Below are 72,089 nucleotides of genomic sequence, written 5' to 3'. Positions count from 1 at the left end.
TCTTAGTATCCCCAAAAATACTTCAAGGAGGACACCAGGAGAAAAAAAACAGTATGTGGTTGCGTAGTGGTCTGCACTTAAACTAGTGATGTACACCAATTACTGTGGGTCAAGTACAAATACAAGTTCAAATCCTCACCGCTGACCACCAATGTGAGATCTGGGGGTCTCTAGTTGGCAGGGCTAGGTAGCACTGTCCAAATAGGGACCCTTGCTTCTAGTCAGGGTAAGGGGGATACACTCTTTAGATAACCCCTGCTCACCCCCTTGGTAGCTTGGCACGAGCAGACAGGCTTATCAAAGGCAATGAGTAAAGCATTTGTACCAACACTCACAGTAACACAGTGAAAACACCACAAATGGACTCCACACCAGTGTAGATAAATAAAGTACTTTTATATAAACTACACAAGACCAAAACGACAAAAATCCAACATACACAGTTCAAGAATATGGTTTCAAAAAGAGTTCTTAGCTTAGCGACAAAATCATTCACCTTAGCGTCAATTTTTGCCAACAGTACCTGGTGATGCGATAAAAGTTCTTAGCGGCGCTCAGGCGTCGAAAAACAAGCAACAGCGTCAGTCCTGAGACCCTGGGGAGGTGAGGCGACAACCCTGCTGCACGCAGCGGGCGTGGGCGACGAATCCGGTCTGTATGGGGAGTGAGACGATCCTTGTATGGATTCCAAGGCGTAGCTTTTCCGGTAGAAATTTATTCGCTAAGGCACGATGTGACAAAATTTGGCCCGCTAACGAGCGGGGCGACAATTTCACCAACGATGATCTGGGTTGGCTCTGCGACGATATTCGCAGCGATAAAATTTGGCACGCTAACGAGCGGTGCGAGGATTTTGGCTGGCTCTGCGACGATGTTCGCAGCGATAAAATTCTGCACGCTAACGAGTGGTGTGATGATCTTGGCTGGCTCTGCGACGATCTCACCCAGCGGCGGCAGGCTCTGCGACGATGTTCGCAGCGATAAAATTCTGCCCGCTAACGAGCGGAGCGGGGATCTGGGCTGGCTCTGCGATGATGTTTGCAGCGACGAAATTCGGCCCGCTAATGAGCGGGGCGACGATTTCTCCAGCGATGATCCGGCTCAGCGGCAGCAGGCTCTGCGACGATATTCGCCGCGATAAAATTTTGCCCGCTAACAAGCGGAGCGACAGAAATGTTCTCACTAAGCTGGCTGTGCGTGAAAAAGTGTAGATCCTTTGCTTCTTTCTTCTTGGTCAGCTTCCCAACAGCAGGCACAACTTCCAGAGGCCCCACAATTGGATCAAGCACTCTAGGAAGGGCAGAACTCACTCAGCAGAGTTCAGGGGGAATCTGGGGGTGAAGTCCTTTTGTTCCTGGGACTTCTTAACAGGAGGCCAGCTCTTCTCAGGCCCTTGGAGATCTCTTCAAGCAAGGGGACATAGCAACAGCAAAGTCCTTCCCCTCTCCTTGGCAGCAAAGCAACTGCAGCTCAGCCCACAAACACACAGCAGGACAGTCCTTCCTCTTCAGTCTTTCAGCTTTCTCCTTGGCAGAGGTTCCTTCTTGATTCCAGAATGATCTAATTTTCTGTAGTCTGGGTCTCAATACTTATACCCCAAAATCCTTTGTCCTCTGAGGGCAGAGGGGCCTTGGCCTAGTCAGAACCAGTTCTGGCTAGTCCTGGAGCACTCTGTTTACTTGGTTTCTTCTTTCCTTTGAGAGAGAGGGGCAGGGCCGTCAGCCGACCAGCAGGGGGTGGAGCCAGCATTGTGGAAGGCAGGCACAGCCCTATTCAGGCCCAGGTGCTACTCCTCCCACCCATCTACAGGGGAATTTCCCTATTCAGCCCTGGGCTGACTCATCCAGCCTTTTGGAGTCACCCCTGTTCCTGTCACTCACAAACCAGACAGTCAATTCACAAACAGGCCAAGGCACACAGAAAGGGCAGAAAAGGAAAACAGCCACTTTCTAACAAGTGCTGTTTTCACACACAGGATTTAAAAACCATCCTTCCTAAAATATGTGTTATTAAATTCTGAATTCAGGGATACCAGACTTTAGCTTTCTATCTTGCTCCTATGGGAAGATATGCAGGTAAACATTATACTCAGCATTCCCCATTATAGCCTATGGGCAAGATAGCCTTTAATAGTGAAAAACTAAAATGGCTTAATTCACTACCAGAGCATGTCACCTACACCAATATATGCTCTACCTTTCACATACACTGCACCCTGCCCAGGGGGGGGGTCCCTAGGGCCTTCCATAGGGGTGTCCAATGTGTACAGAAAGGGAAGGGTTAGGCCTGGCCAGTGTGGACACTGGTCAGGTCAGCATGGCAGTTAGCAACTGCACCCAGGCACTGCGGTGGCAGGCCTGTGACACCATTTTAGGGCTACTCCTGTGGGTGGCACAATCAGTGCTGCAGGCCCACTAGTAGCATTTGAATCACCAGCCCTGGCACACTCAGTGCACTTTACTAGGGGCTGACAGGTGAAACAAATATGCCAATAAGGGATAACCAATCAATATAACAATTTATACAGAGAGCATATGCACTTTAGCACTGATCAGCAGTGGTAAAGGGCCCAGAGTCCTATTGCCAACAACCACGGGTCAGAAAAAATAAAGGAGGAAGAAGCAAAAAGTTTGGGGATAACCCTGCAAAAAGGGCCATTTCCAACATGGTCAAATACTTTGCTGAAGCCAAACTGAATAGCATCTCAACAGTGGTGGGAAGGGTAACCTATCTACAATAACCTCTTGTCAAGGTTTTATTCCAAACTCCCAGGATCGGTGCGTTGCTCAAATGGGTCCACCTCTCAATCGCTCCACTCTCTGATGCTGTAACAGCGCAGAGGGTAAGAATGATTAAGCGAGGGAAGGAAAGGATGGGGACAGCGGGGAGGGAGACCTACAAGCAAAAAACAAAACAAGATTACCAACTATTCTGTCTTCCTCGTTTTGAAACTAGTAACCCCCAAAAACCCTATACAATGCAGTATATACCTGTAAAGGAAAATACAACTGGCTGTCTTGAAAGCAGGCTTATGCTGTGAGAATCACGTATGCCGGATCCTGTGCATGTAACATAACCAAGACAAAAACACCCACGGTAAATATGACACTGCACTGCCACGCTTACACACACACCCCTACACACACATGTATAGACTCCGTACCCACCAGTATCCGTGTAGTAAGGGCATCACAGTGGCGGTTGAGCCTCTCTCACACCAAACCCCTGCTAGGAGAGAAAGCAAGAGCACCACGGCACATACGATATATGCAGGCAATAACAACGTAAATAACTTTTATGCAATCAGGGCATTTTCCTCATGCCCAGCGTCCTTTCGGTGGATCACGTGGTCTTGTGAAATAACACTCCACGCAAACATCCCCCAGCAGTATTCAACACAGAGTACTAGTGTTTCCTTAGCACACCAGCAGGGCTCTAATGAGATTTAAAGTTCAGCTCTCATGTACTCAGAATATGTTGGAGAACTTCCGTTTCCATCCAGCACCATGACCCAGGTCAACAACGCATATCCCAATCACCTGCTACACCAGCTGGGGCACAATAATGTCTTGCACGTTCCCCCCTCCCTTGATAGTGGTGACACCGTCACCCTTACCGCCCTTTCTCAGCAGCGTCAATATTAGGCGTCCGAGTGCGTAGGCGCTGATCCTCGTCTCAACAGACTATCCGGAACACTGAATCCGCAACGCTGACGGCTGCCGTCGCCCCTCCTAAATGGCTTCCGGATAGGTGCGTCATCAGCCTGCGTGCGCGTCCACCCGGAAGCGATGCTTGGGAATTGTAGTTTTTGTGGGCGCGAAGCCCATGTCGACTTCACGCATCCTGTGCGTCCGCTCCTGTCTTGGAGAGCGTAACACCTCTCTATTGAGAGACCGGAGGTCTACACATATTCAAATGTTCCCATTGCTCTTTTTGGAAACAACTATTGGAGCTAACCATTCAGTAGCCTCACAGGTTCAATCACCCCTTGATCTATCAATTTCTGTAAATCATTGTCAACTGTATCTTGAGACAGGAACTCCTTAGACTGGTAACAAACTAACTCCTGTTTTTTTTCTCTGAAGCCGAAATGGTTTCTTTCCATGACAGTACTGACTCTCTGAGGATAATAACGAACATGATGGAGCAAGCAAATTTCATATTCATATAGGTTCCTTTGTTCTTCTGCACTCAACTCCCGCAGGGTCTCTAGAACTTTCTGACCCATGTAGGCAATGCATCAGCAAAGAGTATTTTTGTTATAAATTAAGGTTTGGGTCACAAACCCTGGCATAATGCCCAAACATTTTCTTCCACTTACTACATCTTATGGGTGGAGCTCCATGGCTGCTTAAAAAAATGGTGGAGGAGTTGTTTTACTTTTTTTATAGCAACTATGTAGCTGTTTAACTGTAAAGATGTATAAGCGGTCACTGAATTCGAACAACTCCAAACTAACACAAAAATTTCCAGTGGATCTTTTGACATCTATGTAAACATCCTAAATCTAGTCAGCAATCCTAGTCACGCTGAAAATTTTAGTTTTCATTTTTTGAAAATAGGAAGTGTGCCTATTACTGTGACAATTCGATTTCAGAAAAAAGTGACAGGCTGAAGATTACCATAATACAGTACCTTGATTTGAAGTGAAGCAGTACGCATCTAGATAGTCAAGTCAGGTGTTCTTGAATCTGTGGAACAGAACACAGGCATTGATATTATGTGCTTGTCCCTGATCAAACCAAAACTCTTTCAAAGATGGGGTGGGGTGCCTGTCACCTTAAAAACAGGCTGTACTAAACATTGGAGTCAAACTGACACATAGCTGAAATATTAATCAGTGACATTGAGCCCAACTCAAGATGGGTACCAAAAACTACGCAAAGTTCTTTCGAGGGCCGATTTGGCATGTAAATAGTGAGGCTTCCCATTGAGCCAAGATGCCCGCCAGCCAACCACAGTGTGTCTTTCTATCAGAAATTGGGTGTGAAGCATACCAATTTTCTAAAATGGCTTCCGAATAAACACATTGCAAGTTTTTAATGGGAAATTGGGTACAAAGGCTGAGCATGCTCCACTTTACTGTCTGCCCGCAAGGCTCTGGCTACCTCTGAAGGCACTGATGTATGCCACTGAACATGATCTGCCCCCAGTGCTCTCGCTACCTCTAAAGGCACTGATGGATACCGCTGAACACGAATTCCAAAGACAAAACCATCAATCCCCTATCCAGCTAACATCTTGCGTTGCCCGTTCTCCAAAACAGCGTCCACCTCAAAAGGCTCGGGTAGTTCCTGCAGTGACTCCAGTGATGTTCACTGCTACTCCAGAACATATCCAGGAGCGTTCATCTATCCATATCCCTTTACATATCTATGTTAAGGTGGTCGCAAGCTGCAACTTATCACCAGTGTAAAGTCCAGGCAATCAATAACAAGGAGACTTCTCTGTGTGCAGGTAAGCAGGTACTTTATTCCACCTCAGCCATCAGCTGCCAGTAACTGTTATCTGAGTGATCCCATTCCACTTGACATCATCAGGCATTTCACAACAGAATTTGAATGATGCCAACTGGCAGCATATAGTAAAACACTACAGGGGGTTTTCAGTTGAATATGTTGATGGAATGCATTTAGGACTGAATGGGTAAAAGAGACTGGGAAAAGGAAATTAAGACATTTTGTTTGTGAAGGATTACGTTTTAAATGGTACCAGTCATTCAGTCTTAAGCAAGGTTCAGAGTAATAGCAACGTGAAAAATGTCATTTGGAGAGGAGATGTTTAAATACAGTTGAGTATCATCCGCATATTGATTATAGAGGATGTCTGAGTTTTTTAGTGTAACTCACGGTTAGATGTACATTTTAAATAAGGTGGGGCTAATGCTCAATCTCTGAGGGTGCTCTTGTGTTCAGGCAACCAGTTTGAGAAGCATGGATCAGTTTTTTGTCTCTGCAATCTGTTTGTGAAATATGACTTTAAACATTTGAGCACTCTCCATCAATGACCACCTGGGTTTTAAGAGTATTAAGAAGCATGCAGTGATTTATGGTATCGAACACTGCAGATAGGTTGAGGAGGATCAAGATGCAGGAGTTGCACATATACAGGACGCGAAGTGCATCACCAACAACTTGGATTACAGGCACCATCTGCGAGCGGGTGTGGATGCCCGTGGAGATATATATATATATATATATTCACTGAAAAAACCATAGGTTTCACACACGTTATAGTTACGAATTAGCATTTAAAAAACCTTGCAAATTCACTTAAAAAACCATAGGTTTCACACATGTTATAGTTAGCTGGACATTTCACTCGTAAAAAACCAATGAAATTCCCCCGTTATAGTTACTGCAGGCAACTATAACTCACGCGACCGCAATCCTCTGCTGATGACGTCGATATTACATCACTGTATTTAGACACTTATTTACCCATGTCTTCTTCTATTAATCTTTAGCTATACATATATTACAAATATTTATTTTTCAGAAAGACACATATGTCATCAGTGATGTAATATCTGACGTCATCAGCAGAGGATTGCGGTCGCGTGAGTTATAGTTGCCTGCAGTAACTATAACGGGGGAATTTCATTGGTTTTTTACGAGTGAAATGTCCAGCTAACTATAACATGTGTGAAACCTATGGTTTTTTAAGTGAATTTGCAAGGTTTTTTAAATGCTAATTCGTAACTATAACGTGTGTGAAACCTATGGTTTTTTCAGTGAATTTCAAAGGTTTTTTAAATGCTAAGTTATGTTTTTATTTATTTATTTATTTTTTTCAGGTTTTACACCGTGGGCGCACCGTGCGCGCTCTGTGGGCATTCGGTGCGCTTTGCGCACCGAGCGCCCACGGTTCGCAGTGCGCGCAGGGAGCGCGCACCTCGCGATTTAAAAAAAAAAAAAATGTTTTTTTTCCCTTGGGGGTCCTTCTGTGACCCCATGACCAAGGCTAGGGGGTCAGGAACTGTCCACTCTGCCCCCTTTTCACGTTCTCCACCTTTGATTTTCACCCCCTCAGACTGCGAGAGACAAAATGGCGGCCGACACTTCCTGGTTTCGACCGATTCGAATGTTTACTGACATCTAACAACCAATCAGAATTGCGCTCGCGCACGGCAGGGTGCGCGCACAGTGCGCGCACGGTGCGCGCGTATAGATATTGATATGCTTTTAAATGCTATTTTCTCAGGAAATACTGAACAGATTTACACCAGACCTGCAAAAGGCACTTCCTTGACCTTATGGCTACCTCTCTGCCAAATTTCAAGTAATTCTGTTCAGCCGTTCGGGCTGTAGCGGTGTCTAAAGGTCCTATGGAAAAATGCATGGGGAAAACGCGTTTTGGGACCCCCCTTTTTTCTCGGCCCCCGCTTGACGAATCACCCCGAGACTTTCAGGGTAGGAGCTGAACGGAGCGCCCCATTAGTTTTGAAAATTTCGTGAGGATTCGTCAACCAGCGCCAAAGTTATTCAAAATAGAATTTTGAGATTTCCTATGGAAACTAGGTTGTAACTATAACTATCTACTGGCGACCGCCAGTAGATAATATATATATATATATATATATATCCTTAGGCAAAGCAGCTCCTACTGGAACGCTGGGACCCTCGAAGGGTGGCGTATTCTCTGGTGGAGCGTTCCGGAAAGGCAATCCAAAGTATGCAAAAGTCTCGTAAATACGCTCTTAGGAAGGAAAGGCAAACACAATAGTCCCAGTAACCAGTTCAATGCACACGACGCGTTTCGGCAGAAGCCTTGTTCACGTGTGAGGTGCTGTCAGTATCACACACTGATAAAGTTAACACGATCCAAATGAAAAATAAACATAGGACAATTTACACAGTGTAGAATGCAAACACGGCGGCCATTATTAAATGGGTAAATTACCCTTCTACACATAAGGAAACAAAACCATCCCCTGGCATACGGTTAAGATATATTCAAATAATGTACTATTTCACAGAGTACAAACCATCTATGTGTAGCCTGAGGAAGGAAAAAACAAATTAAACATCCATATATGTCAACCACATTGAATAGAGTATACACTTGTGCTGGAAGCATAATGCCCAGGTAGATATGCATGGCTGGACGTGGTAAGCACATAGTGTGCCTCAGTTAATAAACATATACCATCTGTACATTGTTCCGTAAATATAACGAAGTAGGTACATAAAATGTACCAGTTAAACCAGATTAGGCAAATGTACATGGCCGAACATGACAGAAGTGATAACATGTTAGACACAAAGTGTGTATAGTTTTCAAATACAGTCCATGACTTATTAGCTTAAGTGCGTAGCTAAGCGAGAGTAGGCACATAGTGTGTGCAAGTGTAACAGGACCAGTCCATGTCAGGAAGACAACAAGAGAAGGTCTTTCAAGCACAAAATTTACAGGAGAAGGACATACTTGTCAGACAGATGTTCCACAATATAGAACTACATGGCCAACCTGGAACATTACTGGTGACAGCATAGAATAAAGATGTGCCAAGCGTGTTATCATACCGGATGAAAAGGGTAGGTTGTCCGTGCTGGTGAATACGTGAAATTGGGCCCCTTCCTTTTCTCCTGTGAAAAAAGTAAGAAAGAATAATACAAAAGACAGTTAAAGTACGAAATGTTAAAAACAAATTACATTTGTTACCCATCCTAACAAGGAGTTGAAGAAGCAAGAAAGTTATATATATACATTAAGTAACAACATTAGACAGGTACTAAAAAGCCTGTCCCTACCCCAAAATTGCCTGTAAGAGAAAGGAGACATAAGACTAGTCATAGTCCTACATACTAGTATATACATCACAAGGGATTAGGCAATGCCCTGTACCGGATGTCACATAGATAAAGACTGTTTATGAACTCTCTTTGAGGTGAATGGATAACTCCTTATCCATGTTCAGACCCCCCGGAGTTTTTGTCTGAAAATCTATGATATATCTGGACTCCCGTTGTCGTAAAGAAAGTACCCTGTCACCACCTCTAGGATTTCTGGGGACATGTTCAAGAATGGTGAAACTTACATCAGAAACATTGGAATAATGCAATTCTTCAAAGTGGCGTGCTACGGGGTACTTGGGGTCGTGATTGGTGATGGCTCTCAAATGTTCCAAGACCCTCTTTTTAGCTGGACAGGTGGTACTCCCAATGTACCATAATTTACAGGGACATTCTATTGCGTAAATTACAAAGCTGGTACTGCATGTTAGGAATTGTGTGATCTTTTTAGTTATGCCATTATAAGACAGGGTACCTCTGAACTTACTATACTTGCACGCCTTACAGTGGCCACATGGATAAAATCCAATTAGACCATGACTCGTGGTGGTGGGAAATTGAGTTATATCATTTCTGACCACAAGATCGTGGATATTCTTGTTACGTCTGTAAGTGATGGTAGGTCTATTGGGAGTGCTGCTTCCCAGGACACTGTAAATTTTCAGAATATCCCAGTGTTTGACAAGTATGTGTTTGATTTTTTGTGAGTCGGAATTGAATGTAAGGATCATCCTAGTGTTATCCGAATCTTTATCAATAGGGGGCTCTATAGGATCAGATAGAGTATCTTTTCTCTCAATAAGTTCTGCCCGATCTTTGGCTTTATTAAGAACCCAATTGGGATAACCCCTATATTTGAATCTTTCAATGATGTTGTCCCTTTCTTCTACATACGAGTTATCATTGTTACAGTTTCTTTTGGCCCTGAGCAGTTCCCCATAGGGTATGCTCCATTTCAACGCTTCCGGGTGACTACTTAGGGCATGTAAAACACTATTGCCCGCAGTAGCCTTCCGAAAAAGGGAGGTACAGATCTGGCCCTGTTTAATTTCCAAGCAAACATCAAGGAAGTCCGTCCGTTCCGCACTGATGTTACCTGTAAGTAAGATGTTATATTTGTTGGTATTGAGTTTCTCAATGAACCTCTCAGCGTCCCCTTTAGTGCCAATCCAGATGATAAACAGGTCATCTATGTAGCGAAGCCACATGATGACCTGTTGGAAATCTTTTTTCAGTGTGGTACTACCAAAGATCTCTTGTTCCCAAAAACCCATAAACAGATTAGCAAAGCTCGGCGCAAAGCACGAGCCCATAGCAGTACCGTTGATCTGCCTGTAGAGGGCGCCATTGAATGAAATAATGTTATTGTTAAGACAAAAGTGTATCATTTCCATAATCATCTTACTGTGTTCTCGATATCTGAGCGGTCTCTGTTGTAAAAAATGCTCACATGCCTCCATCCCATGTTGATTATCTATGATGGTGTAAAGTGAGTGTACGTCAAGAACAATGAACAAAAAGTTTGTGTTCCAACTCAACTTGTCAATTTTACAAAGAAAATCTTTTGTGTCTTTAAGATAACTGGGCAGCTCAATAACAAAATCTCTCAGAAAATGATCAACGTATTTAGATATATGTTTGCTGACACTGCCAATAGAAGAAACTATGGGGCGCCCAGGTGGTTTCGTGCTGTCTTTATGTAAATTGGGAAGTAGGTAGAGTATGGGAAGTTTGGGATGATCATTTTTTAAGTAGCAAAATTCTTCCCACACCAACAGTCCCTTATCTTTCCAGGTGACAAGTTTGTCCCATAAGTTGGTAATGCTAAGATCATAAATGTCTTGAGTGATGGGTGTATAGAATTTGATGTCATTCAACTGGCCTAAGGCTTCCTGTATATAATCCTCTCTGTCTAAAATCACAATTTTGCCGCCTTTATCGGCAGGGCGGATTACAATGCTAGTGTCATCATAAAGGGCTTTAAGTGCTTGTCTTTGGCTAAATGACAAATTATTAAAGTTATCCCTAGATTGTTTCTTGTTTTTTTGTCTTAACTCCATGAGTGCCTGAGTGGTGCAGTCATGGAAGGTGTCTATGTTGTCGTGGGGTAATGTAGGTATGAAAGTTGATTTTTCCCTGAATTCTGTCCTAGCCGATGCCCCTTGTTCAAGTTCCATATTCTCAAGGATTTGGGAAGTGGTGATATCTTCGTTAGTGATCTCATTGGCATTATCTAATGTGGCTAAGGCAATGAGAGTATCCACATCCCCAATGGTGAGATTATCATCAGACCTGATAGTGTGTTGCTTGGCCGGAGTGTGATTAAGCCTTTTGAGTTTGTGCCATTTTTTTAGTTTTAATTTTCTGACAAATTTGAACAGATCGATTCTAGCATCCGTATAGCTGAAGGGAGAAGATGGACAAAAGTAAAGGCCAAGACACAGAGTTTTTTTATCCAAGTCACTAATGGGCCTACTAGACAGGTTGTTTACCATGTTCTTATCCATTAGTATTTCCTGTTGGAGCGTGTTCTTCGATTTCCCATGGCGCCCCTTCCTCTGTCTGTGCTCCCATCGTTGCTTGAGTCTCTTTTTTCTATTGCGTCGCTTCCTTGTCCTCTGCCCCGGCCCCGTCCTCTCGCTCTCGTGGGTGGATTGTCTCTCATTTTCTGTCGATCTTTTCTCATCATCATCTCATTATTTGAAAACTATACACACTTTGTGTCTAACATGTTATCACTTCTGTCATGTTCGGCCATGTACATTTGCCTAATCTGGTTTAACTGGTACATTTTATGTACCTACTTCGTTATATTTGCGGAACAATGTACAGATGGTATATGTTTATTAACTGAGGCACACTATGTGCTTACCACGTCCAGCCATGCATACCTACCTGGGCTTTATGCTTCCAGCACAAGTGTATACTCTATTCAATGTGGTTGACATATATGGATGTTTAATTTGTTTTTTCCTTCCTCAGGCTACACATAGATGGTTTGTACTCTGTGAAATAGTACATTATTTGAATATATCTTAACCGTATGCCAGGGGATGGTTTTGTTTCCTTATGTGTAGAAGGGTAATTTACCCATTTAATAATGGCCGCCGTGTTTGCATTCTACACTGTGTAAATTGTCCTATGTTTATTTTTCATTTGGATCGTGTTAACTTTATCAGTGTGTGATACTGTTAGCACCTCACACGTGAACAAGGCTTCTGCCGAAACGCGTCGTGTGCATTAAACTGGTTACTGGGACTATTGTGTTTGCCTTTCCTTCCTGAGAGCGTATTTACGAGACTTTTGCATAATATATATATATATATATATATATATATATATATATATATATATATATATATATATATATATATATATATATATATATATATATATATATATATATATATATATATATATATATATATATATATATATATATATATATATATATATATATATATATATATATATATATATATATATATCCAAAAAGTTCCATTTTACTGGGGGCTCCGACCCTGCAGGGCGGGCTCTTAAAACAGGAATGGAAATCCTGTCACGGTGAAACCTCACAGCCGAACAACAATAGAGCCCAACTCCGGTTTAAGGCAAAAGCTGACTTTAATGAACGTCTGCGCTGCAGCATACACCACACTCGTAGTCCTTACGCGTTTCAGCATGTCTCTGCCTTGATCACAGGTGAGTGTGTTAATTAGCTCCAAGTGGTCATGTGCCCTTAGTCCGTGCTGGTGACTGCAGGCCCCAGAGTGCACCTGGTGGGTATCCTCTCTCGTGCACTGGTCTTAATTCTTTTAAGCTGAAATAGCGTTGATACTCCCCAATGTCACAATAATATACGGTTCCCAAACGGTGCAGTCTTTTGATTATTAATGCATAGTGCCTCCAAATGCTGCAACGCTTTTAATCTTGTGCTGAAGCCACGAAGTTGCAAGAGGAAAGCATTCCTCCTCTCCCTTTCTCCCACTGATTCCAAATGGCAGCGAAAATCGTGTACTTGCTGGAATTGCGGAAAGCGGGTCCTCCCCCTCAATCAGATGCTTCCAAAAAGTTCCATTTTACTGGGGGCTCCGACCCTGCAGGGCGGGCTCTTAAAACAGGAATGGAAATCCTGTCACGGTGAAACCTCACAGCCGAACAACAATAGAGCCCAACTCCGGTTTAAGGCAAAAGCTGACTTTAATGAACGTCTGCGCTGCAGCATACACCACACTCGTAGTCCTTACGCGTTTCAGCATGTCTCTGCCTTGATCACAGGTGAGTGTGTTAATTAGCTCCAAGTGGTCATGTGCCCTTAGTCCGTGCTGGTGACTGCAGGCCCCAGAGTGCACCTGGTGGGTATCCTCTCTCGTGCACTGGTCTTAATTCTTTTAAGCTGAAATAGCGTTGATACTCCCCAATGTCACAATAATATACGGTTCCCAAACGGTGCAGTCTTTTGATTATTAATGCATAGTGCCTCCAAATGCTGCAACGCTTTTAATCTTGTGCTGAAGCCACGAAGTTGCAAGAGGAAAGCATTCCTCCTCTCCCTTTCTCCCACTGATTCCAAATGGCAGCGAAAATCGTGTACTTGCTGGAATTGCGGAAAGCGGGTCATCCCCCTCAATCAGATGCTTCCAAAAAGTTCCATTTTACTGGGGGCTCCGACCCTGCAGGGCGGGCTCTTAAAACAGGAATGGAAATCCTGTCACGGTGAAACCTCACAGCCGAACAACAATAGAGCCCAACTCCGGTTTAAGGCAAAAGCTGACTTTAATGAACGTCTGCGCTGCAGCATACACCACACTCGTAGTCCTTACGCGTTTCAGCATGTCTCTGCCTTGATCACAGGTGAGTGTGTTAATTAGCTCCAAGTGGTCATGTGCCCTTAGTCCGTGCTGGTGACTGCAGGCCCCAGAGTGCACCTGGTGGGTATCCTCTCTCGTGCACTGGTCTTAATTCTTTTAAGCTGAAATAGCGTTGATACTCCCCAATGTCACAATAATATACGGTTCCCAAACGGTGCAGTCTTTTGATTATTAATGCATAGTGCCTCCAAATGCTGCAACGCTTTTAATCTTGTGCTGAAGCCACGAAGTTGCAAGAGGAAAGCATTCCTCCTCTCCCTTTCTCCCACTGATTCCAAATGGCAGCGAAAATCGTGTACTTGCTGGAATTGCGGAAAGCGGGTCATCCCCCTCAATCAGATGCTTCCAAAAAGTTCCATTTTACTGGGGGCTCCGACCCTGCAGGGCGGGCTCTTAAAACAGGAATGGAAATCCTGTCACGGTGAAACCTCACAGCCGAACAACAATAGAGCCCAACTCCGGTTTAAGGCAAAAGCTGACTTTAATGAACGTCTGCGCTGCAGCATACACCACACTCGTAGTCCTTACGCGTTTCAGCATGTCTCTGCCTTGATCACAGGTGAGTGTGTTAATTAGCTCCAAGTGGTCATGTGCCCTTAGTCCGTGCTGGTGACTGCAGGCCCCAGAGTGCACCTGGTGGGTATCCTCTCTCGTGCACTGGTCTTAATTCTTTTAAGCTGAAATAGCGTTGATACTCCCCAATGTCACAATAATATACGGTTCCCAAACGGTGCAGTCTTTTGATTATTAATGCATAGTGCCTCCAAATGCTGCAACGCTTTTAATCTTGTGCTGAAGCCACGAAGTTGCAAGAGGAAAGCATTCCTCCTCTCCCTTTCTCCCACTGATTCCAAATGGCAGCGAAAATCATGTACTTGCTGGAATTGCGGAAAGCGGGTCATCCCCCTCAATCAGATGCTTCCAAAAAGTTCCATTTTACTGGGGGCTCCGACCCAGCAGGGCGGGCTCTTAAAACAGGAATGGAAATCCTGTCACGGTGAAACCTCACAGCCGAACAACAATAGAGCCCAACTCCGGTTTAAGGCAAAAGCTGACTTTAATGAACGTCTGCGCTGCAGCATACACCACACTCGTAGTCCTTACGCGTTTCAGCATGTCTCTGCCTTGATCACAGGTGAGTGTGTTAATTAGCTCCAAGTGGTCATGTGCCCTTAGTCCGTGCTGGTGACTGCAGGCCCCAGAGTGCACCTGGTGGGTATCCTCTCTCGTGCACTGGTCTTAATTCTTTTAAGCTGAAATAGCGTTGATACTCCCCAATGTCACAATAATATACGGTTCCCAAACGGTGCAGTCTTTTGATTATTAATGCATAGTGCCTCCAAATGCTGCAACGCTTTTAATCTTGTGCTGAAGCCACGAAGTTGCAAGAGGAAAGCATTCCTCCTCTCCCTTTCTCCCACTGATTCCAAATGGCAGCGAAAATCGTGTACTTGCTGGAATTGCGGAAAGCGGGTCATCCCCCTCAATCAGATGCTTCCAAAAAGTTCCATTTTACTGGGGGCTCCGACCCTGCAGGGCGGGCTCTTAAAACAGGAATGGAAATCCTGTCACGGTGAAACCTCACAGCCGAACAACAATAGAGCCCAACTCCGGTTTAAGGCAAAAGCTGACTTTAATGAACGTCTGCGCTGCAGCATACACCACACTCGTAGTCCTTACGCGTTTCAGCATGTCTCTGCCTTGATCACAGGTGAGTGTGTTAATTAGCTCCAAGTGGTCATGTGCCCTTAGTCCGTGCTGGTGACTGCAGGCCCCAGAGTGCACCTGGTGGGTATCCTCTCTCGTGCACTGGTCTTAATTCTTTTAAGCTGAAATAGCGTTGATACTCCCCAATGTCACAATAATATACGGTTCCCAAACGGTGCAGTCTTTTGATTATTAATGCATAGTGCCTCCAAATGCTGCAACGCTTTTAATCTTGTGCTGAAGCCACGAAGTTGCAAGAGGAAAGCATTCCTCCTCTCCCTTTCTCCCACTGATTCCAAATGGCAGCGAAAATCGTGTACTTGCTGGAATTGCGGAAAGCGGGTCATCCCCCTCAATCAGATGCTTCCAAAAAGTTCCATTTTACTGGGGGCTCCGACCCAGCAGGGCGGGCTCTTAAAACAGGAATGGAAATCCTGTCACGGTGAAACCTCACAGCCGAACAACAATAGAGCCCAACTCCGGTTTAAGGCAAAAGCTGACTTTAATGAACGTCTGCGCTGCAGCATACACCACACTCGTAGTCCTTACGCGTTTCAGCATGTCTCTGCCTTGATCACAGGTGAGTGTGTTAATTAGCTCCAAGTGGTCATGTGCCCTTAGTCCGTGCTGGTGACTGCAGGCCCCAGAGTGCACCTGGTGGGTATCCTCTCTCGTGCACTGGTCTTAATTCTTTTAAGCTGAAATAGCGTTGATACTCCCCAATGTCACAATAATATACGGTTCCCAAACGGTGCAGTCTTTTGATTATTAATGCATAGTGCCTCCAAATGCTGCAACGCTTTTAATCTTGTGCTGAAGCCACGAAGTTGCAAGAGGAAAGCATTCCTCCTCTCCCTTTCTCCCACTGATTCCAAATGGCAGCGAAAATCGTGTACTTGCTGGAATTGCGGAAAGCGGGTCATCCCCCTCAATCAGATGCTTCCAAAAGGTTCCATTTTACTGGGGGCTCCGACCCTGCAGGGCGGGCTCTTAAAACAGGAATGGAAATCCTGTCACGGTGAAACCTCACAGCCGAACAACAATATATATATAATCTACTGGCGGTCGCCAGTAGACAGTTATAGTTAGGACCGTGTTTCCATAGGAAATCTGAAAATTCTATTTTGAATAACTTTGGCGCCGGTTGACGAATCCTCGCCAAATTTTCAAAACTAATGGGGCGCTCCGCTCAGCTCCTACCCTGAAAGTCTCGGGGTGATTCGTCAAGCGGGGGCCGAGAAAAAAGGGGGGTCCCAAAACGCGTTTTCCCCACGCATTTTTCCATAGGACCTTTAGTCGAAGGTACAGCCCGAACGGCTGAACAGAATTACTTGAAATTTGGCAGAGAGGTAGTCCTCAGGTCAGGGAAGTGCCTTTTGCAGGTCTGGTGTCAATCTGTTCAGTAGTTCCTGAGAAAATAGCAATTAAAAGCATATACATATCTATAGCCGCGCACCGTGCGAGCACCCTAACGTGCGCGAGCGTAATTCTGATTGGTGGTTACATGTTAGTCAACGTTCGAATCGGTCGAAATCAGGAAGTGTCGGCCGCCATTTTGTTTGTTTCCAGTGCGAGACTGAAAAAGGAAGGTGGCGAACGTGAAAAGGGGGCAGGGTAGAGAGTTCCTGACCCCCAAGCCTTTGTCAGGGGGTCCCTGAAGGACCCCGAAGGCAGAAAATGTAAAATAATAAATTTTTTTTTAAATCGCGGGGGTGCGCGCATCGCGCGCGCACGGTGAAAAACTAAAAAAAAAAAAATGTAATACTTAGTTTATTGTAAAATAAATATATAAAAAAAATAATAATACGTACATAACTTAGCATTTAAAAAAACGTACAAATTCACTGAAAAAACCATAGGTTTCACACACGTTATAGTTAGGAATTAGCATTTAAAAAACCTTGCAAATTCACTTAAAAAACCATAGGTTTCACACATGTTATAGTTAGGTGGATATTTCACTCGTAAAAAACCAATGAAATTCCCCCGTTATAGTTAGTTCAGATAACTATAACTCGCGCGACCGCCACTCTATGACAAGGATGATGTCATCAGTGATGCCACTGACCATGTCATGAGTGATGTAATATGTGACGTCATGAGCAGTGGATTGCGGGCGCGCGAGTTATAGTTATCTGAACTAACTATAACGGGGGAATTTCATTGTTTTTTTACGAGTGAAATATCCACCTAACTATTACATGTGTGAAACCTATGGTTTTTTAAGTGAATACATATATATATATATATATATATATATATATATATATATTAAACCAGTCCTGTGCTGCAGACATACGAAGACAGGCGCTGACTCCGTGGGATGATGAATCAAAGAAATATTTATTTCCAAAGGATGCCCTGACGCGTTTCGACGGATACAACCGTCTTCTTCACTACATCAGGTCCCTCTATAGTGTCTACTTAAATACAAAAAGCAAGGCACCGTCATAGACATAGAAAGTGTTTTTTTCCCAGTTAAGTCTATGTTAAATGGCGACATTGACGCAACATTGATTGAAAATTATAACAAAAGAACACTGTGCTTTCAATTAAATAAGAGGCATTGACCAAAACAATTAGAACATTGTGGCATGATCACACCAAAACCTGTAAAGGCTAAAATGTTACACAAGTGTGTGTGCGTATATGCAAATAAAGTTGTCGCATACAATTATAAAAATAATTACATTGTTGCAGGTTAGCAATTAGAAAGTTCGACAAATAATATAGAATGCCATATTTGTAACATGTTCGTTAATTGAGCCCAAGTGGGCCGACATACAGAGTGTTCCAAAAAATATAAGAAGAGAAATTAACAATTAAGGGTGCCTTGAAGATAAAAAAGGATTATAACAAAAAAAGAGAACCAATGTGACGGATCGGAATACAGGAGCGAGATACATACACAGCTAGTGGACATTCATAGTGATTATACTAAAGATGTACATTTAACGCTTCGTCAGCGTTTATACCATTGGGGATCTTACTGTCCAGAAGTATGATATATCTGGATTCTAATCGTCTCAGACGTAATTGCCTGTTCCCTCCCCTTATATTTTTAGGAATGCTGTCAATGACAAAATAGGATAAGTCATCTATTTTGCCATCGTGCTGTGAGTTGATGTGCCTCGCTACCGGATATGACTGGTCATCATTTGTGATGGCCCTTAGATGTTGCAATATCCGGACATGTACGGGATGTATGGTGCTTCCTACATATGTTTTGTTGCAGGTACAGCGAAGGACATATACAGCAAAATCAGTTTTGCAAGAAAAACTGCCCCTGATTTCAAAAGGAGTTTTTCTGAAAGGAAGAGGGGCAGATCTGGTGTTCACTCCGTATTTACAGGCTTTACATTTAGAACATTTCTGAAAGCCTCTCTGTGGTTTAAGCCATGTACCTCCCTTGGTGAATGTGGGTGCATTGATGACCAGTTCCTGTTGCATACTTTTGGCTCTTCTAAAGGTCACTTGGGGAAAGTTTTGGCACGTGGGGCCTATTGTAGGGTCACCACGTACTAGAGGCCAGTGTCTGTAAAGAATTTTTCTCAGATTCATGTGGTAGGTGTTATAACCAGTGATAAGTCGCGGGGTATTCTCAGCTATCTTGTGTGTAGGTTTTTCACTGTCCCTGAAGATCAAATCTTCCCTTTGGAATTTATCACACTTGTGTTTTGCTGAGCTTAATGTTATGGTGTCGTAACCTCTGTTTTTTAGGCGTTGAAACAGACTGTCTGTGGAATTCTTAAGACTGCCTGGGGTACTGCAGTTACATTTCATCCTTAGGCATTCAGCATAAGGGATGCTGCTAATAAGATTACGTGGGTGAAAACTACTGGCATGAAGGATGGCATTGCCAGAGGTTGGTTTCCTAAATGTTCGTGATTGTATATGTTGATTTTCTATATACAATTCCAAGTCTAAAAAACAGATGGACTCCTTACTGGTGGCACTGGTAAACTTCAGGTTTAATGAATTCTCATTAATAACAGACACAAAGTCGATGGCACTCTGTTCGGTACCTTTCCATAAAATAAAAATGTCATCTATATATCTTTTGTATAGAATGACATTGTTCTGGAAGATAGTATCATGACTTTTCCTGAGTACCTGCTCCTCCCACCAGCCCATATGCAAATTAGCATAGCTGGGGGCAAAGCAGGTACCCATGGCAGTTCCCTGGACTTGTTTGTATAAAAGCCTGTCAAAAATGAATATATTGTTATCCAGACACCACTCAGCCATGTGTAAAAGCATGAGTGTATGGTGATGTAACCCTATGGGTCTGGTGCCTAAATAATGATTGAGTGCATTCAGGCCGTCTCTGTGTCTGATACTCGTGTACAAACTTTGTACATCGAGAGTCATAAGTACATAATCATCATGCCAGGCTAGGTCGTAAATTTTTGCTAGGAAATCGCCCGTATCTTGAATATAGGCAGGAAGTTCTCTAACAAAAGGTTGCAAAAAATGGTCTATAAATCTGCTGGTATTTTCAAATAGGCTGCCAATTGCAGATATAATCGGCCTGCCTGGGGGGGTCTGGGGGTCCTTGTGGATCTTGGGAAGGAGGTATAATTGGGGCGTGACAGGGTAATCATTTTTAAAAAAATCAAATTCAACTTTTGAAATGAGACCGCTACATCTCCAATCGTATAAACACTTATGGTATTTCTCTTTTACACTGATTATGCCTGTAGTACTGATACGAGTATAACATTCTTTATCATGTAATTGAGATAGTGCCTCCTTATTGTACATTTCTATGGGCCAGAGAACCACGTTTCCCCCTTTATCGGAACAGCGTACAACAATGTCAGTTCTGTCTTTGATTTTCTTCATGACTTTAGCGTATTCAATCCTGAAGTTGTGTTTCTTTTTGGTAAAATCACAGCTGCTCATTAAAGCCAAATCTTTTAAATCTTTGATTACCCTCTCGGCAAAGATATCAATGCCATCCTTAGGCATAAGTGGCGTGAATACAGACTTGGGTTTGAAGGGTGTCGGAACAGATTCGAAAATGTTTAAGTCAGAGCTGATTGCCACCTGTGTTGTGGTAATAGGGCAAGTTTCACGATCGGATGCCAATTCTGTGATGTCTCTGAGAAGGGTCATGTCAGCTACATTCAGTCCTTCAGAACGTGAAGTGATGGATGTCTCATCTGGTGCTTCAGTGGTGGTGTTAGAGCTGGTGAAGAAATATTTGCGTAATTTTAATGACCGAGTGAAGTTATATAGATCAATCCTGGTTTGTGTATAATCAAAGTTAGTGTCAGTGCAAAATGACAGGCCAAGGGAAAGGATGCTTTCTTCTTCTTTTGTTAATGCCATATTAGTAAGATTGATAACTGTACTACGGTTGTCGCTGTTCATGTCTATCTGCGTCTGTTCCTCCTGAATGACGGTTTGCTTGTTCTTTGCGGAGCGCTTGCCCCATCTCCTGTTTTTCCTTCGTCTCCTTTTTGGCTTTGTGTTCTCGGTATTTGATCTTGGCGCATAGGTCTTGGTCGTAGACTCATTATGCGCTCCATACGTAAAAAACCAAATTCCTCTACAGGTGTTGGCGCGTTGCCAGTATTGGAGATGTTGCTCATTGCTTCAGTGTCCGACTCTAGTTCTGAGCTCAGTTCGGATTCACTGGGAACCACTGGTCTTGTTGTGCTAGTGCTGGCTGATGACATTTGTTGACGGCGAATATTATCAAACTTTCTCGAGAAAGTATAAATCCTTCCCTGCAAATAGTCATTTCTGTCGCGTTGAAACTTCACGGCTTTGCGTTCTTTGATGGCTTGTCCATGCTTCATTACTCTTGCTTTAATTTCTTCAAGATTTTTATTAACTTCCTCCTGGTCCAATTTCTTCAGTTCATTAAGAATTTCTTCAATTCTGACCATTATTTTCTCTCTGTCGGTGGTGGCATATTTGATTAAGATTTGTAACATGTTCCTTGAGGATTGCGCGTTATTTTCTGCCCATTCCTGTAACATTGCCGGATCTGGATTCTCATAAGTGGGTGCTACAAGGATCCTCAGCCCCCTGGGGATACGGCCCACATCGAGGTAACGTTTCAGAGATGTACATTCCCACCACTTGGAAACCTCGTGTTTCCGTAGTTTTTCAAGTTCAGCTGTGAGTCGTTTTAGGTCGCTGCCTGTCGGAGCTGTCGGTACGCCGCTTGCGTTAGACTGTGTTGTAGTACTAGATGTGTCACTAAAAATGTCCGCTGCTGCAGCCTCTCGCTCCCTTATCCAATCCTCGGCCATCCTCGGAAATGGTGAGTCTCTTTGATTCCCACAGCCCGTATTTGGCACTTACGGGACTACCTCTCCCATCAGCCACCTTACTGGACACGAAAAGACGCTATTAGGCACAACATACAAGAGAGCTTACCTGGAACTCAGACCGCCCTCCGGCGTCCCCGAGAGGCAGGACACTCACTGTTAGCTGGCTTGTAACGCGCTCCGGTCCCGGGATGTCGGCTGCGGGGGGCTCTTCGTTTTCCTTGAAAAAAAGATATACCAAACGGATTCCGGCAACGAGGAGCACCAGAACGAGGCGGGTCAGCGTGGAGATTCCGGAAAAGTCTCTCAATATTTAAACCAGTCCTGTGCTGCAGACATACGAAGACAGGCGCTGACTCCGTGGGATGATGAATCAAAGAAATATTTATTTCCAAAGGATGCCCTGACGCGTTTCGACGGATACAACCGTCTTCTTCACTACATCAGGTCCCTCTATAGTGTCTACTTAAATACAAAAAGCAAGGCACCGTCATAGACATAGAAAGTGTTTTTTTCCCAGTTAAGTCTATGTTAAATGGCGACATTGACGCAACATTGATTGAAAATTATAACAAAAGAACACTGTGCTTTCAATTAAATAAGAGGCATTGACCAAAACAATTAGAACATTGTGGCATGATCACACCAAAACCTGCAAAGGCTAAAATGTTACACAAGTGTGTGTGCGTATATGCAAATAAAGTTGTCGCATACAATTATAAAAATAATTACATTGTTGCAGGTTAGCAATTAGAAAGTTCGACAAATAATATAGAATGCCATATTTGTAACATGTGTGAAACCTATGGTTTTTTAAGTGAATACATATATATATATATATATATATATATATATATATATATATATATATATAAAACGAGATTTGCATATCGTTCATGACTGCCATGGTTAAAAACCCTTAGTGGTCACGGCTTCGCATACGCAGGTCTGAAACAAAGGACCATTTCAGGCAGGGACCGGCCCTTTGATTCATGTGGAACTCTTGTACCCTGATTACCGTTTGTTCCTACCACTGTTAGAGGAGTCAGTTCATGGTCTAAACTGGAGGCTCTTTTGAACTGGAGCCCTCACACACCCAACAAGCTAGGTGTCATGCTTCATCATCTGGGTTTGCTTCTCGTCGGGCTGGCGCTGCAATGCCTGACGAGCTCCCATAAATGGGGTTCTTTGTCGGAGATCTTTTGTCCCTGCCATTTGGTGCACTGAGGGTGAGGGGCCCAGTAGTGTAGAGGTAGTGTAAGTGAGTTAAAACAGGTCAATTATTCCTTGAATTGTATTTATTCTGGTAGGTAAATTGCCTGATTAAAAGTCAATAGAGTGGCGTAAAGCTAAGGGTTAAGTGCCTAGATGCCTACGTCCTACTCTCATTCGGTCGACATGTTTCTTGCCTCTGTTGTCGGTAAGATCATGGGGAATTCATCAGGACCAGGGTATCAAATGCTATCTACACAAAATGAGAGGGGAAAACCTACCTCCCACATCGTAATACAGTGGGCAATGTCCCACTGATGTCATGGAACCTAAGGGCCTAAATAGTATGGCCTCATCAATTTCCGGCGGAACAAAAGGGACACCAACAGTTAGTGTCCGGAAATCCAGAGATTGTGTGCAGGCTCACCTACCCTCGCCGCCGGAATCTCTTATTCACTTATTGAACCTACATATCGAACCTAGTACTCGCTGACCTTATATGTCTCCTCACCCTTAGTAACTGCATACCCATCTTTATACACATTGCCCTGGGCACGTATGCTGGACCTGAAAAAAGCCCTATTGTCCCTCCTCTTGTTGTTACATACTAAACTGGAGGCTGACACCAGCTTTTATCTTTTCCTGAGAAAGACCCCACTTGATGACTCTTAAATCACACTGACATCGGGGTCTAAACGTCGATGTAGTGTTCTCTCATGTCATATTCATGGACTCTGCTGGTTATTGTTGAGGACAGAGATCATGTGTATTTATGTTTGTGTTGTTTTATGAATTTGATATCACTGTGGTTTAGTTCACTAATTGTCACATCAGTCACTATTTATATTTGTATATGTTTTTATTTGTCCGTCAGCCTTTTAGAAAAACGTAATCATTTAACATATAATATAAATATAAAGATAGTCATCTCTGACATTATAGATAAAGAGGTCTGTTCATATTTGGTGTGCCAGACAAGGTTTAATTTGATTAATATATGTCGTTTTCTTCTTAAATATATTTTGAAACTATTTTGCTTGCAAAAGAAATTGTTTTGATTCTATCCAACGGAGCCACTTGTAGTCCATAGCCCACATCGCCTATGGCAGATTCAATGTAGCCCCGACCTGACATGCCTTAGACACCAAACTGAAGGGAGCAACTTTCTTCACATGATCTGGCCATTTTGTGTTGTGTGTCCCTTCTGAGAGGTAGTAGCTAACACTTTTCTGCGAACTAGACCTGAAGATATCGGGTATCAGAGCGCTTTACATAGCACCAGTTACGTTACATGAGGACACAATAATTTTTGATTAGGCATGGGGAGATTAAGTGATTTGCCCAGAATCACAGGGTGTTGAGCGTCGTTGTCGAGACTTGAACCAGGTTCCCCAGCTTTGACGTCTACCGCTCTAGCCGTAAGGCTACATCCTCTCCCCCAACTAAACCTCGTCCACTCAATTGACTTGAATCCCCAAATGACTTTCCTAACATATTAGACTACGATAAATTCACAAAAGCTTAGTAAACAGTCATCAGACTTGGTCTGGTCCTGGAAAATGAGATTTCTGCGAGACCAGTGGTTGTCCCCAAAAACGCCCAAAAATATGGAGCATACAGAAGAAGCAAACAATGCAAATGATAATGGAGATACTGCTACAGAGTCATAATTAGAGACCTACATCACTAAGAGACTGTAATCAGTAAAGGTAAATTAACAAATGTCAAATATCTACCACTGAACCTTCAGTTGGGTTGTTATGCTTGCCTTAGCACTCACAGATGTTGAAAAATGTAATAACCTTGTCACAATGTCTGTTGTTATGGTTACAATGAAAAATTGCAATAAAAATTATTATATAAAAAAATTAATCTTAAAATGGCTGAGAGTGTCTGGGTCTGATGTGCAATAAAACACATCGGATACACACCCCAATACCTCTGTCTGTATGTATGGTATGAATCATTTCTACAGGGCGAACCTTGCCAAAAAACAGTGGAGCACTGTACATGGTCTGTCTTTTCAGCCCTCGTAACCTCATTGACCATAGAGCCTGTACAGATTGTCAGACAGGGCATCATGATCCAAAATCATTACCTCAGGTGAGCATTGCGAACAGTGGGAGAATCAGCTGGAAGACGTGTTACCAACAGACCAAAAGGCGGACCTCATTGAAGGAAAGGAGGAAACATTCATCTAGTATCTGCTGTTTTGCCCCCAGAGACAGTAAATCCATGAACATGGCCCCTCTGCCATGGCAGTGTTCCATAACTGCATTCTACAAACCGCAGATCAATTGCCTGAGGGAGCACTGCCACAAGGTATTCATCAAAACCCACACCACATCCTGTCAGAGGTTCCTGAAGAAGAGCTGTGCCTGTTTCGGTGCCTAGAGAGGTCAGTCCTCAGCCAGGAAACCACACCCTCCTCCTGTAAGCTCATTTTGCCTCAGCCTACTTCAGACAAGGAAGGCTGTAATGCATGAAAATGTTTACACAATCATTGCAACCAAATACCAGTAAAGATGGTGTTAAGGTTGGAAGTACCCAGTGAAAGAGAAGAAGAGACAAATGTCATTCTCATCCAGGTTCCTACTCAAACATCTCATTTACAAACTCAGCCATATGCCCAGGTGATAACAGCCTTAGCTCCAGGGGCAACAGCAGCAAAATACACAGTTAAAACAGCAGATGGAACCCAACTCAATGGCACATCAAGTCAAGAAATGATTTTCATAGACTTATAGATTGCACATGGCAGGTACCCTAAAGGGGCAAGCTTGGAAGGAGGTAAGACCACTTGGCAAGTAGTAAAGCAGAAGCACCAATTATGGATGACCACTGAATCGACCACTGGGATCTTGCTTTTCCCACCACGTGAGGCTACATCTTCTAATATAAAGCTGGGAAGGAGAAGCTCTATCATACCACAGTGCTATCTGAACTACATAGACCTGGAATGCCAACCCCTCAATTTGATTGGTGTTGAAAGAAAAGACCAAAACAAAAAGTCCACTGAGAAACGGGTAAAATAACAGAAATCTTACACAGCGCATGATCTGCAAAAGGAGTAGTAGCAAGACGCTACCACCATAGAAAATATTATTAGGAATCACATACAAACACAGGACATCCCTCGGATAGAAATTGAGTATAACTACCCTGCTAAAGGAGATCTCGGGCTGTCTGCAGCTACTAAAAGAAATCCACCATAGTCGAGACGTAATGTGCGCTAGGAAAATCGAACTCATCCATCCATAGACTAGCACAACACAGTGAAACAAGTGGACAAACAGGAAAACAAATAAGTGTCAATGCCTTTATTGGAACAGCCCCTGTTTCTGGTTATGAAAGACCCGATGTAACAGAAACAAAACCTAACTAAGCACAACAAACCAGAAAAAAAGGGGAAGGAGGATAACCACATCTATAGCCATTACATGGATGGAAACAACAGAGATATAATGGCATAGTAGAAACTCAGTAGCTCACATATTGCTCTGCAATTGAAACATCTTGCCATGAGGCTGGGGGACAACAGCTAACTCCCTATGAGAACAGTGTAGAAGTGGGTTTAAATGCAACAGCTAAGACTGGGTAAGGATTCAAAAAAAGTTATTCTCTCATTTTTTAAATCAAGACAAAGTCTTAATCCAAAGAAAAAGTCTATACGTTTTCTCTCAAACAATCCTAGCTCTTCCTTCTTCCTAATGAATGGTTGGGTCTTCTGGGATGAAGGATCCTTCCCCACAAGCAACGACCTTTGGGAAAAAGACACCAGGTAAGTCTTAATCTAACAAAAACAAAAAAATATTCTACTTAACACCTCTCTGTTTCTATGTTGTTTTCCTTTTCTTATATTTATCTTCCTAACTTCAATCGGTCATTCTTCCTTTCCCGGGTTTAACTAGAGTGTGGGGTAAGTGGTGGGAAGGGGGGGGTTGGGTGTGAGAATACTGTCTTATTTGTAAAGGCTGCCTGAGGTTGTCTTACCCCTGACTGTCCAACCCTTTTTCCTCCTATAAAGTATTGGTGGTCTCTATGCCCAAACACCCTCCTGGCCTAGCCACCGTGCTCTTCAACAGGTCTCGCCAATGGGGAAGGCGCTCCAACATTCCTCACTGCGTGTTCTCTTTTCTGGAGTTCTCTTCTATTTTTGGGACGGAGTCAGAATTTGCAGATTCCTTGGGGTTTCTGGTAAGGCTGAGGTCTTCATCAGTGCTGTAATTCCAGTTGGCATCCTACAGTTCCTATCTTGCTCCTCCTATCTGCCAATAACAAAATAGTTCTTCCTTCTTTTTAGGTCTCGGCTAGCGAAGGCTGTGCTTGCGCAGTCTCGCTCGCGAGATTTAATGTTTTTTAGTACGGGGCTAGAACCCGCCCCTCTTCTCCATTGGCTGGCTTCATAAACGGAGGCCAGCCATTGGAGGAGAGGGGCGTCTGTCCGTTTAAGCCCTGTCTTTTTCGGATTCGGGGGCGTGTTTTTTCCTTTCTTTCTCTCCTCTGGAATGTAAACATTCCAGCCAATGGTAAGAGGAGAGAAAGAAAAATACGTCCCCGAATCTGAAAATGCCGCTGCGTTTCTCCGAATCATTTCTGCTTGACCTCGGAGAAAGGCAGGGGTGTTCATGGCTCTCGCTGCCCAGGTGCGATCCAGACCGTTCGCCTGCAATACCACAGGGACTTTTTCTGCGGCCCACAAAGAACCCCACACGAATGAACCGTGACTGGAAATGAAAATATCAAAATGTCAGGCCCTGAAAAACACTGCCTGCCACGCACTTCATTGCTGAACCACAGCACCCATCTCTCACGGAGACTTCAGACTGTCAGTGTGCGTGAAGAGCTGGGTGCTCTCTGCAAATACTCGGAGGCTCAAACGGGATCACGGAACCGGACTACCTTACTTGTGAAGTACCGGACATGCGAAGGAAAAGAACGAGATCTACAGTCCGAAGGACGAGACCAAAGCCGTCTTCAGTGTCGGCAGCGACTTTCTATGTAGTGGCAAGCACTGCTGAGTAATCCCCCTCAGAAAGTGTCCTTTTCTGCTGCATTCTCGGGAGTTGCAGTCAATTCCCACACTCAGCTTATCCCTGCACAGAACAATGCCATATTTTGACTTTTGGCACCCCTACACCCTACCGTACCCTCGCCAGCTCCCTTGCCTGCCCTCGCCAGCTCCCCAGCCGAATTGGTTTAAGGATTAGCGAGCAGCCACTTGATCATTTAAAAAGATCTGGATAATCCCTGTTTCACCTTCACTCTTGATAGCCTAATACTTGGCGGGTCAGAGTTGCAGTTCGCGCCCCGCTCTGTGTCAGTCCGGCAGCTGGGGGACGAGGGATGGTATGGAATCAACAACCTCTCTGATGGTGCAACTCCTTTCCAGGATTCCAAATCTGACTGTGGGATTTTTTATTTGATTTGCTGTTTTCCCTTTATAAATGTGAGTTTGGTCCCAGAGGATTGAGGGGACGAAGACACAGAAGGTGCAGCAGAAGGAAGCGTTCTCCGGCAGCTGCTCACCTTAGCCGCTTTCAGGATGAGCGCTTTGACTGAAGAGGCGGTGGAGAAGTTCCTTGATGCCAACCTGGCCTTTACTAGGCAATACTACGACCGTAAAATACGTCCTGAGGTCATTGCCAAACTTCTGAGCAACCGCAAGGCCGATGTAGACTTCAACACATTCCATTCACTGACCAGCGTGGAGGAAAGTGAGATTGTCTTTGACCTCATACAGGACTTCCAGGACAATGTGCAGATGGAGCGTTGCTGCTTCAACATCCTGGAGCGTATGTGCTTCATAATCCAGGCTGACCGCATGAGCATCTTCATGTACCGTATGCGCAACGGCACAGGCGAGCTCGCCACCCGGCTTTTCAACATACATAAAGACGCCACCCTGGATGAGTGCCTGGTAATGTCTTATTCGGAGATTGTCTACCCATTGGATACTGGTGTCCTGGGGTATGTGGCACAGTCCAAAAAAGTCGTCAATGTCTCTGATGTGGACCAGGTAGTGGGGGGGTGGCTCTGTGTGTGTGGGTGGCTTTGTGTGTGTGGCTCTGTGTGTGGGTGCAAATGCAATAGGTCTCGCATTTGAGAGTGATTAAGCTATTGAGATTGTAAATAACAATGCCGTTTCTTTAAATGAAAACAAAAACATAAATGCTTGTTTATATCCTGGTAGCCTGTTACTCTATCTTCTCTCTCTTTGTTAGTCTTTCTTCTCCCATCCTTTCTGTCTCTATTCTTGCTTCCCTTTTTATATCTTGGTAGTCTTCTCTCTCTTCCTGGCTCTCCATCTAGTCTTACTTCCATTTCTGTTCTCTCCTAAGTTCGGTTTATATGTTTCTCTGCAGGCCGTTCCAGAGCCTATTGCAGCAAAGTGCAATCTCGATGGGAGCTGAGAACAGGCAAGTTCACCCTGCCACAAGAAGGTCCTTCAAATAAAAGATGAAATTGCAACAACGAACGTTGCAGGAAGCAACAAAAAGGCTAAATAGATCCAGGAAAGTTTAACCACATTCAGTAAAGGGTTAGCCTTGGCCATAGCCCAGAAGAAACAACACCCACAGATAAATCCAACAAGAACTTCAGTCTCCCCATCCACAGCAGGAGAAAGGCCGAATAGTATAATGCACTCACAGAGAAACAGGGATAGGAGATTACAAACCCTCAAGAGACCACCTAGCAATCAATTGCCAAATAATTCTAGTTGGCAAAACGCAAGAAACAGGGAAAGAAGGCCCACTGTGACAACTCCAACTGATGCATAATTTATAGAAGGAGAAGGACTGTTGACGTTAGACTCATTTGAAGAGTTGGACTCGGATTGGGAGAAGGGAAACAAACAAAGTTATGCAATGTAGCCAGCCTTCACTCATAAATGAAGAAGACTCCGCAGATATAAGGACTAAAGAAATTAACCAACAGCATAAACGTCCTCCTCAAAAATGCAGCACCAATATCTAACCCAGAAACATTTGCTGCCCTGAGAAACAAAGAGATATGCTGACTGTCACAGAAACTAGTTGCAGGAACAGTTCTGCATAATGACTTAACACATCTCAAAAGAATCTGTGTGGGAATAGGCAGGAGCTCGCACACAATTGCATCTGCAAAGAAAATCCATTGACCAGCCCGGGATTTACAACTGAGAATCATCTTTCTTTCAGTTGAACATGTTATGCAGGTGTATTTAAAGAGCCATCTCCTACTAGTAAAGGTATACCCGAGTTCAAGATCAGGAATAACAAACGCTCTGAGAGAAAACATCAGATAGTAGCTTAAAAAGCCTAAGTATGTCGCACCAGATTAATAAATGGGATCCTGAAATATCTGTATAAAAGCTGGTCTCTAATTTCTTTATTAGAGGCAACTTGCAACGCATCTGTGATAAGGAAATGATGTAGCCGCTCAACTGTAATAACCTTTTGCAGTTGAGTTCTAATGTCACAATGCCTCCTAGCAGAGCCAGCAGCCAAGGGGAAAGACAGATCTCGGAGCATATTCATAGCTGTGGTCTAAAAATTGAAACTTACATCTGGCTTTTCCTTCTTTAGCTCTGCTTTTCTATACATGAGCATTGCTAAGCAGAAAGGAGATATTCATTGCAACACGTTGCCTTTGGCCTCGTCCCTCTGTATGGTCATGGAGCTCCTGTGTGACTTGCAATATCCTTATAAGGTATGGTTGGGAGTACTTTATTTGATATATACAACTGAAACTCAAATGATTTCAAGCCAAGATTCCATCTTTGATAACTTTACTTGGGCTAAAGCGACTAAGAAAGGGTTGCCAAAAAAAGACAAGTATATTGAATATTTAATTAAAACCACATCAATACATTTAAACACATAGGACAGGTGCCAGAGATTAAGCTTAGAAAAGAAATATTGCCTGCCTCCACATAAAAGTAGTTGTAAAATGCAATATCAGTACTTGAATGACAGGAACTAAACATAAAAGTTGTGATAAATGCTGGGTCCGTGCATGATGAATAATGACAGAAAGCTGAAGTTGAAGTGAAGAGAAAAAACATAAAATCAATACAAGAATTGTTATAAAACACAATAGAAAGTTGACAAGCATAAGCATATACAATAATATAAAATGAAAACTCAAATCGGGCATGGAAAAATGGACCCTAGATTAGGGTTTAAAAGCCACAAACCTGGAGCTGAATCGGGTGGAATGGGGAAACAAAAACAGTCCTTTCAAAAATGCTCAACACAGCCCTGCTCCCTTCTTTTCGTGCAATCTCTCTCTTTCCATCGTTTTTTTTTTGTTGCTATTTCTTTCCTCTCTCTCCTCTCCCTACCTTCCCCTGTTTCCCTTTCCTTCTCTTTCTCTCTCTCAGCCAACCCCCAGCCTGCTGCAATTAACCTTCGGGAACTGGGGAGAGAGATAGGGGGACCAGGGGCGACCCTGCCCTAAAACTGGCCCACAGGGGAGTTGTACGGTGGATTAAAATGCCTGTCTGACCCTGAGCTGAATGCAATCATTAATTTTGTTAGACCTCTTAACAGTTGTATATCATAGCTTTTGAATCATGAGTACATCGCTATTCCATTCTGTTAGACGTAAACTGAGAAAAGAAGATCTCAAATAGTTTCTGTTCCTGGACAAAGCTTGGGTAGCAGCAGAGGGCATGTGCAAGAGTTTCCTGATTATAACTGTAAAATCTGCAACCATTTGAGGGACCATAGTATGCCCAGTACTGCTGTACCCCCCCCCACCAAAAACAAATCCATTCTGCTCCTAAAATAGTTAATCTTACATTGTATTGGAATGTGCTCAAGAAGGCAAGTGTGGATGTACTTTCTACAAATAAGATGCAAATAATTTTAGCAAAAGAAACAGGACACACTTAGAAGGGATGGCAACTTATGCAACAGATCAGACTAAAGCAACCTAATGTCAGACAGACAAGTCACATCTTCCCCTAGGCACTGTCAGTGGTAGTTCTTGAGTCTCAGCTAGCAGAGCCAAAAGAGGTGACAGCTGCCAGGGCCTGCAGAAACCCCCACATAAAACACAACACAAAAACATAAACTAGTGTACTTTGCAGTGCTCCCATGAGCATCTGTATGACAAAGATATTGGATTAGGGCCCAGAAAACCTGACAATGACCTGGCATGAGCGCCATAATAAAATCTGGCAGTATGGATACCCCTTGATTGGTTTAAAAAGGTGGACTCACTGCTTAGGGCCCTGATTTGGTATGGGCAAAGGCACAGAGTCTCATTGGGGACCCTTCAGAGACCCATAATACAGGATGGTTTGGGAGAGCCAAACTACACTAAATAGCAAGATAGTTGAATGGAGTAAGTGTGGACGAAATTGACAACTGAGTATGGGGCCTAATCAGGGGAACCAAATAGCCCCATTGTTGGTATGAAACGCAAGTAACTGGAGCAACCCCTGCTCCTTAACAGAGCACTGAAATGTTGGAGGCACATGGGTAAATGCAGAACACAATTCTGACTGCATGCTTCATCACTGCCATTAGTGGGCTTTCCTCATGGAGGGACCATTTTCACCACCAGACAACTGCCACAGTGGTTACACATGGAAATTGTCATGGTGGGGGGTTGCTACTTGTCTGCATAATCTATTTCCTTGGGGGCAATGACTATAGAATATGGACTGTCACCTGGCCAGCTTGTAAGATATGCGACTCTGATACGCTCGTTCCGGGCTCTCTGCAGTACTGGATGCAGGAACCCCCACGTCATGATCTTTTACAGGTCATTTTCACTCTGGGAGAGGGCTGTAAGATAGTCACTTGGCATTACAAAACTCTAAACACGATGATTAGCCCAGACCTTACTAGAGCCAGAACATGTTGAAAACTCAGCTTGAGAGAAGAGATGAGCGACAAGAAGTGGTCATTTGCACTGTCGTACACTCAAACAGTGTCCAGGTCACAATATTTAATTGTTTACAGTTTACTACTAGATAAGGGAACCCCCTCTTTAGTTCAGTTAAGTCTGGGAGAAAAGGGGGACAAACACACCAAACATTATGTCATACAAACCTCCCACTTGACCTCTATTTCTTCAACTTATGGGCTGAATCTGCTCCACTGGGCTATTGTTATATATTTTGAGACATTTTGTATACAACATCATCTTTTACTCAAAAACATTTTTATTAACTTTTCTAGAAACGTATACTTATTTTAATTTGCAATACCCCAAAAAGTTTTTAAAAGACATACATATTAGTAAAAATTATTTTTTCCATATTTTTCCTTTTTATACATTTCATTGATGGACAAACAATTCTATTTTCTTTTATACATGAGATGTAATCTTCTTCACCGGCCAACTATATATTCACCACACAATCAAATTCCACAATCATACTCAATCAAATCATTCATACTAAGAACCCTAGAGCACATACACATCCTGGTCAGAAGGGGACAAAGATTTTCTGGGTCTCCATGACCGTGTTGTGGGCTGGGCGCATACAACTGGGTCGACAAGCGTTTAGGTGGAATTAGCCGTATGTTGACCACCTTCCTCAGGACCTTCCAAAATCATAACTTTTTGACAAGTGGTAGGGGTACAAAAGAGTTCAATGTGTAAGGATTTCTTGGGGCACAGTTATCAGCTGGTGCACAGATTCTGGTATATCCTCTGCATCAGATATCAATCTCTCGTTTCTCGCCAGGTTCAAAGGCTTGCAGCACCCCTCGTAAGATGGCATCAATACCTTTTGTATATCTTTGTCCAAAGAACACTAGGTGTGTGTATTGGCAGATTCTATCATTATATTACTGCATGTGGCGCTCACAAAAATTATTTAAGGGCTCTAATTTTCATTGTATTTTTCATAACGACAGTTCTCCTCAGTGCTTCCTGCGAGGTTCAATGCAGACAGAACACCGTGCAAGTGGGATGTTTGTATGATACAATTTGCACCAGACAAACTTTCCCCCAACAAACTGACAACATTTTTTGGAAGTGCCCACTTCTTGTGCTTCAGTTACGTGCTCCAGTAGTGGATTCTTCTATATGGTGTGGAAATGTTCCCACATTGTTAAGTTTTGAGAAGGTGTGGCTTTACTCGTAGAATCCATCCTAGATAGGAAGGGTCTGTGTGGTCCTGAGGTTTGCCTCTTGAGTTTGTTCCTGTTACCCAAGACAAGAATGGTGGGCAATAGATCTCTAGACCTAGCCCTAGTCCATGCAAAATGTCTGAATGTAATGACATGGAAAATGAAGGGAGGCCCTGCATACACATGCTGAGAAAAGGAGGTGGGACAATGGGCCAGAGCAGAGATAACAGCACTGAGAAAGTGGCACGGGGTCTTCGCAAGTACCCAATAGCAGGATTATGGGCTGAAGTCAAAACCCAGCCTGAGCCGCCCGACATGCCAATTGTGGATGGCTGAGACCCACTCCCATGGAGAAACAATAGTATATCCACGAAAGGACTCTGAAGGTCTCTTGATGCCATACGTGTGATAAGAAACTGTTCAGGCTATGACCACATAGCTGCTCAAAATGGCTTGCCAACATAGCCCATTCTGTATGCAATGCAAACACCTATATATATACATTTTTTCAATGATTTAACTGGCATCCAAACAGGGTCATTTGCTTAAAACTAACCGAATACTCTGTGGAATATTGATGACGACAGATTGTAAATGAATCTTAGTTAGCTGACTATTAAGTAGGTATCATGCCACATTAGGTTTATGTTTACTAAATACGAATACAAAGATTTTAAAACAAACTCCACAATAAAAAATGTCCCCTGGATTATAGCCAACCATGGGGAGGAGGCCTAAGACCCAGAAGTAAAAAGAAATTTTTTAAGGACAATCATATCATATCACCCAACTGCAGAAAGTACAACATGTAAACTTGTGGGAGCCACAAGAATTTGAAACTACTGATAAACCATCAATAGAAAGCAAAGTTGGTTGAAACTCAGGAGTCCTTCACACCAACATTAGGCTAGATAAGATGAACCAGATGACCCAGGTGCCAACATCTAACAAAATGCTTCTTGTAATAGATCTTCTTCTCATTGATAACTCAGTACTTAGGGCCATAAATATATGAGCATATTTCCCTAAATTATAGGGATTTGAAGATCTGCTTCTCCTACTTAAAAGATACCTAAAAACACAACTCACCAACACCATCTCGGATCATCATCGCAGGACACTTCATTTACAAGCTAGGCAAGACCTCCTGGAAGTTAGACAAGCCCTCAGACCACCACTTCTGAGCATATCCTTCACACAACAAAATCTAAAAGGCAAGGCCCTGGAAAACCTCTGCTCTAGAACAGATATTGTAGGAGGCTGGCTTGTTATATGGTGCACACTTATTTAAGTGAAGCACCCTGCACTAATCCAGACAACCCTTATGGTGATTTTAGTGGCCCTTTTGAAAGCTAGTAGTAGCTGTGGAGAGCAGACTTCAGGCTTATCTCGAAGGAGTGTTAAGCAGCTTGTTTTGCCAGGTTACTCATGTAGTGTAGGTTAAACGAAAAAGAACCACACAGTGTATACATAACAATATGTCAATTTATTAGACAACACTCAATAGTACACTGGTATATCTCCTACTCGGAGATATGGATACAAATACACAATTATACTTCAATTAGAAAAGTTAAAGTAAGAACAAAATACAGTGGCCTCCAGGAGGAGACCAAACCATATACAAAAAAAATGGAATGCGAACTGCGACCAAAGTCGGGAGTTGGACCAGGAGACTCAGAGGAGCTGGGGACACAAGGAACCACCCAAGGCAAGTGCCCAGGAATCCCACGGAGGCTGTGTGCTGAGTGGAAACACAGCTGCAAATCCAATAGAAGTCATCTGGGAAGTGGCGATTGCAGTTTTGAAGAAGAAGGACCCTACCCAGTGGACCCTGAAGGAACCCTGTGGAAGACAGAAGATTGGAGACTCACCCCATCCGTGGATATGCCAGGAACCAGGAAACCTACACCAGGGAAGCCGGGTGCATAGGTGCAAAGTAACATCACAAACTGCTGTAGACCACAATAAAAGACTTCAGGAAAGATTCCGCTAGAAAAGACTATGCAAGAGTCCTGTATAATCCAATGGTGGATTCTTGAAGTGAAAAACCTGCAAGCAGAGGAGATAGAGTCTATGCCACTTCGAGGTGACCAGTAGGCATGGAAGAGCAATGCCCACCGATGTTGGATGGTTTAAAAGTGCTGACGCTGCCCATATCACTGCATCTGTGAGGACCAGGCAACGCTGAGGAAGACCAAGAGCTGTGCACGAGCTGTCACATATCAGAAGTTGAGAACCAGGGAGTCGGTGTCCGGCAGGAGCAAAATCAAGCTTTGGCAGCGACAACAGGTGTGAAAAGCGAAGAAGGAGCAACGTTGGGACGAGCAAGGTCCAAGGGACTCACCACAAGCAAGAGACCTACAGTGCAGAGGATGCAGTGAAGATTATGTACTTGGCAGGAAGAGATGCTGGAGGCTAGAGCTTCTTGTAGCCTGAAGATCTCTGGAGTGCATAGCCAACAAGCCTAGGCAACGGCAAATTGACACAGTGCACAGGGGTTTGATCCCAGCAGTTCAGACGAGGAATACTGGCCTCAAAATTGCAGAGAGGAGAGGTCAGCCTCGGAGTAGTTACAGAACTACCACCTGTGTTGCTGAGTTTTTCGAAGTCCGTGGAAGTCAGGAGTAGCAGACCGGTCAGCTTTGTTGCGCTGCCTGAAAATGACTCATTCACTCCAAGGGAGATTACTTTGGGTTTCCTTGATGCCCACAGGTCTGTTGAAGATCCTGGAAGAAGCACAGATACAGGCGACGAAGAAGACTTGCAGAAAAGCGAGACCAGGAGCAGCAGGAGTCTTCTTTGATGCAGCCTCGGTTCCAGGTGAAGTTCAGCGAAGTCCAAGTGTCCAGAGGTCGAGTAGTGACGTGGATTCAGGTTTGAGTCTTGTCCCACGACGAATCGGAAGAGTCACCCACATGTAAGCTCTTAAATATCCTAGTAAGGGGGTTAGGAAGACTCAGGGTTCCCTCCCACAGGAGGGGCTGGACAGAGGGAAAGAAACTCCCATGTCCTTTGTCCAATTCGCCCCAGAGGAAGAGCCAAGGCTCCCTGAACTGGTTCAAACTGGAGTATGCAAGGACGGTACCAAATGTACCCTTCAAAGCAGTCTGGTGGCGCTGGCAAGCACCCCACCCCAGCCCAATACTCTTAAGTCCTGTCAGGGTGGTGGCCACATCTCCCTGTGACAGGAAACCTATTGTTCTACCTTCCCCTGCTTGAGCTCCGCTGAGCAGCAGGAGGGCAGAATCGTGTCTGGGGTTGGCAGCAGCACCAGCTTGCTGGGTGAAAGGATGTTACCAGAAGTCCTGGGGGCTTACCAGAGGAGCCCCACAGTGCACAGAATCATACCGCCAACACCGGTAACAGTGTTGGGGTATGATTCCAACATGACCAGGTTTAGCACTGCCACTACATAGTTAGCCATTGCCTAATTATGGATGGTTATTATATGTATCAAAATGGCTGGCCGCACTTACAAAGCCTGGAGAATCGACTCTGGGGTTTGAGGGAGTGCCCTGGTCCTGCAGGGACACCCTCACACTTATAACCCAGCACCGTGCCTTCAGGACTGAAAGGCCTGCCATAGGGGGAACTTCTAGCTTTTAAGTGTAGTGACCTCAGATGTAAGAAAAGGTATATCTGTCATGAGAGGTGCAAACACCAACTCACACAGGCTGCAATGTCAGGCCTGTAGTCACAGTTTGAGTGGTCTCTCATGGGTGGCATAATACATGCTGCAGCCCATGGGAGACCCCTGGTGTACCTATGCCCTGGGTACCTTAGTACCATATACTAGGGACTTACAAAGGTACATCAGTAGCCATTTGGGGAAGTACAGATGTACTTACCATAGTCAGTTTAGGAAGGAAGCACAGTAACTGGGTTCTGGTTCACAGGATCCCAGTCTAACTAGTCAAAAAAACATACTGACACCAGCATAAAGTAGGGGTAACCATGCTAGAAGGATCCTACCTTCCTACAGATATGATCTCTGCCCTTTCCACAGTAGTTCAGGATGAGGTAACCACTACATAATTTTGTAATGAATGAGTATCCTCCCTCCATGTTTAAACCCTGGCCTAATCCCGTTAGTCAACTGGCCTCAGTTTCATGATCCAAGACTTAGTGGAGAGTCAGAAATAGGTCTTGTGCGAAGAATCCATCATGCACCCCCTATCTAGGAAGATTTCCAGAAATTCTAGGGAGAAATAATCTGAAATGGGAAAGCATTGAAAAGGAAGCCTTGGGGGATTGGATAAACCCACCTAAAACTGCACTTGTCAGGTAGAGATTTCTAACTGAAACTAGAGGGAATCAAGCTCTCCTTCCTCGACAAAACACACTAGAATAGTTTGCTATCTTTGAGGGGACAGTGAAATGTTTGTCTAATAAACCTTAAAAGTACCAAAGAGATTCCATCCCCACAAGCATAAGAAACATCACATCAAAGAATTTGGAATTACCTGTAACGATGCTGAGTACACCGTAAAGAAAGAACAAGCTGAGGAGGCAGTTGGCATTACAACACCCCACTTATAAACAATCTAAAGAAAGAATATAAAGACTGACAGAAAGGAGATAACGGAAAGTCTTCCATAGTAAATGGTATTCTAAGAGTAGTAGTAACAGTTAATAGTGGTAACTGTTTCAGTCTGAGGAAAACAGGCCATACAGTAAAATGATCACATAAAAATTAAGCTTTAGAGGTTTCCACACTGTCACTATTCAGTTTTTAACTAGCTTTGGGCGTCCTTCACATTTCTTATTTTGTTTGCTACCACAAGTTAGGATTCTCTGCCATAGTCTGCACAACCTGTTCAGCTTCCTTCACAGTATACAAAACAGTTTCTGGTCTCTGAAGATCTGCAGTATCTAGTGGGTAAATATACTCTCGATTTTACACAAAGTTGTTACCCACCCTTTAGAGAAAGAGCCTTGCTTTATAATCTAAGAGAGAGGAAGCCCACACCAGGATTTCTCTCTCTCTCTCCCTTCTCCCTTGAAGACTCTGGTGGTAACTGCTTGCCTCCAGTAGTGCTGAGACTCCAGAGGGGGGTGTACATAATTTCTTGGAATCCTGATGCCTCTAGTCTGTAACGGCGAGAAGCCCTTCAATTAAGAGCTTAGTGTAGCCACTGTATTCGTTTTCCTAAGTGTTGAATGATTTGAGTTGGAGTGTGGGTGATGGTTTGGTTTTGAAGAATACCCCCGAAGGCAATTATGAAGCCATCTACAAAAATATTCATCAAGGCCACATGCATATACCTGCCCTTCAGCCTTTACTGAGGTCTAACTTTTGGTGGCCGGCCATGGATCCCGCAAAATCTTTACCTCAAACATAGAAGCGTTAAAGCTTCCCTGTCACTTATGACGTCTGTACAGTGACCAACAGATGCCTGGCAGAAGCTCACATTTGACATTGTTGGTCCATTCAAGGCATTGCCTGCCCACTTGCAATAGGATTTGGTACTTATACAATGCCATTTGAAATAACTGTAAGACAAATTTGTGGTAAGAGCAACAATAAGGTTACTAACATGCTGATGGAAACGTCAGTAAGGAGAGGGCCCAGAAATACATGCCACTCTAGTCTATGCCACGTTACTCTATGACGCTCTACTCTATGTCCACTACACACCAGTCTACGCCACTCTACTGCACTCTACACTATTCTATGCCCCCCATTTTATGCAAGTCTACTTTACGTAACTCTATTCTATGCCACTACGCAACTCCATCCCACTCTATGCCTATCTAGTGCACTCTACGTCTCTCTGCACTATTCCACTCTACTTTATGTCACTCTATTCTACACCTCTCAACACAATGTCACTCTACTCTACACCACTCCACTCTACGCCACTCTACTCTATACCACTCCACGCCAGTCTAGTCTACTGCACTTTCACTCCACTCCACTTTATGTCACTCTATGGCATTCTACTCTACACCACTCCACCTTATACCAAACTAACCTATCACTCTACACTACGCCACTCTGTGCCACTCCATGCCACTCCAGTCGAATGCTACTCTACGCCACTCCACACAATGCCACTCTATGGCACTCTCTCTACTCCACCCTATGTCACTCTACTCTACGTCACTCTACACCACTGTACGCCCCTCCATTCTGTTCTACATCACCGTACGCCACTTTACTCTATGCCACTCCACTCTGTGCCATTATACTCTACCTCACTCTACTCTATGCCACTCCACTCTATGCCATTCGACTGTACTCTACGCCACTGTACCCTATGTACCTCCACTCTACGCCACCACACTTTACTCCACTTTATTCTATGCCATTCCACTCCAGTCCACTCTACACTACTCCAATCCACAGCACTCAATTACAACCTCCTCTACACCACATCACTTACTTTTAGCAATGCTGAACAGCAGTCAAGCTACTGTGCAGCACGACTATAAGACATTGGTAAAGCCAATAGCTCTCACATAGGAGAGACCTATTGGTTTTGCAAATGCTTGTTAAACCTCTCCCTCTGACTAAAGCTATAAAGAGGAGCACCCATCAAAATCAAAGGATGCCTAACAGGTTCAATTTGGTCAAATGCCATACCCACCACCAGGAGGGCGAATGGGAGGCCAAACACTGAGGATGAATAACAGGATCTGGTGCAATTAAAATCCCTGGCACGTAATGGGAGAATATCCTTTTTGTCCTTTAGCTTCATCATGGTAGTTAACTATGAACAAATATCCAACTTGACTAATCAGTTATTTGACATACACACCAACATTTGAAATCATACAAGAGGGGATTTAATTTCAGTGTTAACCAGCGTTTGAATGGTAAGCCTGGTTAATGATCATCGTCCACGGTTTTCCAAAGCCACAGCAGCATATGTGATGGAATCATGGAGGTGACGGGAGCATTTACTGGGACGTTAGACTAAGTCCACATGAAGGTGAAGGTAGGATTTAGTGGAACCTTAGTTCACTGAAAACTTAAAGCCAACAAATGAGTGGTGCCCCGGTACTACTCTGAATCAATGTTCTCTCCTTCCGGAAGAACCTATCACTAACTTTCCATGCCCCTAGTTACTTTCGGCGTGTTTCCTACACACTTTGGCCAGAACATGTGTGTAGACATTCTGCAAATAGAACATCTTTACATATATCAACTATGCCTTTTTCCATACAGTTTGCTGCTCATGACCTTTTAATTTTACAATATAGTTGTATTGTTTTTTATCAAAAAACGTTTGAAATGTGTTTATGCACAGAAGGCACAGAGAGACCGACAATGCAAAAGAAATGCATGAATTCATTCATTCCCTGCTGTAGTGCCCATTGCAGCGCGAATGAACTCCATTCTTTGCCCCGGGCTTCGTTATACTTCTTGTCACTCACTAGCCTCGAAAATACTCAAAGAAGATGGCAGACTGATTGTGTGCACGGTAGAGATTGTTGAATGTAATTGCTATGGAGCAACCAATCTAGGTAAGAATGGACGGAAGTTTCTTATGAATGGTGACCATATCCAGCCTGACAGACAGATCCTAATGTAATGCAATTTAGACAAGGAAAATGAGGCAGCTGACCGAAGATTTCCTTTGCGAATATGTCTAAATATATGGCCGCTGATTTGTTAGTGTAGTGTACTGCCAGTGCCGATGGTAGCCCAGCCTGATGTCTTTAAGTTTAAATTTCTATTTACAATGCTCGTTGATGAAAGGATTTTATGTGTCCTCCCTTTTTAAATTATTTTCCTTGATTTTTGTTTCCACATTTTCCGTCCCTCTTTTACCGGTTGAACCACCTTGGGGGAAAGCAATCATGGGGTTCCTACTATTAAATGAATTTATACTATAACACCTTCCCAGAATCTGCGCACTGCAAAAGTGTGATATACACTACCCTCCCAACCCCTTTCCAGAATCTGCGCACTGCCAGATAGTGTGATAGAGACTACCCTCCCAACCACATCCCCTCAGTCACGCATAACAGGCAGTATAACCAGAGGCCTTCACGAACATTCCAGAATAATAAACCTTCTGCAAGACCATCAGCTGGGCAGGTCTAAAATGGGTCCTAATAGCCATCTCCCTAAGCTACAATAGAGCCTTTTACCAGTCCACATCCACCAACCTTACCACATTACTCTTCAATTAGTTTTTCTAGGGAACATTGGGTATTATTCAGTAACACAATATACATAAAGGACGCTGCTTTGAAATCCATTTTCTCCGTTAGTATACGATTCTCCAACTATGTATAGCCCGTAACAATAGTTCCTTGTGCACCATATTTCCCCCTTCCTGTCTGGGTTATGTGTACCTAAAAATTGTGCCCTGGAAAGATCAAACTCTGCATATAGTTGGGTAATTGACATCAGCTCTTCCTTCCCCCAACTATCTCTTGGTCTCGAGATCCACCTTACAGGTCTGTTCTCTAAATCCCCAGAGTAACAAACCTCTTTCACGACGCATAGAGGGGTTCTCCAGGTGCCATCCCCATCCAACTCAAATCTTATTCTGCAATCACCCATGCTTTGAGAGCTGACCTTGCTGGAGCGGTAAGAAGTGCCATAAGGAGACTGTAAGTAGCCCATGTCTCCCATTCTATACATATCTGTGTGTGTGGATGGTTCATTTAGTTCTTTAAAGGACACTTTGTTAATCAGTCGGTCAGGTCTGTTTTCATATAAATGTTTTCCTCACTGGCGTAGGGCGTTGGTGGTATCACGGCACGTTCAGAGGTATTTACAAGAGGAAATGTAGGGCATTGTGACACCTGGAGAGTGTGTTACACACTTTACAACCCTTGTTTCCGGCACGATACCTTTGATGACTCCCTCTTGAGGAATCACAGCTCCTAGTTTGCACATGCGAAGCCATGCACTAAATTTAGTAACACGTACTCACCTGAACGACTGTTGTACTTGTCTCCCTGTGATTAAATGTATCCGCATATGGAGGGCGTAACCTCTGCATGACAATTACAGTGCGCACGTGTGGCCTCTCCCGGGAAAGTCTTGCAACTGAGACCAGGACACAGCTCATTACCATCTCTGGCTTGCACTCTGCATTCTTGAGGCGAACGCCAGGGCGGTGAGTTGAATGAATGCTCGCAAAAAGCCTCCGCCACAGGCAATCATCGGAGCACGCCTGTCAGAGCCGACAGGAGAGTAATAAATAGGTCAGTGTTAATTACCGGGTAAAATTAATACTTACGTTCTGGAATGTTGAAGGAACGTTCTTGCCGTCACAAGGAGGCCTTCATTCCATCCTGCCTTTAATGATTAAAATTAAATAAACAAACCTTTGACATTCCTGTATAGGTTGAGCCAATGCCCAAAAAGAGTTTTGTGCCAAACAATAATAAATCTATTTTACCAATCCGATTATTTCATTGTCTCCTTGCAGTTAATGTTCACTTTGTAAAAATGAGCACTGATCAGAAGCCGGCAGCCGAGGCTATGAATTGTCAGCGCGCCCGAATACCAAGGCTGCCTAGTACTGATTCTACCTCAGGCCTCTTTAATCCTCTGCGAGACACTTCCTGCCAATTTAACTTTTGCAGCTTGCGGCTTCCTGCTTTCTCCGTTTGTGACGGGTTTTCTGTCTTTCTCTTCTTCCTTCTTCTCTATTTGTGTGTTTTTCTTTCTCTTAGTCTCGAGAAAGGTCTGGTGAGGCAATATAATTGCTAGTCCCCACAAATAGGAGCAGGTGGCCTCCATCGGCAACCACCGGCTCAAATTAAGGGAAGCAGTGCAAATGTAATTCTGATTTATCACTCTTGGAGGCATCTCCAGGCATTTTTGGTCAAAGAAACCAAGTCGCCCACTTCATGTGCAACACCTTCAGCATTCCATGCTGCTGAATCAACAGAGCCTTGCCCACTGGGACTTGTAGTTTCGTTTTTCTCATTATAACGAATACCAGCGTGCGTTTGACTGAGAAGTTAGGATAATGTGCAAGTAAGGTGGTACACATAGTATCTCATGACTTTATTTTTTAGGCCAATACGGCTCTCATTATAAGTAACCTCCTACTTCAGAATGAGCCAATAACAGCAATTCCCCTGCCCCAATAAATTGTACATTTTTTTACTTTCATGCATAGGTTTTGAAAGGTGAATCCTGTCGAAAGGTCTGTGTGAAAGTCTGAAAAAAATGAGGAATTGCTGGGACAATGGGACCCAGGGATGACTGATTTTGCCGGTAATTCACATTTCTTATTGAAACCCCAGGGTCCAACTCATAACGGGCGGATTTTCCCCTCCCCAGAGTTAATGATACCCTCACTATTGGTTACTTGGTGTGGGGGAAATCTGACCCATTTTTCAGGCCACTCCTAATGAGGGCCTATGAGCGCAAATGATCGGATCTAAGCATGTATATTTTTTGAAATACCATTTAAAAAAAAGATTTTCTAACAAAGTTGATTAATATTGATGTATTTGAAAAAAGAGTCTCTCCTGAACCCTCACCATCCCTCCAATAACGTAATCTCTCCAAAACAGGCCCCTATCGTGTAATATATTTACTGATAATTGACTGGGCAGGATCCAACTTAGGTCATTAACAATCCATACATACCTTAGACAGAGCATCACAGTTCAACCCTTTGTCTAACATCATTAACCAAATATCTATTGCTGCTTTTGTAAACCAGTTCCAGTGGGTGAGAAGGCTCTTAATGTTTTTTGCCTTAACCATAGCATCATTTCACTTTCTTTGCAGATTACTCAGTTGTACATGATTGCGCCGCTGTCAGAAACCACCAGCACACGATATAAATTACGAGAATGAGTTAACCACTCACCTAGTGTACGAGTGTCAAGAAAATATAGTTCACTCAGTCTGCACTATTTCATAGTGACATCTTTGGGGTGCATGTAGCTCTACGACTATCCAGGGGATCCCAGTACTTAATAAGACATAATGGCTTCCTGCAGGTGTATGTATGTCTAGCCGGCCAGAATGTTGAGGTTGAGGCTTTATTTCCTCTACTGGTATCCAGTACAGGAAATAAAGAAAGTTCAGAGCTCCTGCTAGAAATTCAGAAAGAAAATGCACATTTTGGGCGAGGTAATCGCCTCACTTCTCCAAAGAAATATGGTGTGTGTTTTTAAAGCGTACAATTTAGCAGCTGTGGGGTGCTTATATTCTAGTTGGAACTCTAGGTACCAGTCTGTATGGATGCACGTCATTTTAGTGTGTTCCGCCGTGAATCTTTTTTTTGAAAATTCTTTTTTTATTGGCATTGGCATAAACATTACATACAGAGGCACATTTGGAGTTACTATTGGTGCATAACTACACAAGGCAGGAGCGCCCAGCCACAGCCCAGGTGGGTCCCCGAGCTCGTGGACCCGTGGGGTTGCGTGATGCTACTCTTTGTAAGCTGCAGACAGACGTCCGGGGTCTGCGTCTGGGCATGCCCCACCAATGCCCATGGCGGTCACTGCGCCGCATAAGAGCCATGTAGTGTGCCTATTCCCCTGTGAGGTGTATCATCAAGCTATGGGGTTGCAGCCATGAGTTAACCTTCAACCAACTGGGGACATAGAAACTGGGGGGGGGGGAGTTGCACTATGCCGCGGAAAGTGAGCAACAGTAGTCTTGTGCCTGAGCGCTGGACCATCGCGTGGGATGATGTCAGAGTTTTCGGTTCCGCCGTGAATCTTGCAAGCCATTTCAAGTGTGTGATTTGCACTTCGGGTATGTGGAGGCACACGTGGCGATATGTTATGTATTTGGTCCATGCACCTGTGTTGTCTGTATGGCTGTGGGTAATGTTAGTGTGTTTCTCTGTCATTGCTTTAAGCTGTGTCAAGTGCATGATGTGCAGTGTGGGAGAGCACATGGTAATATGTGGTGCATTTGGGTGTAGTGCAAACTAGCGGAGAGAGGATGTTGTCTCACGGCTAGACTGCCGACCTTGGAGCTGGGAAACCAAGGTTCGAGTCTCGGGGTCGACTTCACATCCTGTGATTTTGGGCAAATCACTTAATCTCCCTGTGCCCACCAAAAACAGAATGTGTCCTTGTGTAACGTAACTGGTGCTCATGTAAAGCGCTCCAATACCTTCGGGTCGAGTTCGTGCTATATAAATCTGCACAAAAAAACAGACAAAACAAGCATTTGCAATGCAATCAGTCTCGCCTTTGGGACCTTATATGTATTTAGCTACGCAGCGCATTAGTCCTTCATTTAAATAAATTGCAAAGCTTCTTGGGCTGACGTTATTGATTCATACATTTATTCATTTATTGATTTGTTTCTGATTTTACCATCCATAAAATCATATCAAAACTTTAAAAATGGTTATAAATAAAACACCTGACCTCTGCTTTACCTGGTGCGCACATTGCAGTACTCTCATCTTGTTGTTAATTACAGCCCAGGCGCCATTGCCTGCAAAGCCAGTGGCATCGTATGGAAATGAGAGCAATATTGCACACTTAATGGCTTCTCCCATTGCAAATGTGCTTGTCCCGGAATTTCGAGTTTTTTTGTTTATGAATTGTATATGCACATGAATCGGGTTCATGCAGTGCTATCCTAGCTCCAGAATACAAATGAAATAGAAAAGAAAAAGTGGTGATGGGCGAAAGGCGATGTGTGAGAATCAGGGCCAGAAAGAACTAATATATCGAAATAGAGACGTCAGCTACCGGGGATAACGGGCAAGAGCATATAAATTCGACAAAGTAAAATAAAAAAATAAATATAGGGCATTACTTTTGTCTGCAGCCTACAAGGGATAACCCTTCATATGCTCTGGAAGAGGCTATCCAGTGGCTTTTATAGAAGGCCTGACATAATTATTAAGACGCGGAACTCCTAATGTTTGCGATTTTATGAAAACGCTCCTTAAATTTCAAAATTCCAACAAGCCTCGATAAGAGGCAACCTAATACGTGCACCAGGCGCCCAGCAGCCCCTATTTTATATGTAATAATGTTCACACTGTGTTTACCCGAGGAGGACAGACTGGACATTCACCCAAATAAACGTTAGAAGATACATTTTGCATATGAAAGTCTGCACAGGCCCTCCTTCGTGAAGGTGTCCTGTGTACAGGTTATGCAGGTTGAATATTTTGGCAGCGCTGTGTGTACACATCTACTTCATGGGGAAACCCCTCTTCCGCAAGGACTCTGTGGTGTGTGCCTTGTAAGGGGACGTGCAGTTTCATAGTGGTTGTCTGACGTGTGTATGTATTTGTGCACCTTAATAGGACATTTTCACAAAAATTTTGTGTTTACATTTTGGCAGCAGAGTTTCATCGGTGCTGCGCAGTGTGCTGGTCTGTTTTTTATTTTCATAGAGTGTGGTTATTTTGTTTACATAGGATCTGGTTTGTGTGGTCACTGTAAAAAACATATAACTATATTACGAATAATCATGACGTAGCATTTTTTTGTACGTGTCGTGATTTATATATTAGGCTATATATACACCACTCCAGTCCACTCACCCCTTACCTGTTCCTTTCCTCCTCAGAACACAGCGAGCCACGGGCCTGCAGTAGGATGTAACCAGAACAGTGTAAATGCCAGCGAGATGAAAGTGCGGACAGTAGCATTCCGGGATATCAAATCTTCCTCGTATGTCACAGAAAGGTCTTTATAAGCAAGCATTGGAAATGCAATAAGACCCGCATTTACGCAAGACCTATTGCATTAGAATCGGTAGTGCGGGTGGGGAAAAAGGCACAAACAGGAGTGGGCAGTCTGGGGTGGTCCGAGTAGTCTCAGACTGCTGGAGGGAAGGGGGGAGGCAGGGGAAGAAAAATAGTGCTGGCAGTAAAGGGGCCAGTAGCCGTGGAAGGATACAAATGACGACATGGCCTACATGAGGCGGGACTAACAAGCCTCAAACCAATCGGAAGGCAGCATTTAAGCCAAAAGCCAATGAAGAAAAATGGGCGGAGAGTGGGCGGAGCTTCCATCAAGCTTCCACGCTATACTGTATACTGCATGCCTCGCAAAGCGAGCAACGCGTGCGCGCTGCAACGCTAGGCAAAACCTAAAAACTGCATCATGCTTATAGGTGTAACACAATGAATAAGGCCCTGTCAGACCCAGCAGGATCTGTAACTCAAGCAGAATAATGGCGGTCAGTCATCATGGCATCTTTACCAGCCTAAACAACATAAGCCATATTTCAACAGCACTACTCGCACAAATGACTTCATCTCTCATTTGGGAGCACCTTGACAGGCTGTTTGGCACATTGAAAATCAGGTTAAGGAGGGGGAGGAGCCTAGCGCGCACCCAAGATGGCCGCGTAGGTGCGAGGCTCCCAAGGACCTCCGCGACCTCCTGCATAAATCCTGACCGAATCCTGTCCTAGATGAGGGGACTGTGTTTCTGAACCCGAGCTGAGGTGACGCCCGTTTTCCGTTTTCAATTCGGACCTCGGACACCGGCGGGAGCACCGATTAAGGTTTGCGGCCTTCTCCACGCCGGTCCCCCGTACTGGAGTTGTGGGGCGATCCGGCGACAAAGTGAATAACAGCGGCGGGCAAGGCTGGGCGACTCGCGCACCCCGCACTTTCACTTTCGCTTTTGCGCCCTCCTTGCTGCCAGGCGAGGTAGGGTTGCGAAGCGGTGTGCGGTGGTGTGGCCTCGTTGGGGTGCCCTGCCGGCCCGCCGGCTGCGGTCCGTCCTGCGGAGCGGTGGTCGCCCCCCCCCCCCGGAGCCCTTGAACGGGATTGTCTACCCCCTTTTTGAGGAGATTGGCTCGCTTTGGGACCGCGACCATGGCCACAAAACAAGATGGCGACCGGGCTAAGGTGAAGTCGACCCGTCGTGGCGCGGCCCATCAATCCAACAATATGGACCGCTACACCCTCCAGAAGGGATCTCCAGAGGTGCTGCGTAGATCCCCTACGGGCCCGACTGACGCTCCTGCTCTGCCCACGGACCTGACCCTCCGAGATGTCATGGGCGCCATCGCCGAGATGAAGGCCTCGGTGGACCAGCGCTTTGACACTCTGGCGCAGAAGATCGACTCGGTCCTCGTGGACGTGGGCCTCGTGAGAGCCGATCTCTCAAAAACAAATGACCGGGTCGATTCTTTGGCCCACTCTACTTCGGGCCACACGTCCGACGTGGCGGCCCTCCAACAGGAGGTGCGCAGGCTTGGCCAGGCGAGCGCCCTGATGCATCGTCGACTGGAGGATTCCGAGGGTCGGGCCCGGAGGAATAATGTCCGCATTATCGGGGTGCCGGAGGGACGCGAGGCAGAGGCAGCGGATCTGTTCGTGGAGGAATTGGTCCTCACCCATCTCCGGCCTCGGGGGCTGAGTAAATTTTTTGCAGTGGAACGTGCCCACAGGGTCCCCGGGGGTAGGCCTAAGGTCGGAGCCCCTCCGAGGCCTCTCATCGCCCGGATTTTCAATTTTCGGGACAGGGACGCTATCCTGCAGACCTCCAGGCTACAAGGGCCGGTCAGACTCGACAATATGGATATCAATTTCTATCCTGACTTTACTCCGGCGGTCCAAAAGCAGCGCCTGAGATTTCTCGGTGTCAAACGTCGCCTACGGGACCTGAATATCAAATATGCGATGCTTTTTCCGGCTAAGCTGAGGGTGGAGGTGGATGGCCGCACGCACTTTTTTGATCGTCCCGAGGCGGCCGGGGACTGGCTGGACACTCTGCCCGGAGATCGGGGCCGGGGAGGTGGGGGGGGGAGCGGTTGGTGGGGAGGGCCCGCCGGATCAGGACTGAGGGACTAATGGTAGGCCTTGCTCTGGACTGTGTTATTGTCACCATTGACTGTTAGGGTAAGTTCCCCTCCTGCGGAGGTCGTGTGGGGTCTCTTGGGGGATCTCCCTCCTCCTCTGGGGGACTAGTTAGTTTTCTTTCCATGGGGCGACAGGCACACTGCACTTTGGGGGGGCTATTTGGGCTCATGCAGGGGTGCAGGGTGGGGGGAGTTCTGTTGGGATGGGTGGGTTGGGGTGGGGTGTGGTTCGTTTCTACCGCAAGGCAAACCCTTTATTGTATTGGTTTTTTTGAGATGCTCTCGGGGGGACAAATGATGGCTTCTGTATGTGATGGGGGGTAGGGACCTGACTTTGTTGTCCTGGAATGTTAACGGACTGGGTGATAGGATTAAGCGGGGTGTGGTCCTGCAATATCTGAAACGGATTTCGCCTGATGTGGTCTTTTTGCAGGAGACACACCTCATTGGTAACTCCTATTGTGCCATGAATAGACGTGGTTATCATTTGGTGGCCCACTCGGGCTTCACATCGGGCTCGCGAGGGGTGGGCATTATGGTCAAGACCTCGCTCCCGCTAGAAATAGACGAGGTGCGCCATGATGAGAGGGGACGCTACACTGTCTTGGTGGGGAGAATGGAGGGCAAGGTAGTCGTCTTTGTCTCAGTGTACGTCCCACCGGGGTTACAGTCCACCACCTTTGCGGACCTGGGACGCCTCCTGCTTGACCTTCCGGGGGGGCTTCTGGTGGTTGGGGGGGACTTCAACGCGGTGGCTTCAGGGACTCTGGATCGCTATCCCCCTAGGGACCTCCCCCGGGCGCAAGCGTGGCTGTCGGGCCTTTTGGACACGCTGGGATTGGTGGACTGCTGGCATCTAAAGCATCCCACTCAGCTGCAGTACACCTTCCATTCGGGGGCCCATGGTAGCCTTTCGCGGCTTGATTATGTCCTTGTCCCTGCGGCCTATGCTGGGAGAGTGGGGAAGGTGCGCCACCTGGCGCGGGGTATTTCAGATCATTCCCCACTCCTGTTGCACTTTGATGTCTTCCCGAGGGGGGAGGGCAGGGTAGCTCCAATCAATGCCTGGTACCTGCGCGACCCCACTATTCGTGCTGACTTGATTAAATCCTTGCAACGGTACTTTGAGGAGAATGTGGGGTCTGTCCCGTCTGCCATTTCCCTGTGGGAGGCTTTCAAGACTGTGCTTAGAGGGGAGGCCCTCTCCCTTATTTCCCATGCCCGGAGGCGCGCACAGGAGGAGGTGACCCGAGTGGAGGCTGAAATCACTGAACTGGAGGGTGGTCTGGGGAGTGGGGTGACTGACGCTGCGCTGCACGTTCTACACCTTAAGCAGGCGGCCTATAGGTCCCTCGTCACAGAGGCGGCCAGGGGCCTCAGCAGAGAGCAACAGGGGCGATTGTATGATGTGGGTGATAAGGCTGGTAAGTTGATTGCGTGGTTGGATAAGAAGGAGAGAGCTAGTCGTGTGGTCCCGCTGATTGAAAGAATGGATGGTGTACGTGTCACTGAGCCGGAAGGCATTGTCTCCTGCTTCGCGGATTATTTCCGCGAGGTATATTCCCCGGTTTCTCCCTGCCCGGAGGAGGACTCCCATGCCCTGCTGCGTGACATCGCGCTGCCCTCCCTTTCAAGGGAGGACAGGGAATTGATGGATGCCGCCCCCACCTCGGACGAAATTGCCCTTGCCATCCGCTCGGTCGCTTCTGGCAAGGCCATGGGCCCGAACGGCATTCCTATCGAGCTGTATAAATTGCGACCGGACGTACTGGCACCCCACCTCCGCGCTATGTTCCTTGCGGCTCACTCGCGGGGCTCCCTCCCGCCGGACCAGCGTCTGGCTACCATCGTGGTTATCCACAAGGAGGGCAGACCGCGGGACCGGGTTACATCCTACCGGCCTATCTCGCTCTTAAACGCGGAGCCTAAAATCCTCGCCAAGGTGCTCGCTAACCGGCTGGTCGGCGTGGTGGGCGACGTGGTCCACCAAGACCAGTCCGGCTTCATTCCCCATCGCAATACGGCCCTTAATCTGCGGCGCTTGCACGGGGTGCTCGCGCGTGTTCCGTTCGTGCGGGAGCCGGCCATCTTGGCGTCCCTGGACGCCACCATGGCGTTCGACACGCTCGAGTGGCCCTACATCTGGGCGATGTTGGCGAAATTCGGATTTGGCCCGGGATTCATCAGTTGGGTCAAATTGTTGTACTCGGACCCATTGGCACAGGTGGTGGTGAATGGTCGAGTCTCGGCCCCATTCGTGCTGGGACGGGGCACGCGGCAGGGTTGTCCCCTGTCGCCGCTCCTTTTTGCATTGGCCCTGGAACCCCTGGCGGAGTGGCTGCGGTGGCACCCTTCTATCCGAGGTCTCCGTTGGACCCCCGAGTATGAGGACCGCGTGTCCCTCTACGCTGACGATATCCTTTTGTACCTAGCCTCCCCGCGCAAATCACTGATTGTCCTGGTCGATGTTCTGCGCTCCTTTGGCCGTAATTCTGGCCTTGTCATCAACTGGGCTAAATCCTGTGTCTATGTGCTTTCCGGGGAGGCTCCTGTCCTCCCTCGGGGCTGTCCGATCCAGATTGCCTCGCAGGGATTTCGATACCTGGGGGTCTATATCACGCTGGACCCGGTGGCCCGCTACGAGCGAAACTTGCTTCCCCCCCTCCAGCGCTTGAAGGAGGACGTCGCGCGCTGGCGGCGCTTGCCGCTTTCGCCGCTCGGCCGGGCGGCATTGTTCAAGATGATGTCATTGCCGCGCTTTTTGTACGCTCTCCAGAACACTATGGACTTGGTCCCGGCGCCCTACTTCCGTGAGGTGGAAAGCTTACAGCGCCGTCTGTTTTGGGACGGGAGGCCGCGTATAGCCCTGGCAAAATTGACGCTTCCGTGGTACGACGGAGGGATTGCCCTCCCGGATATTAAGCGGTATTACTGGGCCTCCCAGTTAGCTGCAATTAATCACGGCCTCTATGGGCCCGCCCTAAACCCGGCATTTGAAATGGACAAAATGCTCCTGCCCGGTGGCGACTACAATCGAGCGCTCTACACTAGCGTGCCCGATTCCCGCTTGACGGGACCCACGCGTGTCATGGTGCGAGTATGGCACGCGGCTAATGCAGCTATGGGATGGAAGGACCGTTTGACCCGGGCGTCACCGTTGTATGCGTCGGAGAGGCTTGGCTCTTTGTGGACCTCGAAGGGCTTCGAGAGGTGGGACATGATAGGCATCAGTACAGTGGGAGATCTCTGGACGAGGGGAGGATTCAAGACATTCGAGACGCTGCAGGCGGAGTTTCAACTGCAGGGCAGTGAATACTTTCGCTACCTGCAGGTCCGTCACGCACTGGGTTCCGTCTTCCCAGACGTGGCCTCCATCCCGGAGTCCTCCCCCCTGGAGGATAGAGTGCTAGATGGTCACGTTCCGGACAGCACGATCTCCCTCATTTATAAGAAATTGATAAATGACCGCTCGTGCTTACTGACTGGCCTCCGCGAGGCTTGGGTTGCCGATGGGCTGGAGTTGGATGACGAGGACTGGATTTCCGCGGTGGCCTCTCCGAAGGAGGTGGCCATCCCGGCTCGCCTTCGCTTCGTCCAGCTTAAGATACTCCACCGGGTGTATATGACGGGGCCAAGGCTTCAGCGTATGGGCTATGCTGAGGATGGATTGTGTAAGCGTGGGTGTGGTGCTTTGGCGACTTTTTTACACATTCTGTGGGAATGTCCGAGGGTGGAGCGATTCTGGCGTGGTGTGCATGAGGTCCTGCGAGCGGTTACACATGTCGCGCTGTTGCCTGAAGCGAGGAGATGCCTGCTGAATGTGTGGGAACCGACTGATTACTCGGTTCCGCAGACGCGATGGGTGACTCTGGGATATATGATAGCTAAACGTGACATTGCTCAGCTGTGGGGATCTCAGAGACCCCCGGCGGTGTCGGCTTGGAAAGAACATATGGATTGGTGCATGTTCTGAGAAAAGGTGGTATATGTGGCGCGGGGTAAGCCTGGGGCATGGGTGAAGATATGGGGCCCCTGGAACGCTTACCGCGGGGGTATTTGCGAGCCGCCGTTGTTGCCTCCCGCTTCACCAGCTCCATCCCCATAGTTGACCCCCTCCCTCAGCCCTGGGCACATTGTTCTCCCAGTCCTGGATCAGTTTCCTTCCCCCCCTCTGGATTTCTTTAGATGGTTGGGGTTCCCCACTTGAGGGGCACATGTCGTCATTTTTGATCGTGGGTTGCCTTGCGGGTGTGGTTTTATGTTGTTGTGTTGTAGAACACGAAACCGTATTGTGGGTTCAGAGTTATGTGGCCCACGTTGTTGATACCTCCTGCTTTATCGTCTATGCAAAGCCAAGTGCCTTATTGTATGTATGTCATGTGCTTTTGTCACTTTAGCGGCCGGCCGGAAGGTTGTAGGCCCATACTTGTATATATTTGAGATTGCAATAAACGGTTTCCAAAAAAAAAAAAAAAAAAAAAAAAAGAAAATCAGGTTAAGACCAACACTCCTGAATGCTTGATCAGCACTATGGAATATTCAAGCGGCATCCAGCATATCACACACTGTGTTAATACTAACACCTGAATGTTTCACCAGCGCACTGGAGTATTCAAGCAGCATACGGCATATCACACACTATGTTAATACTAACACACATGAATGTCTCACCAGTGCTCTGGAATATTCAAGCGGCATCCGGCATGGTGCACACTATGTTAATACTAACACACCGGAAAGTCTCACCAGTGCTCTGGAATATTCAAGCGGCATCTGGCATATCACACACTATGTTAATACTAACACACCTGAATGTCTCACCAGTGCTCAGGAATATTCAAGCGGCATCCGGCATATCACAGACTATGTCAATACTAACACACCTAAATGTCTCACCAGTGCCCTGGAATATTCAAGCGGAATCCGGCATATCTCACACTATGTTAATAATAACACACCTGAATGTCTCACCAGTGCTCTGGAACATTCAAGCAGCATCCGGCATATCTCAAACTTTGTTAATACAAACACATCTGAATGTCTGACCAGTGCTCAGGAATATTCAAGCAGCATCCGGCATATTGTACACTATGTTAATACTAACACACCTGAATGCTTGATCAGCCAGTCGTGACTGCTGCCTGGATGCAGCTGATAATGGGCGGGGGAAAGGTATAGTTCACTGTAAAAAAAAATCACTTACCTCCCGGCCAGCCGCAGCCTCTCCTGCATCCTCTTCCTGGCTTCCTGTGAGAAACAGGAACCAGGAAGCATCAGGGTCCCACGCTCCAATACAGCGTTGCGATTGGTCTGAGCGCCATGACACGGCGCTCAGCCAGGGCTGAAGGGGTGGACATGCTCTCCATGCAGGCTGTAATGCAGCCTGCATGGAGAAGGGGGAAAGTGCGCATGACTGGTTTGGGCGGCCCGAGAAGGCTGACCAGTCATGTTCACTTAGGAGTGTTGCACCACGTTGCTGGGGCAGCTGTGCGCTTTACAAGTCTACAACATTTACATTTTTACTCCTCTCCTGCTCTTTAGCCCCACCACTCCCCCACACGCAAGCTGCCGAAACAGGGGGACAAAATAAAATGAAAATAATATTAGTTACTATCATTTTATTTTATCTTTGTTTTCCTGCTCCGAGGCAATGGGTTGCCGATGCTCTTCCTTAATGGAGGAGCGCCCACTGTGATCAGCACTATGGAACATTCAAGCAGCAGGTGACACATCGCATTCTATGTTAACACAAACACACCTAGATGTCTCACCAGCACTCGGAACATTCAAGCAGCATCCAACATATCGCACACTATGTTAATACTAACACACCTGAATGCTTGATCAGCGCAATGGAATATTTAAGCAGCATCTCTCATATCGCACACTATGTTAATACTAACACACCTGAATGCTTGATCAGCACAATGGAATATTCAAGCAGCATCTCTCATATCACACACTATGTTAATACTAACACACCTGAATGCTTGATCAGCGCTATGGAATATTCAAACAGCACCCAGCATATCGCACACATTATTAATATCAACACACCTGAATGTTTCACTAGCGCTCTAACATAATAAAGCAACTTACACGTATATTTGGAGTGCTCTGGCATATGCTGATAGCAGCCTTTCCTGTCATTTTCACTGCTATAAAAGAAAAAGAAAAATGCTAGCCTACTACTATACTTTAATACCAGCAATTTCTTGGGTTTTTATTATCAGACAAACATGTTGATGGCAGTGCTTTAAATGGAGATAAATAAGTGCAGGTACTCACCAAATTGAGATATGGACTAGGGGTGAGGCTACTGGAGCGGGGCTACGGGCAGGGCTATAGGACCCAGCCAGGGGTACACTATTTATTTTAACTGAGATTGAATTAATGTGCAGATGTGTATAATGATACTAAAGCATTTCGGGTATAGCTTGAGTATTCATTTCCTCTTTTACATACAAAAAAGTACATTTAATATTAAAGTGGGCTTCTCATAGTGCAACACCTAAATCACATATGACTTGCACAAGATATTTTTCTTAACATTTTTTAGAAACGTTTAACCTGGTTAACCCTCTTGTCTCATTGCCACCTAGCAGTAGGAGACATCACCCGCCCCTCCTAGATGGCACATCTTTGCCTAAATGCTCCTTACCTGCTGTAAAGTCTGATTCCCTCTTTCAGGAGGTGGGCAAGTTGCTGAAAGCTCGAGCCAGGATGCCTGGCTCTGGCTCAGTTCCAGGTCATCTTGCACCTTCAAGCCCAAAATGAACTGAACTTTGATGTTGCATCTGCCTGCCAACCAAACTCTAATCTCATGTGCAAAGAATAAAGACAAACTAGTGACCTTTTTTGTAATACAGGAGGTAAAGAAAGATATAGCCTCCTAGAGGCTGAACTGCACAAAGTGAAAGTAGATATTCTGGGATCAATCCTGACTACCCCACATGACCAAACTATGTGATCCCAGGCAAACATTTATCTCACCAAGCCTCCATTTTCGTAGTTAGCACATATGAGAGTATATTCAAATGCACAAGTTACGGGTGTGTGCTGTTCAATAACATCTTGTGTTAGATTTAATACACTAGAATGTTGCTTCATTCATGAAAAGAAAATAGGCCATATATAATGTACACACGAAAATCGCCTTGCTTCCTACTTCACCAATGGAAGTGTCGTCACCGTGGGAGCACAAACTCCTCTCAATGCTGTGATATAAGCTTATGCACCCAGGCAACATGCTTCCACAGGTTAAAAAATACACTTTTATTTCAATGGTAATGTTTTCAAGGCTCGACTTATGCACAGGCTTTTAAGGCCAAGCCAGACTTTGTGGTTCGGCTCCGAATGGGCTCTCCTTGTTAATTTGTTGGTTCGGCCACCTCTACCCTCCCCAGAGCCCCTGCATTTTACCCAAGGAAACCGGTCTCTAAAAAACAAAATACAATTTTGTTGAAACTGCAGAGAAAGCAGATCTGCACTGGAGAGAAAGTGGCCTAGCACTTGCTACATGCGAACCCTTTCACGTGCGCTTTATGGGCAGAGTATGGTAATGCAGGGCTTGTCGGGCTTGCTACTATATATCTGGTGCTGGACACTGCAGACAACACTTACTCATGCAAAACACATGTGCAGTGATATAGAAGCACTCATGCACACAGACAGGACATTCAGTACATGTGTTTTAGAAATGCTTATGTTCGCTGACCTTTACATCATTAACCTTGATTCCCACCCATTCTACTTCTGCATCACTATCACCTCCTTTGTCCTTAGTCTGGCTCCAAACAATTGCTGCCTTACACTGCTATGCCAGCAGGAAGCCTTCTCCTAGATTTCACACCAAGTCACGAGACTCGGCTGTTAGAAAGCTCTGCTCACACACCTACTGTGCTATTGATTCTAAGGAGCCTGACTGGACCCTGTGTCAATAATCACAGTGTGACTCCGGCCCCTCCCAAACTCCCTGCCAGCTCTGAATAAATGCATACGGGCCGCTGCTCAATTAGCACTTTGAAAGGGTAGATTAGCACTAGATTATCAGAGTACTTTTCCAAAACAGACCGATTCGCAAGCTCTGTTGCGCTTTTTTTTGTACATGCCAAATTTCAGAGCTTGACTGGCTGCCCATGAGTCCCGTACTCTCTTTGGACAAGGAGAAGTTCTGGTACTCAAGCACAGAAAATTTTGAAGTGTCGGTACTAAGTACCGGTGAGTACTGGCTCATTTAAAGCGTTATTTGATTGGCTAATAACTAGTATACAAGCAATAGTGGACTAACAGTATACGGCATTGCTTCTATTTGTGGCACAGAGACTTATGCTTTGTGCATCCAGTGTTCTTGATTGGAACTTGCATGATTTGCTACTGCAAAGATATAATGCTTTAGCATCCTGAGCCAGACTGGACTACTCTGTGAGCCTCCTTTCAGAACTGCCTGTAAAATCTTGAGATTATTAGCTAGTTTCTTTGAAAAGTGTATCACAAAAACAAACACTTGGATCGATGTTTCTCCAAATATTCTTGGCGTGGGGTTCCTCCCAAAGCTCACTTTCTTAATAGCTATATTTTTTGGCTTCTGTGAAAGTAGAAAAACTTTAAGTGAGACCCTAAACCCATATTTTCTGAATCAGTTAAACTGAGATAATTTTTATTGTGAAAGACTGTTATTCTGACTACAGAACATGTCCATTACAAATAGTGATCTGTTTTTCCTTGGAGCCTAACTGTACTGGTGAACTCCTGCTGATATGGTGGGGAGATGATAGAGGTAAGTTCCTACCATACAAGGAGGGGCGTAGGTTCTGGGTGACTGTAGGAGGTGTGATACGCTTTTGTTACGCCACTAGTGCATAGGCAAGGTCTATTGCCTTATTTTCTTTTCTGCACTTACGCTTGTACGTGTCTTCTAGGGTTTGAGCGTGATTTGCTCATTAATCCTAAACTACCCAAAATAAATTGTTTGCGCACTAGGACGTCAAAAATTAAAAAGAACATGAGAGTGAGCCAGGTAGTGAATTTTTAGTGGTAGCAAAGGTGGTCCATTATCATTTATAACAATAAGTAGTTGTAGGAAGGTAAGATCTGTTTTCATGGTTACCTCCACTTTTTGCTGGTCTGTGTATGTTTTTTGACTAGTCGGATGGGATTCTGCTAATCAGGATCCCTGTCACTGTGCTTCCTCCCTAAATTTGACATGGTAAGTACTTCTGTATCTCCACAATTGGCTACTGGTATACCCTTAGACGTCCCTAGTATGTGGTACTGAGGTACCCAGGGCATAGGTACACCAGGCATCTCCCAAGAGTTCCAGCATGTACTGTGCCACCCATGAGAGCCACTCAAACTGTGACTCCAGGCCTGCCATTGCAGCCTGCGTAAGCTATTGCTAGCACCACTAACAACAGATATAGGTTTCTTATATCTGAGGTCACTACACTTAAAACCTATGTCACCCTTAAGGCAGTCCTTTCAATCCTGAAGGCAATGTGCTGGGTTTTAAGAGTGTGGGTTCCCCTGCATGAGCAGGACACCCCAACAAACCCCAGAGTAGATTTTCCAGGCTTTGTAGGTGCGGTCAGCCATTTTGACACATATAGAGGCCATCCGTCATTACGCGATGGCTAACTATATAGTGACTGTGCCAAACCTGGGCATGTTTGGTATCAAACATGTTGGAATCATACCCCAACACTGGTACTGGTGTTGGGAGGTATGATTGCATGCACTGGGAGGCTCCTCAGAGAAGCCCCCAGTACTCCCTGTAACAGCCTTCTAGGGTCTACCAGCAGGCTAGTGGTGCTGCCAACACCAGACATGATTCTGCTCTTCTGCTGCTGAGCTGAGCTCGAGCAGGGGAAGGTAGAACAATAGGTTTCCTGTCACAGGGAGGTGTGACCACCTCCCAGACAAGACTTAGTGTATTGGGCTGGGGTGGGGGTGCATGCCAGCACACCAGACTGTTTTGAAGGGCATATTTGGTGCCCTCCTTCCATACTCCAGTTGGAACCAGTTCTGGGAGCCCTTGGCTCCCACTCTGGCATGAAACTGGACAAAGGACATGGGGGTATACTCCCCTCTGTCCAGCCCCTCCTCTGGGAGGGACCACTGAGTCATCCTAACCCCTTTCTTAGGGTATGAAAGTGCTTACCTGTGGGTGGGGTTCTCAGATTCGCCATGGGACAAAACTCAAGCCTGAAACCACATTACTCTTCCACCGTCTGGACACCTGGACTTCGCCTGAACAGAGACTGCATCAAGGAAGACTCCTGTTGCTCCTGGTCTCGCTGTTTTGCAAGTCTTCTTTGTTGTATGTGTCTGTGCTTCTTCCAGAATCTTCAAGAGACAGGTGGGTATCAAGGACACTCAAAGTAATCTCCCCTGCATCTGCAGGTACTGCAACAAATCTGATCGGTCTGCTGCTCCTGGCGTCCCACGGAGTTTGAAAGGCTTAGAAACACAGGTGGTGGTTCTGCAACTCCCTCGAGGCCTGACCTATACTCTCTGCAATTTTGAGGTCAGTATTCCTCGTCGGAACTGCTGGGACTGAGCTCCTGAGCACCAAGTCGACTTGCCATTGCCAAGGCTTGTTGGCTCTGCACTCAAGAGATCTTTGGGCTAAAAGAAGCTCCAGCATCTTTTTCTGCCAAGATCAGCATCCTCACCACATGCTTTGCACCGTGGGCCTTCATCTTTGGTGAGCTGCTCGATCTCCTTTTGTGACTCCTGTGCCCTTGGTCTGTGGGTCCTCTCAGGATCACCGATGCTTCAGTGGACTCCCCTGCTGGCTCTGGCCTGCTCTGACACTCCTGCTTGTGGTGAGTTCCTTGGACCTGCTGGTCCCAACGTTGCTTCTTCTTTGCTTTTCATGCCTGTTGCAGCTGCCAATACTTATTGGTGCTCCTGCCAGACACCGACCCCCTGGTTCTCGACTTCTGACACGGTACAGCTCGTGCATGGCTCCTGGTCTTCCTCAGAGTCGTCTAGTCCTCACAGCTGCAACAACAAGGTCACAGTCATCACTCCTGCATCTTTCAACATCAGTCGGCATTGCTCTTCCGTGCCTCCTGGTCACCTCCGGTCACCTCTGAGTCGCATAGACTCTGTCCTCTCTGCTTGCAGGTTCTTCTCTTCAAGAATCCACCCTTGGATTGCACCGGACTCTTACTGAGTCTTCGCCAGCGGCATCTTTACTGAAGTCCTCCATTGTGGTCTACGGCAGATTCTGAAGTCCCTTAGGACCTATGCACCTGGCTTTCCTGGTGTAGGTATCCTAGTTCCTGAGGTATGCATGGGTGAGGTGACTCTCCAACCTTCTGTCTTCCACAGGTTTCCTCCCGGGTCCACTGGGAAGGGTCCTTCTTCTTCAAAACTGCAACCACGACTTTCCCGTTGACTTCTATTGAGCACACTGCTGTGTTTCCACTCTAAGCACAGCCTCTGTGGGGTTCCTGGATCCCCAGCTCTTCTGAGTCTCCTGGTCCAAGTCCCGACTTTGATCGCAGTTTGAAGTCCACTTTTTTAGTTTGGTCTGACCCTGGAGACCACTGTGTATTGTACAATTGAAGTATTCTTGTGTATGTGTGTTTATATCTCCTGGTAGGAGATATACCAATGTGTTAGTGAGTGTTGTGGAATAAATAGAATTTTTTTTATATATACACTTTGTAGTTCTTTTTCGTTTAACATACAATACATGATTAGTTCTGGTAAAACAAGCTGCTTAACACTCCTTCGAGATAAGCCTGAAGACTGCTCTCCACATCTACCACTTTGAGAGCTTTCTAAGGTTGTCTAAGACCACTAAAGCACCATAGGGGTAGTTTGGATTATTGCAAGGTGCTTCGCTTAAAAAAGTGTGCACCATATACTAAGCCAGCCTCCTACAGTAATGCCCAGTTTTGCCAGTAAAAAAATCATACAGGCCAGACACAAATTCTGACCATGTGCATCCTAAGAATTTACAGTGAAACCAAAGAGGCAGGAAGTAGAGCTGAGGAACAGGAATGCGTGAAGCCTCTGAGAATATAAGCCTCATCTCATCAGGCGCCTCTTCAATAGATCCTTAAATGCACCTGTTTAGAAATTGGAGGCCAAAGAGTAAAGGTGGCCAGCTATGGAGTCTCACTCAGCCCATGATGCCTCCAGATAGACCATCAACACTTAACAGTATATCACAACATGTGTAAGGAGCACACAAGACACGCTGAAGACCCTGTCGTTACCAGTTTTTTTTTGTATCAGTAGAACTCAGGAAGAACGTCATAGCACTGTAAAGAAAGATGTGTTCTCCAGCCCCTATTCTACTTTTTTTTACTTGCCTTGTTGATTTTGCCTTAACGAATTAGACAATCTAAGAGTCCATTGGGTGTGCTCAAAGGGTTTGTTGCTGAAACAGAAGCCCACAAGCCATGTTTTCGAGGGTGCTTACAATGCCAGACCCTGACCCACAGTTGCAGGGGACTACAAGCCTTCCTAGTAAGCCATACCTTAGTTTCCTGCACACCTGGAGAGAGCCTGCCAATAATGCGATGGGATTTCCATTCTTATTCGCATGACTGTGTTCCTTTACTTCCTCCATCCTGCGAGCAGTGCTTATTTTGAGCTGGTGCTTTCCAATGCTCGGAACTGGTACTTAATTGCCAGCACCAGCGCTTGTGACTGTCTGCCACAAGGTGGCGCTGTCTGGCTAATTTAGAGATGACCACACCAACATTTAATTATGAATTCAGTGTACATTAAAATGGCTATTTATTTCCTGCTGCCCATGCCATTAATACATCTCTGAAATAGGCCGAATTGTCACACTTGTAGGAGTGTGATGGTTAGTAGTTGTGCTGTTACTGTCATTGGTAGTGCTGGCAGGGACAATTTGTGATGAAAGCTGCAGGTGGCCGCCTGGCAGAGCCCTGGCATTTTTGTAAATTTTTTTTTACAAACTAAGCACTGCCGGCGAGTGTATTTGTGTGCGTGGCTAGGTTTTTTTTCCCCAGCAGTTTTTATATAGCGCAAACTCATTCCTCAAGCACACATTCATTTTTTGTAGTCACGGAGAGACTGAGTGATTTGCTGAGACTCACAGGCCACAGGACAAGTGTTTTTATTGGCTTGGCTGCTATTTTCAATCCAAGACATGCAAAAAAGGGAAAATTGTTACGATGTGGTATGTTCTCCCCCTGAAATAATAAACTAAAAGCCCACATACAAGTAGAAAACATGTCAAAAGAATTGTAATACTATCAACAAAATGGGGGTGCGCCAGGTAATGAAGTCCAGTAGTTAGCTAGTAGTGTCAAGAATGTTCTTTATTTCAAATTTTAAAATCAAATCAGAAATACGAAAAAGCTCTGCCAATGCGTTTCATTCCCTCACAGGGAACTTCATCAGGGCTTTGTGATAGTTCAATTAGAATTCAGAAGCTCAAATGGCCGATGCGGGAGTTTGGTTTCGGCATGTAGTATAGGAACTCACCTGTATCTTAGCAGAATCGCCTGTGTTCAGACAGACACCTGTTATGTCAAGAGTAACAGTGATCCGGATTTCAAGTGGTCAATACGAGTATTCTAATCCAGTGTATTGTTCTTGGACAATCTGGAGTGCTTACAGGTGTGATAACTTCTGCACGAGAAGCCCGTAACACAGGTACGTCCGGTCTTCACTCTCTCCAAGAATTGTAATGCTGTCTAGATCACTCCTAGATGGTGTTGAAAGACTATATTCCCTCATTACAAGTAACCCATCAGTAGTAAGAGATATAATATCGCACGTGAAATATTCAGACTCATGGAATTTCTCAGGTGTGATAAATTCTACCCAATTACAATGTTTTCAGGCAATAACATGCAGATTTTGGATGGCCAGAATGGGGTTAGAAGATGGGTGGATAAAGTGGGTTCAACTAGTGCATACAGATCCTACAACCCAGGTAAAGGCAGGAGGGTCGATATCACAATCATACAATATATTTAGAGGCACAAGGCAGGGGTGTTCATTATCCCCACTTTTGTTTGCCTTGGCCATCGAGCCATTAGCGGAATTCTTCAGAATGAGTGGTCCACAACATGGGATGCGATTGGGGGAAGAGGCCATATTTTCTAACTCTATGCAGATGACCTCTTGCTATACCTAGGAGATGGGAGTCGGTGAGTGGCACAGGCGGTCATCCTCCTGGAGTCCTACTCTGCCATGGCGGGGATACGGTTAAATAAAACTAAGACACACATATTCCCGCTATCTGGGGAAGCATAGCACCCGGCTGACCTGCCTGTGGATCTGAACTGGGTTCCCTGTTCCTTTAGGTACCTTGGAATACTGGTGTACAGTGAGATAGAAGACATGCGAGAAGGAAACCTAAACTCAGCCCTGCGGTCCCGTAAATTGTGCTTCCCGTTTTGGCGATCTCTTAAACTTACCACAATGGCTCGGATTGCACTGACAAAAATGATTGTGTTCCCCAGACTGTTATATTATTTCATGAATTTACCGGTGATAATCCCACCCACGTGGTTCAACAGACTTAATAGACTAGTGCGAGAGCAGATATGGGATGGGAGCGACTTAGAGTCTCATTAGCCACATTGCAGAGAACCTTGGGAGAGGGTGGATTAGGGACCCCGGAGTTTCTAGTTATATTATCTGTCGACCCAATTGCAGTGGCTAGCCCAGTGGTTAGACGGTCAGAGCACGGAGCTTCTACACACAGAGAACTTGGTCATCACCCGGGAGCACTTACTGGTGGGGCTGATATATCCCTCAATGTCTATCCGGGAGCCAGGGATGCTCCTGTGAGTGGCACTATATAGCTGGAAAACATGTTGTAGGCATACGTGGGGAATCCCGCCATACACACCGAGTCAGCCTTTGATAGGGCTCCTGGGGGGGAAACCACCTTCTCTGCTTATGAGTGCTCAAAGGGCTAGCTGGACGGAGACTGGGGTAACAACAGTAGGAGATTGCTACCAGCATGGAATGCTGATCCCGCTAGAAGAGTTCCTGACAAGGTATGACCTAGCAGGTGGCCAATTCCTCACTTATCATGCAGTAATTCAAACATTTAAAGACCTATGGGGCAGTGCTCGATTGGAACCTCAATCTCACGGAACATTGCAAGGGCTGGTAACATTGGGGTCTGCTAGGCATCTGGTGAAATGGCACTAGGGGGCGTTGATTGGTGCGGTGAAAATCCCCCTGAGCAGTTAAGGGCAAGATGGAACACAGCAGTGGGAAGGGACTTGCGGGACAAGGAATGCTCTCAGGTCCTGAGAAGCCCGAAACAAATATCCAGGAACGTAGCGTTAAAACTCATTGTTTAATTACGTTCATTGGGTATATCTAACACCCCATAGACTAAATGTCATGCACAGCGGGGAAACCCGATGTTGCCCTTGATGTGCTCAACTGGATGTGGGGTTTATACACATGACATGGGGGGTGTGCTACTGCAGGAATTCTGGGAGGAAGTGATGTCACGGATCAATGCTACCCTGGGTCGACAGCTTACATCTACAGTGGAGGTATGTCTCCTGGGACTGTTCCCCCGGCCAAAAGCTAATCGGGTGGGTTCCCGCTTCGCAGATCTAGCGTTAGTCCTGGCATGTAGGCAGATAGCCAGGAGTTGGAAAACACAGACGGGCCCCTCAATAATGGTATGGGAAAAGAAAGTAGACAACTGGGCCAGAACGGAGGAAAGGGCCATACAACAGCAAGAGGCCATGGGGATTCGCAAACGTCCCATTGCTGAGTTATGGACAGAAATAGTGGACCTGGGCGGGCAGGAAAGATGAACAAAATGATGAACAGGGGGTAACAAAATCGAACATGGACAGAGATAGCGATTCCTCTATAGGCTCACGAACACTGGAAGTGCCAGATTCCCCCACCCACGGACTTACTACCCATTTTGCTCAGGGTTCAAAACAGAGTATGAAGTATGTATGTAGAGCACCACTGGATAGTATTTCGTTACATGGTTGCTGAAAGAATTGGGACAGCTTGAGCTTTCATATAAACAGGACATGGATTTATTGGGTGTAAACAATCGCAGCTCCTCATTAAAAAAAAAATATTGACAGGACGGGCTAAATGAACAACAATATATAATACAAACACACTGTGGGAGTAAACACCCAAAGATGGAATAGGTGACAACTATGGAGACATTATTATTAAGCGTTGTCAGAAGTAAAGACTTATATGATGTAAAGAATGTTAAGTTGCCAAACTGATAATGCCTGGATGTATTTCATGTTGCATACCTTTAAAAAAATGCCAATAAAAACATATCTTTAAAAAAATGCAGATTTAGGCGCCTACCGAACCAAAGTAACCATGATCCGGTTATTACCAAACATCTGTCCACGGTTCAATATCGTCATGTTTGACCTACGCATATTTATCACAAATCTCATAACTGCAATGTGTGCATTAACGGGGTTGTTTGTAACGAGGGCCATAGTGTTTTCAAATGTTGCCCAAAAGCTCTTTGATGGCTGTTTACCAGCATAATGCGTGATAGTTTGAAGTGACAGCCTTCCCAGGTAGCAGAACAGGCAAACCATTTCAGGGACGGTAAAAAGACTCTGTACTTGACGACACTGAAGAATTACCCACTGAATATTTTGATCAGCCCGCTGGTGCTTTTATGTCGTACTGTTGAGAAAAGTCGTATATTGTGCCTACAGCGACACCTGCTGGTCATGTAGAAATAACATTGTTGATAGCGAGCACAGCTGCTTTGCACAGATCACTCGTGTCTTCTGAAAAAAATACATATTCAAAGAAAGAAAAAAATTGAACTCGGTGGACTATTTGCAGCACCAGTCACTTTCATGTTTTCAGCTGTTAGGCACAGCTGCGTCGGAAGAACCACATACAGAATGCGATTAAGAATCACTTTGATATCCGAAACAACTCGATTCATGTTTTCAGTATTTTCAATGACCATGCATTAGCACACATATATAATGACTATCATTTGGAGACCATTCAATTCCTATGGGATCAAAAACATTAACACAACAAAGGTTGGACACTGTTCCAAGGATAGGGTCCAGAGGTTGACCCATATGTCTTGTAAAAAAGACAAAAAGAAAAGAGGGGGAGTCCTGGGTTAGGCAGACCCACCACAAGGGGGAAAGCACATATGTTGCCTCTTGTTGCCCTCACACACCCCGAAGGGTGTCATGCTTCATCATCGGGCTATGCTCCTCGTCGGGCCGGCGCTGCAATTCCCAACGGGCCCCTGAAGGGTCACTTTCTCGGAGATCTTTTTGAGGCATGCCGGATGGTGTATGAGGGTGTGTGGGGTGTGGGTTCTAAAGAGGGTAGCTAAAATGTGTGCAATGTGAATTAAAAATGACTGGGGGTTGTGTTGGTTTAGTTACCCTTCTGTCAACAAAAAACTCTCATTTTGAGTATGGTCCCCAAGGACACATTGTGCCTCGGTGTCATAACAACGGTCAACATGTTTCGCGCCTCTGTCGCTGCTAGAGTCGTTGGCGCTTCATCAGGACCAAAGAAGTGCAAAGAGTAGTGAAATGCACGTGAGTGTGTACGTGAATATAAAAATATATAAATAAATACCCACAATATATGTCAGGGCGGGCCAATTGTACTGCTCCTGAACATGACCTAGGACACAGAAACAAAAGAAGATATAGTTACAAAGGACGTGCATTAGACTAGCTTAATGCAACGTAGTGTGCCACAATCGTGTGCACAACATGCCAGTGTCATACAAATAAAAGGGAAAAAGGACGGGACCAAGTGGGGAAACATAACTCCCTCATCTGTTTTTACTCAAGACAAGGAGGATACCAAGTCAGGTATATTGTGGCGTGTCAAATTTATAAGGTAATCCCTTTATATGACGAGTGGAGAAACTCCCTGTTCGTAATAATATACGTTCCATTGTTAGCGGGGATTCTCCACTTCTTGAGACCCTAAACAAGTCTAACTAGACATTCAAAACCATCCTCCCTGGAGGTATTTTTACCTCTCAAAGAGCAGGACTCACTTCAATGGCTGTTGGCGTTAAGTCGCCCGCACCGTATCTGGTTGCTAGGACAGAGGCATAATAAAAAATAAGCACAAATGGACACAAGGTGCAACCATCACATCCAGAGGCATCGGTTACGTGACCTGACCCCCTATCATTATCGGGTACTCACTGTAGATGGCAGGTGCCTGCACTCTTAAACCTACGCGTCCGACCGCCAAGCCAGTAATCCATTGGAGGCAGCGGGACGGAGGTTTTTTAAACTCGTAGGTTCCTAGGTGAATCCTCCTTCCGGGGCGTGCCTAGCTGTAAATTGCAGAAGCGCATGCGTGCAGCTGCGCCTTTACTGTGCATGCGCAGACCGGGACTAGTGATCCCCTGAGCATGGGCGTCCCGAGTGGAGGCTTATTCTTACTGGCACTCTATATACAGTCAAAACACAGCTCATGAAACGTGTACCGGTCAACGCCAGGGTGAAGCGGTCTTGTCATAATCGTGGTAGGTAAAATCCTCCTAATGACAGCGTCTACTAAACGCAAATCACAAGAGGCATAATAATAATGGCTAGTGATGAAAACACAAAGAGAATAGCCCATACCACATATTTGTCTGGGATAATGCAGTTACTTCATCTTGTATGTTGTAGCAAAAGAATTGGGTGGGTAGTGAACAGCCGCATTAAAGGGAGGAAGTCTCACTCATGTATGAGCCTTGGAGCACCCCATCTTGAGAATATATAGGTCTCGTGTATGAAAGGAAATGGAAAACAGAAGGGAAAGAAAAGATAAACGGTCCCTCGGCAGAACTGCCGTGCAAATGTTCCATCAAAAAAAAAAAAGGGGGGGGGGGGGGGACCAAGGAGCCGGTTAATGGTCCAGTGTCCATGCTCCCAAAGGTTATATTACCACAACAAAGGTTGGACACTGTTCCAAGGATAGGGTCCAGAGGTTGACCCATATGTCTTGTAAAAAAGACAAAAAGAAAAGAGGGGGAGTCCTGGGTTAGGCAGACCCACCACAAGGAGGAAAGCACATATGTTGCCTCTTGTTGCCCTCACACACCCCGAAGGGTGTCATGCTTCATCATCGGGCTATGCTCCTCGTCGGGCCGGCGCTGCAATTCCCAACGGGCCCCCGAAGGGTCACTTTCTCGGAGATCTTTTTGAGGCATGCCGGATGGTGTATGAGGGTGTGTGGGGTGTGGGTTCTAAAGAGGGTAGCTAAAATGTGTGCAATGTGAATTAAAAATGACTGGGGGTTGTGTTGGTTTAGTTACGCTCCTGTCAACAAAAAACTCTCATTTTGAGTATGGTCCCCAAGGACACATTGTGCCTCGGTGTCATAACAACGGTCAACATGATTCGCGCCTCTGTCGCTGCTAGAGTCGTTGGCGCTTCATCAGGACCAAAGAAGTGCAAAGAGTAGTGAAATGCACGCGAGTGTGTACAGGAATATAAAAATATATAAATAAATACCCACAATATATGTCAGGGCGGGCCAATTGTACTGCTCCTGAACATGACCTAGGACACAGAAACAAAAGAAGATATAGTTACAAAGGACGTGCATTAGACTAGCTTAATGCAACGTAGTGTGCCACAATCGTGTGCACAACATGCCAGTGTCATACAAATAAAAGGGAAAAAGGACGGGACCAAGTGGGGAAACATAACTCCCTCATCTGTTTTTACTCAAGACAAGGAGGATACCAAGTCAGGTATATCGTGGCGTGTCAAATTTATAAGGTAATCCCTTTATATGACGAGTGGAGAAACTCCCTGTTCGTAATAATATACGTTCCATTGTTAGCGGGGATTCTCCACTTCTTGAGACCCTAAACAAGTCTAACTAGACATTCAAAACCATCCTCCCTGGAGGTATTTTTACCTCTCAAAGAGCAGGACTCACTTCAATGGCTGTTGGCGTTAAGTCGCCCGCACCGTATCTGGTTGCTAGGACAGAGGCATAATAAAAAATAAGCACAAATGGACACAAGGTGCAACCATCACATCCAGAGGCATCGGTTACGTGACCTGACCCCCTATCATTATCGGGTACTCACTGTAGATGGCAGGTGCCTGCACTCTTAAACCTACGCGTCCGACCGCCAAGCCAGTAATGCATTGGAGGCAGCGGGACGGAGGTTTTTTAAACTCGTAGGTTCCTAGGTGAATCCTCCTTCCGGGGCGTGCCTAGCTGTAAATTGCAGAAGCGCATGCGTGCAGCTGCGCCTTTACTGTGCATGCGCAGACCGGGACTAGTGATCCCCTGAGCATGGGCGTCCCGAGTGGAGGCTTATTCTTACTGGCACTCTATATACAGTCAAAACACAGCTCATGAAACGTGTACCGGTCAACGCCAGGGTGAAGCGGTCTTGTCATAATCGTGGTAGGTAAAATCCTCCTAATGACAGCGTCTACTAAACGCAAATCACAAGAGGCATAATAATAATGGCTAGTGATGAAAATACAAAGAGAATAGCCCATACCACATATTTGTCTGGGATAATGCAGTTACTTCATCTTGTATGTTGTAGCAAAAGAATTGGGTGGGTAGTGAACAGCCGCATTAAAGGGAGGAAGTCTCACTCATGTATGAGCCTTGGAGCACCCCATCTTGAGAATATATAGGTCTCGTGTATGAAAGGAAATGGAAAACAGAAGGGAAAGAAAAGATAAACGGTCCCTCGGCAGAACTGCCGTGCAAATGTTCCATCAAAAAAAAAAAAGGGGTGGGGGGGGGGAGACCAAGGAGCCGGTTAATGGTCCAGTGTCCATGCTCCCAAAGGTTATATTACCACAACAAAGGTTGGACACTGTTCCAAGGATAGGGTCCAGAGGTTGACCCATATGTCTTGTAAAAAAGACAAAAAGAAAAGAGGGGGAGTCCTGGGTTAGGCAGACCCACCACAAGGGGGAAAGCACATATGTTGCCTCTTGTTGCCCTCACACACCCCGAAGGGTGTCATGCTTCATCATCGGGCTATGCTCCTCGTCGGGCCGGCGCTGCAATTCCCAACGGGCCCCCGAAGGGTCACTTTCTCGGAGATCTTTTTGAGGCATGCCGGATGGTGTATGAGGGTGTGTGGGGTGTGGGTTCTAAAGAGGGTAGCTAAAATGTGTGCAATGTGAATTAAAAATGACTGGGGGTTGTGTTGGTTTAGTTACCCTCCTGTCAACAAAAAACTCTCATTTTGAGTATGGTCCCCAAGGACACATTGTGCCTCGGTGTCATAACAACGGTCAACATGATTCGCGCCTCTGTCGCTGCTAGAGTCGTTGGCACTTCATCAGGACCAAAGAAGTGCAAAGAGTAGTGAAATGCACGTGAGTGTGTACAGGAATATAAAAATATATAAATAAATACCCACAATATATGTCAAGGCGGGCCAATTGTACTGCTCCTGAACATGACCTAGGACACAGAAACAAAAGAAGATATAGTTACAAAGGACGTGCATTAGACTAGCTTAATGCAACGTAGTGTGCCACAATCGTGTGCACAACATGCCAGTGTCATACAAATAAAAGGGAAAAAGGACGGGACCAAGTGGGGAAACATAACTCCCTCATCTGTTTTTACTCAAGACAAGGAGGATACCAAGGCAGGTATATTGTGGCATGTCAAATTTATAAGGTAATCCCCTTATATGACGAGTGGAGAAACTCCCTGTTCGTAATAATATACGTTCCATTGTTAGCGGGGATTCTACACTTCTTGAGACCCTAAACAAGTCTAACTAGACATTCAAAACCATCCTCCCTGGAGGTATTCTTACCTCTCAAAGAGCAGGACTCACTTCAATGGCTGTTGGCGTTAAGTCGCCCGCACCGTATCTGGTTGCTAGGACAGAGGCATAATAAAAAATAAGCACAAATGGACACAAGGTGCAACCATCACATCCAGAGGCATCGGTTACGTGACCTGACCCCCTATCATTATCGGGTACTCACTGTAGATGGCAGGTGCCTGCACTCTTAAACCTACGCGTCCGACCGCCAAGCCAGTAATGCATTGGAGGCAGCGGGACGGAGGTTTTTTAAACTCGTAGGTTCCTAGGTGAATCCTCCTTCCGGGGCGTGCCTAGCTGTAAATTGCAGAAGCGCATGCGTGCAGCTGCGCCTTTACTGTGCATGCGCAGACCGGGACTAGTGATCCCCTGAGCATGGGCGTCCCGAGTGGAGGCTTATTCTTACTGGCACTCTATATACAGTCGAAACACAGCTCATGAAACGTGTACCGGTCAACGCCAGGGTGAAGCGGTCTTGTCATAATCGTGGTAGGTAAAATCCTCCTAATGACAGCGTCTACTAAACGCAAATCACAAGAGGCATAATAATAATGGCTAGTGATGAAAACACAAAGAGAATAGCCCATACCACGTATTTGTCTGGGATAATGCAGTT

This window comes from Triturus cristatus, chromosome 9 (assembly GCF_964204655.1).
Source record: "Triturus cristatus chromosome 9, aTriCri1.1, whole genome shotgun sequence".
NCBI lineage: Eukaryota > Metazoa > Chordata > Amphibia > Caudata > Salamandridae > Triturus > Triturus cristatus.
The sequence above is the reverse complement of the archived record's forward strand: the minus strand, read 5'-3'. Positions refer to the sequence as shown.